Source organism: Lichenostomus cassidix, chromosome 5 (assembly GCF_008360975.1).
Source record: "Lichenostomus cassidix isolate B80296 chromosome 5, HeHo_3.0, whole genome shotgun sequence".
In the NCBI taxonomy this organism is placed as follows: domain Eukaryota; kingdom Metazoa; phylum Chordata; class Aves; order Passeriformes; family Meliphagidae; genus Lichenostomus; species Lichenostomus cassidix.
In genome coordinates this window covers 59881339-59951000 of record NC_139486.1, presented here as the reverse complement: position 1 = coordinate 59951000, position 69662 = coordinate 59881339, and the positions used below count along the sequence as shown (strand labels likewise).

The 69662-nt window shown below is 48.6% G+C and overlaps 7 protein-coding genes and 1 pseudogene across 8 annotated transcripts; 4 read left to right on the top strand and 4 right to left on the bottom strand.

The window, feature by feature from the left end:
• Positions 1 to 542: 542 nt before the first annotated feature.
• Positions 543 to 1469, bottom strand: LOC146436882 (olfactory receptor 5AN6-like). The gene has a single exon (XM_085063953.1). It carries the CDS (start codon positions 1467 to 1469, stop codon positions 543 to 545), a length of 927 nt encoding a protein of 308 aa, XP_084920079.1.
• A 21451-nt stretch (positions 1470 to 22920) lies between these two features.
• On the top strand, positions 22921 to 40906 carry LOC146436880 (mas-related G-protein coupled receptor member H-like). 2 transcript variants are annotated; one of them, XM_085063290.1, is made up of 2 exons: positions 22921 to 23226; positions 38708 to 40906. In XM_085063290.1, the coding sequence occupies exon 2, from the start codon at positions 38727 to 38729 to the stop codon at positions 39729 to 39731; it is 1005 nt and encodes a 334-aa protein (XP_084919416.1). In that variant the 5' UTR covers positions 22921 to 23226; positions 38708 to 38726; the 3' UTR covers positions 39732 to 40906. The 2 variants fall into 2 exon arrangements, with proteins under 2 accessions (XP_084919416.1, XP_084919415.1); XM_085063289.1 differs by lacking the exon at positions 38708 to 40906 and adding an exon at positions 32741 to 34187.
• On the bottom strand, positions 28568 to 29958 carry LOC146436881 (mas-related G-protein coupled receptor member X2-like). Its single transcript, XM_085063952.1, has one exon. The coding sequence runs from the start codon at positions 29956 to 29958 to the stop codon at positions 29014 to 29016; it is 945 nt and encodes a 314-aa protein (XP_084920078.1). The 3' UTR covers positions 28568 to 29013.
• A 1544-nt stretch (positions 40907 to 42450) lies between the features above and the next one.
• On the top strand, positions 42451 to 43365 carry LOC146436879 (proto-oncogene Mas-like). Its single transcript, XM_085063849.1, has one exon. It carries the CDS (start codon positions 42451 to 42453, stop codon positions 43363 to 43365), a length of 915 nt encoding a protein of 304 aa, XP_084919975.1.
• Positions 43366 to 48708: 5343 nt separating this feature from the next.
• On the top strand, positions 48709 to 49701 carry LOC146436878 (mas-related G-protein coupled receptor member A2B-like). The gene has a single exon (XM_085063950.1). It carries the CDS (start codon positions 48709 to 48711, stop codon positions 49699 to 49701), a length of 993 nt encoding a protein of 330 aa, XP_084920076.1.
• A 12899-nt stretch (positions 49702 to 62600) lies between these two features.
• Positions 62601 to 63572, bottom strand: LOC146436877 (mas-related G-protein coupled receptor member B4-like). Its single transcript, XM_085063848.1, has 2 exons — positions 63305 to 63572; positions 62601 to 63031 (listed from the first exon to the last, which is right to left on the bottom strand). The coding sequence occupies exons 1-2, from the start codon at positions 63570 to 63572 to the stop codon at positions 62601 to 62603; spliced, it is 699 nt and encodes a 232-aa protein (XP_084919974.1).
• A 2026-nt stretch (positions 63573 to 65598) lies between these two features.
• On the top strand, positions 65599 to 66591 carry LOC146436876 (mas-related G-protein coupled receptor member A2B-like). Its single transcript, XM_085063949.1, has one exon. The coding sequence runs from the start codon at positions 65599 to 65601 to the stop codon at positions 66589 to 66591; it is 993 nt and encodes a 330-aa protein (XP_084920075.1).
• A 2386-nt stretch (positions 66592 to 68977) lies between these two features.
• LOC146436875 (mas-related G-protein coupled receptor member X2-like) overlaps positions 68978 to 69662 on the bottom strand; it is a 1099-nt pseudogene continuing 414 nt past the window's right edge.

Below are 69662 nucleotides of genomic sequence, written 5' to 3'. Positions count from 1 at the left end.
CAGCTGGCTGATCCTGAGTGCCTGTGAAATGTGTGTCATTAATGAATCAGCAAACTACATTGATCCTGGCTTGATTTAACCTAACTGAGGAGCTTCTCCTCCATCCCTCGTTATTCCATCTCTCTAGGAGAGCCCCATCACTCTGGATTTCAGCATGGACATGGCACAGGGTGAGAAAATACACAAATTGGGGGATTTTTGCTTTTTTTCACATATGCAATACTTGTGCACCAAAACATTAACACCAAACCTTTCACAGAATCTGGGATGGTTTGGGTTGGAAGGGACCTTAAGGCTCATCCAGTTCTGCTGCCCTGCCAAGAGGAGGGACACCTTCCACTAGACCAGGCTGCTCCAAACCTCATCCAAACACCAGAACTGGAGTGAAAAGGTTCCTCTCAGCTGATATTGAATCAACCAGCACACCATCTAAGTCAAAGTGCAAAAGACACCGAAAATGTCCCTCTGAGATATTTAACAAAACTCCCAGGATATCACCAGCATCTCCATTTTATTTAGTCATTATGTCACAACATCCAGGCTTATTTTATGTCCCTGAGTCTTCTCAAAGCCTCCTTCACCTCCTGGTTCCTCAGGCTGTAGATCCAGGGGTTCAGCATGGGGGTCACCATGGTATAGAGCACAGCAGCCCATTTATCTCCTGTTCTGGAGGTGTGTGACTTGGGGATTAAGTACATGAAAATCAATGCCCCATAGAAGGTGGTGACAGTGATGAGGTGGGAGGCACAGGTGGAGAAGGCTTTGCGCTTGCCCTGGGCTGATCTAATGCTCAGGATGGTGGAGATGATGGCCACATAGGACACCAGGACCACCAGGGGGCTGGGAACACCAAACACATATGCTGAAGTCCTCAGGATGATGAGGCTGTAGATGTTGTCAGAGGTGGAGAGTGAGATCAGCAGGGAAATGTCACAGAAGAACAGATGGATGGTGCTGGAGCCACAGAAGAACAAGCTGGACATGCCGATGGTTTGTGCCACACCATTGGTCAGCCCCAGGAGGTAGCACCCGGTCACCAGGCGGAAGCAGCGCTCTGGGGACATGACAAGGGGGTAGAGCAGGGGGTGGCAAATGGCCACATATCGATCATAGGCCATCGTGGCCAGCAGAGAGCACTCACTGATCACTAAAAAGGCAAAACTGGACACCTGAGCCATGCACCCAGCATAGCTGATTCCCTCCTTCCTCAACAAAACCCCAACCAACATTCTGGGGGTGACAAGGGTGGAAGTACAGAGGTTCACAAATGCCAGGTTGCCCAGGAAATAATACATGGGGGAGCGGAGCACGGGACTGACTCTGATCAAGGCAATCATCCCCAGGTTTCCCAGGATGGTGACAAGGTAAATGAGCAGGAACAGCAGGAATTGGGCAACCTGAGTCGCTGGGTCCTCGGTGAATCCTGCCAAGATGAACTCTGTTGCTTGGGTGCAATTCCATCCTGACATTCTTTCAAAGGGTGTTCTCTCTGTGAACTCATTGCTGGACATTTCTTCCAGGAGGAAAACCCTCTTTCCAGTGGGATCTGCTTGGAGACAACCCTACAGGATCTAAAGTGAGAGTTTAGGTACAGATCAATTAGAAAAACCTGGGCGGAAGTCAAGGCACAGTTAGGGAGAACCTGTTGGTTACACGGCCGTGAGTAGCTTTACCTTGCTGCTGCCTTTAATCCCCTGTGTGTGTTCACTCTGGGACTTTGAGATCATCCAGCACAACCTGTAACATGGAGAAACCCAATAAAACCTGTAAAAGACAGCACAGAACTGATTATTCATCCTTGTGTTGGCATCTTCCAAACACCTGCTTTGTCTGTCTTTTCTACAGAATCCCAGAAGTGTTTGGGTTGGAAGGGATCTTGCAGACCATCTCATTCTACCCCCACTCCATTTGCAGGGACATGTTCCATTAGACCAGGTTGCTCCAAGCCCCATTCAACCTGGCCTTGAACACTTCCTGGGATCCAGGAACATCCAAAACTTCCTGACTGTGAAGCCTCCCCTCCCTCATGGACACACTCTTTTGGCTCTAAAAGATTCTCCCAGCTCTTTGCCCTGGTCCTGCAGCCCTCAAATGAAAATGTGCAACACCCAAAGCTCAGCAACCTCCTCCTGAAAATAGTATTTTGGGAAAAATATTTCAAAAATCACCTTTTGGATGTGCCTTATATCAGCAATGGTAAGATCCACAAGGGTTCCTCACAGGAAATATTGCAGTCCTCATCCAGGAGCCCTTTGTGGTCAGTGAGGAGAAGTTTCCAGAGCAAGCATTCCAACGGGGTGTCCTCACCACACACCTGCTGTGCATCACCTGCATTTGGTGCTAAACCCAGAGTATGATGAGGAACTGGAGCCCAGGAGCCTCCAGGTAGAACATGAGATGAAAACTGAAGGTGTTTCTTCTTGACAAGAGAAAACAAGAGGAGATGGGTGGCTCAGCATGCGCTGTCCTGGCTCATGGTTCTCCAGGATGATCTTCTCCTACATCTCTGCACTCTCCCTGCTTTCCTCCTGATGCTCTTGGAGGTGAATGTTAGGTGCACCTGCCTGGAACTCCGGAAAGGAGTCTGAAAATATATCCTTTGTCAGCAAACACCTTTGTTATTCCATGCAATTTGGGGATTTGGGGACTCTTGGAGCCCCAGGAGAGTGACAAAGCCCAAAGTGGGTTGTTATCTCTTCTCTGAGATTCTGAATTTCAAGGCAATTGCCCAGAGGAGATGATCTCACCTTGAGGTAGCCACAGGGCTTTGGGGTTTCCCCACAGCAACCACAGAGCAACACTGCACCTGTTGTGTCCAATTTTTGTGCACTTTTGGAGATTTTTGAGCTCCACAAATGCCATGTTTAGCCTTGTAACACTAGGGAGCTGGGGGGGACTTCACTGGTGGGGCACAGTCCCATGGGAGCTGGTAGCCATCAGCAGTTCCAGGCACCAGAGATGATGAACCACCTTTCTACCCATTCTAAATTCCTTATGCCCAAACCACAGCTCACCTGTCCCATCTCTGGAAGTGTTCAAGGCCAGGCTGGAGAAACCTGGTCTACTGGGAGGTGTCCCTGCCCATGGCAGGGGTGTGGAACAAGATGAGCTTTCAGGTCTCTTCCAAACCAAACCATTCCAGGATTCTATGAAGACTGGCTTCAAGAATCCAGGAGAATCACAGAATATGCTGAGTTGGAAGGGATTCACAAGGATCACAGAGTCCATCTCTCAGCCCCACACAGGACCATCCCCAAGAGTCACACCATGTGCCCAAGAGCATTTTTCCATTCACTCCTCTGATCTCTGCCAGGCTTGGTGCAGTGCCCACTGCCCTGGGGATCCTGTTCCAGTGCCCAACCACCCTCTGGGGGAAGAACCTCTTTCTAATATCCACCCTAAGCCTTCCCTGACTCAACTTCAGGCCATTCCTCTTCTAAGCATGCTTCCCTGTAAAAATAGCCAATTTCATCCCTTCCTCCTTTATTCCTTGTATACAATCTCACAAAGCACACTACTGACCTTTGGGTCGTGGCCAATCATTTTCTGTAGGATATTCAGTGTCACATCCCTGAGCAGCCCAAGCAGACATATCCGGGTTGTGAACAGTATTTCACAGCCTTGTCACAGCCAAGCACTGGAGAGCCCCTGCCAGAACTGGGAATTCCTGCAGGTTAATCCACCCACAGGCAAAGAAGCTTCTGACTGTGCTGGGACAGAGCCCAGCTTGGGCAGTATGCAATAAACAAGATCACACAACTTCCAGTGAGGGAACATCTGGCTTCAGCCTCCTTCTGGGTTTCTCCCAAAGCCTGGCCAGGGCTCAGGGAGCATCCCAGGGAGTTGCCTTAGACCATGGACCTCCCAGCAAGTCCCCAGGGCTGATTTCAGGGCCTTGCCCAGCTTCTCAGTACAGAAAGGTCAATACACGTTTTGTTAATGAGCAGATACCGAGATCCTTGCAGTAATGATCCTGTACATTTCATTAATGAGAGAACACACATACACCACCTAGTTTGAAGGTTCACCCAGAGCTCAACTTCAGCTCAAGGCTGTTGCTCAGGCCTCAGTATTTCAGTAAGTCACAAGCTGTTTGAACCTCTGCAGAAAGCTTGCTCACATCTGCTGTGGAACCACACTTCAGGCAGCATTTCCTCTGCCCATCCCAGAGGATAATTAGCTGCCATTACAGAGTAATGACTGATCCTGGAATTACAGAAAGCAGGGAGACAAAGGATGCTTTTACTTCCACCCAGAAAGTCAAAGGATAGAAAAAAACCATTAGGTGTACACCTGAGCAATCTCCTAAGCAGAACCAGGACATAAGATGACAGTCACTCCTGACTTTCAAGGCAGTGCCTGGAGCTCTGGCACTCACCTTTAGTCCTTGTCTTGGACAGCAAGGCAATCCAAGGGACAGAAATCCAGGCTCCTGCTGCTTCTTCCAGGAGCTACCAAACAGCACTATTCTGGCTGAACACAGCAGCAAAACCAGCACACCCTTCCTTGGGCAAAACTCAAGCTATTGTGAAGCTAGGAACACAAGACAAGCTTCCCTTTCCACTGAAGGATATTGATCCAGCTCTACTGACATGTGGACATTTGAGACAGCAACCTGTAACACCTTGTGAAATCAAATCACATGCCCAGATGTTTTCTTGCTTGTGTCATTCAGCTCCTCACTTACCATTCATAGTCTTCTGACAAGTGTATGCAGATGCTTTGCTTCTATCAAAAGTATTAACATCAGCACATTTCTAGGTTTCAACAAATCTCTGTCTTGGTTTGAAAGACAGGTGCCTGCTAAGAGAGGTGGAACCCTCCCTTAGGACAGAGAATGTGATCTCCCTTCCCTCCGAATTATTTTAATTTTTAAATCAAGGGCTTTCAGGCAAAGGTATGGGAAAAGGAATAACAGTTCTTTACTAGTGTCTATAAACAAGCAATAACAATAATAGCAACCACAAATAGAACCAGAAAACCAATAGCAGATGATTTGTGAGCTGCCAAGCCTTTTCCCTTGGGGTGTAATCACTGTCGTGAGCAGCAGGGGCGCTGTTGAGCTCCCGGCCGGGCAGGGCAGGTGCGATGACTGCTGAGCGGCTGCAGGTGGCGCTGTGGCGCAGGGTCAGGTCAGCCTCAGGCAGCTGGTAATGGCGGAGAGCTGAGAAAGCAGGCAGGCAGGCAGGCAGCCTGGAGCGACGAGCAGGGCGGCAGGGGGGCAAGGGCTGGCTCTCCCCGGCTAGCCAGCGAGGCAGCAAGGACTCTGTGGTCATGGCAGACACCACGGTCTCGTGCGGTGGAAGCAGGGTGGGTGGCAGGGACATCCGGACTCCCCGGCAGCTGCTGTGAGAAACGCATCCGGGAAAACGTGTGCTTCCCAGTGGGAAAGAGGTTGAATCAAAGCTCACCCAGTCAGGAGGAGAAGACAGAGCACAGTTGGATCTCCTGCGGTTGCAGCCAGAAGCGAAGAGCAGTCCCTTTCATCCAGGTGTCTGACAGAACGAGTGCCAGTCTCAAAGGGCTGGCTGCTTCCTTCCCCTGCCCCACCTAGCACACCCTTTTGTCTCTTACAAAAGACTTGATGGCTCTAATCAGCCAATTATTTGTTGCTTAGTAACAGAGTTGGAGAAAAAATTCCAATGCCCCCTAACCTCCGACAATCTCTCATCAAATCACCTTGTTTTTTTGACACAAAAACCTCATGTGAAAAATGTTACCATGTTTTCCTATTCAGACATATTTGGAAGTATTTGAGAAAATCGTGATCTCATAGGGACTCACAGAAACTCTCCCAACTCCATTTGCTGCTTCTCCTTCTGCCTGGGCCCAAAGACATTCCGGGTCTACCTTTGGCAGAAACCTCAGGAGAAGAAATTGCAATTATTGCCATGAATAATTGCCACAGGCTTTGGTTTCACTGCTGGGTTACATTTCTACTATATTCTGTACATATAAGGATGGAGCTGTCACCCTGCTGAAGCTGATTTGTCCATTCTCTGCTCTGCTCTCACAAACCCGTCCCTTTTTTGAGACACACATAATGAGACACACACTTGTAATTCAGAGCCATAAGAAGTAAAGGTTTTTTATTATTCTCTGCTGCTGCTCTTATACCTCTTCACAGTTACTGTGCTTATTAAGATTGGCTGCTAGTAAACAATGACAAGGCAGTCCAACAGACAATGACCATTCAGGCAACAATACATTTAGCTATACAAGCAAAAGTATAGTTAGTTACATATGATATGCAATTCCCTTATTGTACACAATTCGTGTTTCAAAATAAGAACATCTTCTCCTGGTGTTCAGAATAATTTCTTTCATTGATTATAATCCTGCTTTTCACTGTGGGTTTCATTGCAGATGCAAAATCTCACAGGCAAATTCCGACTGGTGTGAGGCAGGGCTGTGATTTCACAGGGCTCTGCTGGCCCACGGCACTGTGAGGTCACAAAGCCGTGCCTCAGCTATATAAGAGGGGCCAGCAGGCGCAGCTGCCAGTGCAGTCGCGATGCTACGCCCTGGAGCCATGAGCGCCGTCGGTGTCGTCATGTCTGCACTTTTCCTGCTGCTGGCCGCTGTGGCTATCTGGTGGGCCATTGGCCACTGGATGCCATGGAGGCAGCATGGAAGTATCGTAAAGAATCGTAAGCATGCTGGGGTTCTGCCCAGAGGCTCACGGAGGAGCCGAGGAGCCCTTGTGGCTCCCAGGTGCTCCAGGCCTCGGGTGACCCCTGGCAAGCGGCCACGTGCTCCCACCAGCCCCCTGCACAGCCCCTGCAGCTGTGGCCCCTGCCTGGCTGTGGCCCAGCAGCTGCAGGAAATGATGCTGTTGTTGTGGGCATGCAATGGGACACGTGAGCCGCTTTATTCTGGGATGTGGAAGGTGTTGTGGGCACAACTGGAGAAGCTGGTGAAGCGAGGCCACCTGCCCTGCTGTGGCTCGTGCAGCTCCTCCAGGAGCCTCCGTCGCTTCAAGAGGCTGCTCACACCTAGGATCTGCATCCCTGGGAGAGCTCCCACCCTTTCAAGGATTTCCACCCATCGGAGATCCTTCACCCACAAGAGAACATCAGGCTGTCAGAGATCTGCCATCCTGCCGGGAGCCTCCACTGCCTCTGACAGCCTCCAGCCATGCAAGAAGCTCCAGCCCTCCGAGAACCTCCCTCCTTCCAAGGGGTTCTCTCCTGCTGAGAGCCTCTCTGTCTCAGAGAACATGTGTTGCTCTGAAGGAATTGACCTTCCAAGAGCTTCCGTTCTCTGGGACAGCATCCAGCAATCTGAGAGCCTCCCTTCTTCCAAGGGGCTCTCTCCCCCTGAGAGGCTGCCTATCTCAGAGAACATGTGTTGCTCTGAAGAAATTGACTTTCCAAGAGCTTCCGTTCTCTGTGACAGCTTCCAGCAATCTGGCAGCCTCCCTCCTTCCAAGGGGCTCTCTCCCCCTGAGAGGCTGCCTATCTCAGAGAATGTGTGTTGCTCTGAAGGAACTGACCTTCCAAGAGCTTCCGTTCTCTGTGAAAGCTTCCAGCCTGCCAAGAGCCTCCCTCCTGCCTGCAGCCTGCCTTCCTCTGAGAGCCTTCAGGATTCTGAGAACCTTATTCACTCTGAAAGCCTCCCAGATTCTGAGACCCTTATTCCCCCTGAAAGCCTCCCCATCTACGAGAACCTTCTTCCCTCTGAGAACTTCCCTGTCTGTGACAACCTGCATCCCTCTGAGAGCGTCTGCGATTCCAAGAACCTTCTTCCCTCCGAGAGCCTCTCCGATTCCGAGAGCCTTCTTCCCACCGAGAGCCTCCCCGTCTGTGAGAGCCTCCAACCTTCCGAGAGCCTCGACCTATCAAGACCTTCCACACCCTCCAACAGCTTCCAGCCCTCTGAGAGCCTCCCTCTGTCTGAAAGCCTCCCCGTTTATGAAAACCTTCAGCCCTTGGAAAATCAGCACCTTCCAGGAGCCTCCGTTCCCTCAGAGAGCCTCAGTCATCAAAGCCTTCCTCCCTCCCAGAGGCTCAGTGAGACCTGCTGGTCTGAGTACAGCAGTTACTCCATGGACAGCTCTGCCAGCTCCCTTGGAGCCAAGGACATCAACCACCCTGGCGCATTCCTCAGCACTGACGTGGCCAGGGAAAGCCCAGAAGGAGAAATGGCAGCGCAGCCTGATCCTGTGAAGCATTCTCAGGAGGAGCAAGTGGTGCAGCAGCAAGTATCCTGGAGCCCCCAGCTGTCACCCCACGGCTCCCAGGATGCTGTGCCAGCTGTGCCAACTGGGAACACTCCTTGCTTGGTGGCAGAGACGAGCCCCAAGAGACCCAGGAGGTTCCTCCATCTCCGGGAAGCTGCCCCAAGACGGCCACCAAACATGAGGAATGTGTATGTGGTGGCAGGTCAGATCTGAGGAGCAGGAGGTGTTAAATAAATTAGGATTTTCCCCAAGAGCTGTGTGAGTGTTTGCACTGGTCTGGAATTGGCTGGGATAGGGTTCCTTTCTACTCAGTAAGTGGCACAGAGCTGGGTTTGGATTCAGGATGGGATGCGGTGGATAGCACGGGGAGGCTTTGGTTGTTGCTGAGCAGGGCTTGCACTATTCTGGGCTCTGAAGTGTCCAGTGGGTTAATCCATGTTTTTCACTGGGAAGGGTGGAGTGAGTGTTGAAGACAGAGGTAAAGAATGCATGAAACACCTGTACTGTGTCTCTGTCCCTGTTTGTGAGGTGACCCTCCACACCCTGCAAGGAGCTGATATTATTCCTACAATGTTTTGGTCATTAATATATTTAAGAATACTCTTTTACCACGTGCAGAGCCTTTTGCAAACACAGCCTTCTCACAGAGCCAGCAGCTGGCTGTCATCCTGTCTTTTAAATGGTAAATAAAGATCTGGGAACAAATCACTGTGACTGCCACTACACAATCCTGTGCTCCAGTGAGCCAATTCTTGTCTTGATAAGGTGCTTCCAGCTATACTTTTTACTCTGTTAGAGCAACAGTTACTGTGCATTTGCCTTATGTCACTTTAAGCCCTAGAATGACACAAGGAGCCTTGGCAGGAGCAGGGATACAAAGGAGCATCCAGGGAACCGGAGAGGACAGGGCTGACCCCACTTGTCAGGATAAGGTGCAGCCAGGGACTGCCCCCCTGACCACTGACTGAGCCCAAGAACAGCTGTAGCAGGCAATGTCAAACTCCCTCCTCAGTTTCTTCATTAGAAGTAATATTTGCATGGTAGTAAAATAATATCTCTAACCCTTAGTCAGTTCCTAGTTTAGGGCACAGTCAGAATCTGATCAAAACCTTTGTAGATGTCAATCCAGCAACAGAATTTTTCCCTTTACTGATTGTTGATCAGGTCCTTAATCTCACTGAGATGTGTCTGGATCTGACTGTCCACCTGTTAAGCCCTGGACACTGAGATCCACTGGTTTAACTCAGGGTTCTATTGCTCTCTCTTAGAGCAAAGGAGAAATCCCCACCAGATATAGGCAAGAGGTGAAAATCACACTACAGCTTACTGGCAAGAATAGCAAAAGCAGAAGCTCAAAAATCAACCATCTTTGGCAAAGAATGAAATACAACACAGAATTCAATATTCTACTACTTATCCTAGCAGTACTCAGTGTTAATTTAGCATTTACCTAGCATAAACTTAGCCCAACTGGGAAAAACCTTGAGATGTACGAAATGCTATTTTCCCCAAAGGTCCAGGCAAAGAGAAGTAGGAAAAGAAAGAGAGGCACAGAGTAAGACAGAAGGAGAAAAGGAAGAGAGCTAGAAAAAGCTAGTTAGACATGCAACAGAGCTATGCTGTTTCCTACTGGACTGCAGTACTGTTGCAGAGCTTAGCTTCAAAACTTAAAAGGTCTAGTAAAGTGTTACCATACTAAATGTCCTAGAACAAAAATCCAGAGCTTTTCACTTTCCTCTCACAGCTTATAAACTGCATGACACACAGGTCTATGTGTTTTCATCTTCAGCCCTACATACACTTGTAGATTTTCTTGCAGAGACCAGTTACAAAATTAAAAACTAAAAACATTCAGCAACTAGTCCCACAGAAAAAGTTCCCAGAAGAAAGAGCAAGTTGAGCTGGATTGAACCCTTCTTTTTCAGCCTACAAACTGCGCTGCCAACAATAAGACTATTCCCTTTCCTTCCCAGATGCATGCAGGATCTTGTTCTTTCAGTCTTGCAGAACTAGGATCCAAAATTGAATGCCTTCATTTACTGCTCCCACACAAAGGTGCTAGGAGAAAAAGCTCTTGGCTTTTTGTCTCCCTCTGTCACCATTCAACAGTTCCACGAGATGGCAATGTTTATTTGCAAAACCAGGAAATGTACCACGGCTAGCTGAGCAGCTCAAAGTGCAGATCCAAAGTTAATAACTCAAACAAAATGTGTCAGGACAGAAATGTGCTTGGTTTCAATTTCAACAAATGAAATTTGTAGCTGTACTCAACTACTGAATGCAATCCAGGGCTTGCTTCCACAATGTGCCAGGTTAGAAAGCTGTGCCAGGTTAGAAAGCTGTAGCTTTCTAATACTAGGGCTGGACACTTTCTTTCCCATGGTAAAGCACTTTCAAACACATCCAAGAGCCTGCCATCAAAATCTGAATAACATATCCAATAATTAATATGTCCAAGGATTGCTCCCACAAAGTTTTCAGGACAGAAACATCTTGATGGCCTTTATCTCTGATGGGCAGCAGCAGCAGCAGCAATAGGAATAGTCATTTCCCTTCCTAAAGTAAGGGACCCCCCAGGTTCAAAATTTGGAGTAGAGTTCCAACATTGAATACTTCCACTGAATTTCTTCTGCATAAAAGGTTTCTGGACATAATGCTGCTGCTGGCCTTTCCCTCTGCTGAGAGTATTGTGTCCTCTACACCTCTGTTGAGGAATACACAGAGAGACATGACAGGAGCTGGATAGCAAAGGGCATGAAGACCAGAGGTGCCACCTAGGTGGATGGACACAGCAAGAATGGAGGACTTAAAAGCCAAGGGGTTTGTCTGTTTAGGTTCCTTCCTCAGAGGCACCCAGCTCAAGCTGTTTCTGTGTCTCTCTGGCATGACTAAGTTGCTTAATGGAACAGTTTGAAACTATATTGTGGAAAATCTGGTGTTGAACAGGTAAGGAGACCTGGTGTGACTGTGTGAGAGTGGGGTGTGTAGGGAGTCAGCCAAAGCACCCACAAGGCTCCCTGGCATTGCCCACTGTGGAGAGGCTTCAGTCCCACCAGTTAAAGTCTCTGGTAGTGGGAGTGTGACTGCAAGACTACTTCCTGAGTGGTCAGAATGGGAAGTTTCCTTAACACAGAAATGTACAAAATGTAACAAAACACTGGAATTACTGAGATATTTCCTCACCTTTTAAAGTATGTCCCTTACTCTGCAGCAGAGTTGGTTGGCTTTAACCCTCCCTTCATCTTGGAGCCTTACATTGCTGGAACCCAGGAGTTGCTAGCTATGTCTGTCTTTCTGTATCTTTCCAGTCTTTTTGTTTTTCTTCTTTTCTTCTTCTAACCCTTTTCTCACAGAATGTAACATCAAATGGTTATAAGGTTTTCTGTGTTTAATGGGCTAAGTCTATGCTGTGATAAGTGATGTCAGGTTGTATTTATTCTTTTTTGCCAGTAAACTTTTGTGTATTTTTACCTCTTGAGAATATCTGGTTGGCATTTTTCTCCTTTGCCCCTTTCCAGAGTGAAAGAATCTTGGTTTGAGTGACCAGGGTGTCACACAGTCACAGATTGCTGAAGACTCAACATGCCCTTGACTGATTTACATATTCAGAGTTACATGGGAAACTTAACAGCAGCATCATAATAATGAGAAAAAAAATGATCACATTGATAATTATGTTACTGGAGAAACTTAAACCCTTCAGATAAAGGTTTGTACAGGAAGTGAAACTGCTCACATATCCAGGAAAAGTTAACAGAATCCAGGAAAAGCTAAGATAAAGTTCTTGAGACACTGCATATTGGACAAATGATCCACCCTCTGGGCATTTGTGGTGTTCTGCCTTTAGAGGATTAAGCTGCTCCTTTCTTTACAAGTTTTGCCACACTGGACTCATTTATTTAACCACTCCATGTAAAATGCATTTTTACATTTTTATGAGTAGAGAAGTGCAATTTAAGTGATTTTTTTTTTGTAGTGTCAATTGATAAGGCTGTTACCTCCTGCAAAATTTCTGAAAAATTTAGCAACCAACATTTTCATCTGGGGAAGTTTCATTCAAAAGACAAAGTAAGATTACTTCAGCCAGCAATAATGACATAACCAGACTTTACATATTTAAGAAGAACTGGAATAAAGGGCTATTTAAAAAAAGATGCAATGGATTTTGTCTGATATTTTCCCGTTTCTTTTTCTTGGTGTAAGCCATGCTGGGTTTGCCTTCCAAATCACACACTTGTTTGTTTTTCCTGTTATATAACCCTTTCTAAAGTTTTGTTTAGTGTTGTGACACTTTGACCAAGCTTTTCCTACCCTGATGTGCATTAATTGAAGTGAAATGAAAACAGGACTGTCACATATTTCTGGTCTCCTTGGTAAGCTTCCCCTGTGATTGATTTTTACAGTCCCATTTCTGTGTTTCTCTGCTTATTAGTATTAGCCCTTTTGCCTTATAATTGGGTTCCTTGCTGTGATCATAATCCATCTAGATATTACCTCACAGACATTCCCTTAAATATTTAAAGAATTATCCCACTGGTAAATAGAGCTATTTTTTTTTTAATATAACTGGGTCCTGTTTGAGGATATGTTTCTAGTGCTAGCACATGGAATCTCCACCTGCTCCCTGCTTGAACTGAGATTGTTGAGGATAATCAGCAACTCAGTTTAAAACCTGACTTATTTTTAAACAGACATTTCAATGTTTTTCAAGTCGAGTTTAGGATTTTGGATTTGTCCTGTTTTTGCAGGACAAGGGACTGTTTAGTTAAAGCTGCATGGCTGCATAGATCTTTTCTTTTCCTCTGCATTTTTTCACTTAAGATAAGAAATAAGAAAGGGATAGCAAGCTAACAGCTGGCAAATTGCACATCACCTTTTCTGTAGCTCAGGTTTGGCAATTTTCCCCATAAATAGTTCATGCTTTATGACCTGTGTTATTTTCAAGGAATTTCTGAGTTGGCAGTGTGATTCCAAGCCTCTCAATGAAGAGAGCATCCCCTTGCCCCTGCCTGGCTGCTCTGCAAGCCTCCCAGCATGTCCAAGTGGGTGACTCCTTTGGCACTGCTTAGAGTGCTCACAGTCTGCTGGGACAGCTCAGAAAGAGATGGATCATTTCCATGTTTTGACTTCTGGTGAGATTTCATTGCATTTAAGGAAATGAAAATAATAATAAAAAAGCTTGAAAGATTAAACCACTTCCCTTAGTATTGCCCTTACTTAATATTTTCCTAGAAAGAAGCATTTTTATGCTCTAAAATAATAAGTGGAGAAACTGAGAAGCATTTCTCACTAATTTTCAAGGAATTACATAGATTTTAGTGATTTATCCTCCTGCACACACCCCACACTAAGGGTTCACTAAGGAAGCATAACTGTGGCACAAGTAACAAGGCAGGATGCCAGAATGGATTGGGATGTCCTTGTTCCCACTGGTATTAGCCACTCCCAGCTGGACCAGTGGGGAAAAATATGTGAGTTGGACTCCTTAAGTTAGGAAGTCCACAACTCAGCAGGCATACAAATGTCTCTGCTTACCCTTGCTGTTTTTCTGGCAGCTATTCAGAAATTTCATAATGTTGTTGTCACTGCAAGAACAGCAGAACTTTTAAAAGTAGTAGCTTTTGGTTTTAGAGAAGAGCTGCAATATTTGTCAGATGCTCCAGAGCTGGAAGAACAGATTCATGGAAATACAGTTTTTCTGTCATTGATTTAATGAAAAAGAACCTGAACATTTTGGACTTTTCCAGTCTGGAGAGACTGTTGGGTTTTTTTTGTGATAGGAAGTTATTTTCAAACTGCAAGTTTGGGAAAGCTGAACTAAAACTGGCCTCTCCTTTAATTCAGTTTTGCTTTTAATTTGATGTCTACTGAAACTATTAAAATGTCATCTGGGATAATTGAACTGGATAACATTTCTTCAGATGAGATTGAGAGCAAAAAGAATTTCAAGCCAGATTTTAAGGAAGGCAAATTCAGTGAATCATGTGCTGATTATCATGGTTTTCAACTTCACTGCTCACGTTCTGCACCGGCTGGTAAGCATGCATTTATGTAACTTATTTCCTCAAATCTGTGTCTAGTTACTCATATAACTTGTGGTGAGTAAATTCTAAGACCCAACAAGGAAAACAAAGGAATTGTTGCTGTCATGCAGGCATTATAGAAGTAAATGTTAAAGTTCAGATAAAGGGTAGAAACAAATGTTTGTTGAAAAAAAAAATCAGTGTCTCCTGAATGTAGCTGCCTGGAATTGTCTAATATAACCAGGGTGACACATCTGCAGTTAATCAATGAAATCTCAGTTAATCCCTAAAAGTCTTCTTAGGTATTTGATAATTCTTCACCTAGGAAATACCTTCTAAGAATGACTATTCTGATTTCTTTTGCACTACATACATACTATGACTTTCACAACCCTCAAAGAATAAATTGATTTTCATCATGGTTTCACTTTCTTATGGCTCCAGAACAAAACACAGGCTTGGCAAGTGGAGAATATCTAAATGTAATTGACACTTTATCCTATGATAGGACAACCAAAGTGCAGAGAGAGTCTGCACCTTTCAGATTGGCTGAAGTAGATGAATATATGAATCAAATGGTAATGTTTTTAACTCTGCAACAAATGTTTGGAACATTTTGTACATACAAATTCAGGTCTTACACATTAAAATGGTTGTATGGTTGGGATGTTCCTTTTGCAAGAAAAGCAGATGGCTTGTGCATTCACTAATAGAAATTTCCTAATTTCTCTTTCTGTAAAGCCTTCAGTAACTTTTGTGAAACAGAATTTTCACAGTTGATGCACTTTGGAAATTTTATCTTTTATGTCAGTGGGGTTTGTAAGGTCTGGAATCAGGCGTCTGTCTGTTCCCTTGGGATCCTGTAACATAAATTTAAAAATACCCCATAAAAGTGTCATTAAAGAACTTATGCATGTGCTAAGTGATTTGCTGTGCTATGTTCCTTAAATGTCAAACTAACATTTTTAGCCTATCTTGTTGATAAAGAATGAAATGAACTTCTAGCATAAGCTGGAAACATTCTGTTTGTGGAACTAAACCGCTCAGAATTCTGCACAAAGGAGGTAATGAAAAACAACACTTCCATGTTGGATTCTTCCATTCAGAAAAAATTATTACATTCTTTTAAAAAGAATTTTGTCTTGCTAGTATTTGTTGCAAACACTATTTAATATTCCTGAAGCAGAAACAGTGCTAACAAGCATCTCTGAAAAATGTTGTGTCAGAGTTTGGAGATTTTCTTGGTTTGTATTTTTGCATCAGGAGCAGAATCAAATAAACACTGACACATTGTCTTAATGTTTTGGGGGGTTTATGAATGATCATTTAAAGCAAATGCCATCTCATCATTTGCCTTCTAAAACTTTCCTTGATATATTTTTTTTGCCAGTCTTTAAGCAAGCCCTTTGTAGTTTCCAGTGTTGTACTGTGTTGGCTGAAGCCTGAATGGAGAATATAAACAAGTTTTGTTTGGCTTCCACATGTCTTTCCCTAAAAGGAACTTCTACTTGCTCAGCCATGGCTTTTGATAAAAATCAACTCAATCACACTCTTGGTTTTACTACCATGATGGCTTGAGTAGACTATTTCCCAACAATGCTGCTTGGCAGGCAGAAGAAAACTTTAAGCTATGGTAATTAACAGAAGTTTTCCTCTCAGAATTTAGGTATGGGTTGTTTTAGTTTGTCCATTTGTTTGTTTTCAAATGGTAATATGAAAACCTCCAGTGAAATCAACATCCCACATTGGGGTGCTGCCCTGAGGTTTGCTAATGTTTTCTTCTCTGCCCCATGGGCTTCCACCTCCAAAGCTGCAGCCTTGGGAATCTTCTATTTTGTCTCAATGAACTTCAGATTTTCAACTGTTGTTTTTTTGTTTTTTTAAGCATTTAAAAGACTCATCTAAAATTGTTCGTGTCACCAACAAATGGTAGGAAAAGGTATGTCAGCTATGAAAACATTAAGTACTCAGTGTTAACCTACAGAAAAGCAGCAACAGAAGAACAATATCCCTGTTCTTCTGTTCAATTTGCCATTCAAAATACTGTTTCTTTTAAGAGGTTTATTGTTTAAAATTTATTATGCTGTGCTTATCATATAATTCTTTTGGTACATAAAGCAGAGAATTCAATACAGAGAGATTTCACTTAAGAAAAGCTTTTCATGTAGTACTGATGTGTTGTTAATTTTAAACACACGACCTACAACAAAGTGAACACTGACAAAGTAAAGTGGTCCTGAAATACACTCTGATGTTCAAGAAATGGAGCTGGGACAGAAAAATATTAACCAGATTTTTATTTTGTTTTATTTTCAATTCTGATGCAAGTACCAACCTTGAGGCATATTTTTTTGGGATCTGCACGTACATCAAAACATCTTGGAGAGTAATAACCCTAGAATAAGAACAAAAATATTGATAAGGTCTGAGTACAGAATTTTTTTTTCCATGTAGAGCCTTATTGAAATTTTTAGGGGTTTATCACTTGCACAACAACAGTGAGTTTGAATTGGTTTAAGAGATGAAATGCATAACCCAGATTGGTTGATGAATGCCCCAGGAACAGATCAGAGACAATTGTTGGCTTTCATGGCACTTGGATCAGCTGGACTCTGTGTGAAAGCTTGAATGGAGCAGTGACATAGCTTTAGACATAGCAGAAAATGTGGGATTGGTAGATTTTTAGAGATGTCAAGCAATCTTAAAAAAAAAAAAAATCAAGCTTATTTTGATTTTTAAGACACTTACTCTGCAAAGAATTTTTAATACAATATATAGCATGAATGCAAGTGTCACAGCCACAGCAGTTTGTTTTCACCAATGCAAACCAGGCTGTTCCTAATAGAGAAATACAGAACCATTTTTCTGTTGTACTGCCCAGAGTAGAATTTCCTCCAGGACCTGGTGCATTTGCTATTCAGACTTCTCACAGCCAGCAAAACTTATCTGAATATTGCAGATGTAAATATTTGTGCAGATTCAAACATTATTATTATCCCTGATACTGGCTGTTCTACTTCATCTCTTGTCAGTCAGGAAGAGACTGAAAACATTCCACCTAAAATCATTATTGGTTGAGTCAGGGTACAGCACCTGAATTGTTCAGAAATGAGACATGCACAAAATCACATGGGTTTGACTCTGTGGCTTTTGGTAGAATGGTACAAGGCTAGAAGAAAAACCCACTTGTTTTTGCCTTTTATGTGGTTCTTTCACTGATGAGTATTTCAGGGCATCTCCTGTGGTGCTTGCAGGTGAAGAGAAAGGGAGAAATAAAATATTAATTCATACAAGGATGGAGACTGGGACTCAAATTTATATAGCATATATATAAATATACCATATATATACCTTGGTCTTCAGTGCTGGCAAGAGTCAGTCTTTTTGCTACTCAGCCTGAAGATGTACCATGAGCTACAACTGGAAGATCTATCTCTCTTTGGCACTACCCTCAGAATTAAAATGTCATTAATAATACACAAAATGAGCCTGTATCTAAAGAATAATGCAGAGTTAGCAGAGAGACCTGCCAGACTGAGGCACTCACCTCTTCCCCTGGGGGTCATGACTTCTATCCTTACATGGCTGGGATAAATGGCAACTAAACTGAATATAGAAATCTAACTTTTCCCAGAGGCATAATTTCTCCTCTGTGCTCTTCCTTCATTTAATGGGCTGTTGACTTTCAATGGAGAGTGGGGTTGTTCAACAAACTCTGAGAGAAGACACTAATGATTTATACTAGTGGATTTTATTTCCTGAGCTGTCCAGTAGCAATAGAAGTATATATATGTAAAGAATGTGCTGACCTTACAGAAAAAGCAAAAGCAAAAGCACTCCTTTGTTTGAGATGTGAAGTCAACACTTGCAAAACAGATGAGTCTGAGCAGTCTTCCTGTGTATCTTATACTTGCAAAGCCTAAATACAACCATGAAATGCTTGTATCTCATCTCTCAGAAGTGGGATTTTATGCTTAAGTCCTTTTTACTTGAATAATGAGCATAAATTGATAAACAGGTCTCTAGTATATTAGAAGATGCAAGGTGACTCGGTGTGGATGGGGAGGTCACTGAGGAATTTCAGGTTTCATAACAGTTAAGTCTTGAGTGATGTATCTATATGCAATTTCATAAAAATATAATTTTTATAATATTATAAAAAACAAGTCTGAAGCCTGTGAGCATTATAAGTAGAACAGACTGATGGCTGTGTATCAATAACTTTGGTAAGCAAAGGATGCTCCTCTGGTGATGCAGAATACAGTTGTATTTCATGTTTGAACACTGACTTCACTGTCAGTTCTGATGGCTGTGCGTATGATGTCATTTAGTACATTGTATATAAGTTACTGCTTGCTCTGTTAGAAACCCCAAATATGTTTTTTTCATGATTACACCACCAAAAATGTATAGAAACTCTGGCAGACTTCACAGACCTTTGTGATATTTGTATCAGTATTGTACTACGATCTACATTCATCTGATTTAAAAGAACCAAAACAACAAACAAAGAAAAAAACTTCCTGAAAACACAAGTTTAGTAAAATTTAGAAAGGACATCATGGGAGAGAGAGAATTATATGGAGTTATCTGTGCAGGCAGCTGAATGTTATACATAGCAAGTTCTGAGTGGTTCTGGAAGACTCATGTGTTTTTCCAAAAGTACATAGTGAGAAAGGATTCAGCTGCCTATTAGTCTCAGTCCTAAAATGTGCTGTTTTGCTGGTAAAATAATAAATTGAGAATGGTATCTCGAGGAATTATGTATCTGTATGTGCAAAAATATTCGTAATCATTTAGTTCTCTCTCATTTTTGTGTTCCTGCCTTTGGTGGAGAAGAGGGAGGGCATGTTGAAATCACTTAGATGCAACTACATCAATCTCTTGAGAAAGTGCAATTATTCAAAACCATTTGGCTGTATAGTTTTTGGAATCAAGCAGCCTCAGGTTTCTGTTTTAAAGTTTTGAACATTGAAGATTATTATTTCTAAAATGGATATATTTTTTTGTGTATGGAAATGTTATGATCCAATTATTAAGGTTCTTTGGAAATACCTCTGCCCAAATTAAGGTACAAACGAGACCATATGCCAGTCAATAGTATGGGTTTTATTTAAGAGAAATTATGAGAGAGAGAGAGAAGAGAAGAGAGAAAAAGAGAAGTAGGAAAAGAGGTGGGGGGGACAGAAAGAGGGAAAGAGAAAATATCACCATCCATGGATCCCAATGATGTTGCGTTGATCCTCTCCAGCCGGTCTCCTTGGTGGTGATGGTCCCCCCAAAAGCACAGAATGCCATGGGTTAATACACACTCAGACCAGGGGCAATGTCTAGGCATGTCCCCCCAGGGGAGGGGCAACCTCGAACAGCAGAATCTTCTTGCATCAGCTGCACTCCTGTGGTGCCAGGCCTAGCACTCTGGGGGGTCTGTGATGGATTGTGACTCCCCTCAGCTGCCTCTCACGTGAAAGTCCCATGGATGTAGCCAGTGATGTTGGGGGTTCCACAGCTGGGCCAGTTTGTGAAAACCTGGCTTCTGTGAGCTGTGCTCTGCCCCCACCCCAAACTCAGCCAGGGATGATTCTCAGCACAGCTGCTGGCTGTGGCCTTTGTGTATGCATACCTTTCCCTCAGCCTGAGATGATTGAACAATAGGGTTTCCCTTTATCTAATCTCAGCAGTTTGATTCAGTCCATAGTCCCAGTCAGGTATCTTCAGGGAGGTTTCCTTGATTGTAGCTTCTTTATACGGTTTTTGTTATAATGAGCAAAATTTTATATCAATGTTTGAGGCATGAACTATTTCAGTCTCTGACAGAGAGGCAAGGGACAGGACAGATTGCTAGTAGGATGTGGGAGATGGGTATGACTGCCTGGCACAAAAGCCAGGGAGATACCTCCTTCCTGACTTTGGATAGCACAGAGCTGGAGGAGGAAAACAGTTGGAGAAGGAAAAGATTGCCTGTGGAGATATCAGAGCAAGTGGCTTTGTGGTGGATCTGACCTGGATTCTCAGGTGTCAGTTGATGCCACTGAGCTGCTGGATTCCTTCAGCAGGACACTCGTTTCAGTATTCCCCCTCTCCCTTTCCCCACAATATTTAGAGGTTTCATACCCTACAGACTGAAATTCCCCCACCAAAATCAGTCAGCAGGTCCCACCTCAAAGAGGGGGACACTGATTGTGTTGAAAAAGAAGAGTCTCACCTTTCCTTTTGCAGCCTGGAGAATTTCACTGGAGCAGACACACTGTGGGTTCACATTGCCTCACACACACCAGCTGCTGTCCCTGGGTCAGGATCTTCAAGAGCTTCCCTGGAATGCTCACTTGGGAAAGGAGAGAGAAGCCTGCTGGGTGAGCCTGGGCAGTGTCCAGTGAGGGGTCTGTCCCAGGCCCCCTTTTGTCCCTGCTGGATCATGTTCTCCAGGGCTCTCACAAACAGGGAACTATTTCTGAGCCTTTGCTGGTATCAGAGCTCTGCTTCTAATCTGCCCTTGACTTTGTCCAGGAAATGAGTAACAGGAGAGAGCCTCAGCAACGAGACCTGTGGGAAAGCAGTTTGTCTCTGTGTCAGGTTCCTCTTTGGTTTTAAAGCAACCCCAATCCTGAAATCTTGTCTTCTGAACTGCCTGAACTTGCCCCTTCTCATTCCTGGTGTGAATCCCTAGGACCCTGCACTACAAAATTTGATTCCTGGTTCAAATGTTGTTTTGCTACTTGTATACCACAACTTCAAAGGTATTTGACTTTCACCATGCAGTTTCCAAAAGGATTCATGCAATAATGGAATGCTGTGTGTGAGCTGGAGCACAGGCATACAGCAGAGGGATGATTTAATAATGCAGAAATGTCATTTTTTCTGAGAAGAGGTGAATCAATGTTGCTCTCTTGGCTACAACCATTAGAAAGCTAGAGGTTTCATCTGAGTCATCTTCTACACTCCCTTGGGAGTCTGACAGCAACCTACAATGAATTCAACAGAATTCCTAGAAAGCTGAAATGAGATGATTCCCACCCAGACTGACATGTGTCTGGGAGCTGGGATGCTCCTGCTGGAATCTGGTGTGTGTGGAGACCCTGGGAGCAGAACTGCCTCCTCTCTTCCTCACTAACACTGTGTTTGTGTCCCCAGCTATGGAATCTCACATTCCCTCACTGGGCCAATCCTTTCCAGTGCAAACAGTTCCTGATCCATGAGCTAAAGGGGCTCCAGGAGAGCTGGAGAGGGACTTTGGACAAGGGCCTGGAGGGACAGGACAAGGGGATATGGCTTTCTCACTGACAGAGGGTGGGTTCAGATGTGATATTGGGGAGAAATCCTTCCCTGTGAGGGTGCTGAGGCACAGGTTGACCAGAGAAGCAATGGCTGCCTCAGGATCCCAGGAAGTGTTCCAGGCCAGGGTGGATGGGGTTTTGAGCAACCTGGACTTTTGGAAGCTGTTGCGGCTGGTGAAGGGGTGGGATCAGTAAAAACAGCCACAAGTGCTCACAGGATGGAGGAGAAGAAGGATGAGCTCTGGTGAAGTGCTGATAGGGGGATAACAGCACTGCTAAATCTGATCTCTTATAACTTTTATTGTATCATTAAGGGGGTTGGCAGTAATTAATGTGGGGTCTAACTGCTGATAACCTGGCTGCAAGCAACTCTTTTCTGTCCTTCCCTTGGACAGAGTGTGCCCACAGCAGAATGAGAAAAATGGAAATTCTTGTCTCAGTTGTGCTCCCTTGAGTCCAGGGAAGGTTTTGGCAATGATCCCAGAGCTCTTCCCAGAAAGGGAGTTGTTTCTGAGAAGCATGCAGCTGCCTCCCCAGCACTGCCAGCACTGTCAGCATTCCAGTGCCACCAGCACCACCAGCATCCCTCTGCTGCTGGAGGGACCATGACCCCTCAGGGGACAGAAATGAGCAATGGTAGAAACCTGTAGGGAGAGGAAAGGGACAGCAGTTGGAGAATGGGACATTCTGCAGGGAAGGAGTGTTTCTAATCAAGAGGAAATGACGAGCCATTCCCACAGTTCTGGTGGAGCTTTTGAAAAAAGCCACTTCCCTTGCAGCAAAAGCAAAAAAAAAAAAAAAAGGAAGTGAAACTCAGATGTAGCCAAAACTGCAGTTTCCGACTCCCCTGTGACTCCACCGAGTCTTGGGAAGCAACACTGTGACAGGGCACAGAGAGGAGTCAGCAGGACAGGAGTGGGGACCTCCTGGGGATCTGGGCACTTTCTCCTTCATGTTACTGACCTGGGAGGATGTTGGGGAAGATGAAATAAGAAAGCCTTATAAATATGATTACCTGGCAAAAGATGCTGAGAATCTGGAAAATATAAGCGAGATTGAAATGAAGACAAGCTTTGAGTTACCAAACCCCATTTACTGAAGAACTAGAAAACAATGTTATGGCTGACTGGAGCTAATCCCCTCTTGATGAAGCAATACCCTCTGCTCGTAGGCAGGTCCAAGGGTCAGAGCAGACCCTGCCAACTGGGCAGAGCATCCAAAGAGCAGTTTTTAGAGTTTAAAATATAACGCCGTATGGTAATGCGATGGTTCTAATAGGTTGTATGTAAATGTTGTAGGATTTGTAGCTTGTTCTACATTGGTTAATAAGAATTAGAATATTCAACACAGAAGATGATTTATTGTATTGTAAATGGCAACCTCGCATCTTTTTCTTTTCTATCTTTTCTGCTCTATCTCTCTCTCTTTCTCTCTCTCTTTTTCCTCTGACCTCCTTTGGGCTGCGTCTGGCAGCCCCTGGCAGCTCTCCTACACCCATGCCCTTTCACAATTAACCCCATGCTCTATGACCTGACTTCAGAGATCTCTCATCTCTCGAAGATCGAACGAATCTTCGGATTTTGTTCCGACCATGCAAAACTGACAAACAAACCCATCTAATCCTATGGATCCAAATCCTACACGAGGATCTGCATTAGGATGTGGACCCCAAAGGAGCAAGTGATGCCAGGAACAGCCACTGATCTGGACAGACACCCTTTGCCTGCTGCTGCCCCACACTCAACAGGTCAGTGCAATGTTTTCCTTCCTCCCTACGCCACCTGCCTCCCCTCCAGCAGCTGCTCTGTTCCTGCCACCCTCTCCTGGTGACTGCAGTGTCCTCCCCAGCTCCTCCCTCTGCCCTGAGCTTCCCTTCTGTATCTTGATATTGAAATCAGATGGAAACAACTTTTTAACACAATGGAACACATTAGGAAGTGGGAATTCTTTATGTGTGCAGGTCACACGGAAGGATCTCTCCTTTTTCTGTGTGTGGAGAGATTTTACAACAGGGGTTTTATCTATTAAGGTCTTTCAAAGTCATAAAAAAGTGATTCTTTCCTAAGACATAAATATCACTGAATGTATTCACTGTATTCACTGTACAGGATTGCAGTATTCACTGAATGCTGCAATATTAAAGGTGACCCTCCTTGAACTTTTCCTCTGGGCATGCGCTGTTGCTTCTTGTTACAGAACTTGTCCCAAAAGCACTGGGGACTGTGTTCTGTGTTATCTGTTTCTCCACTGGTTCCACCCACATTTATCCTTCTCTGTCCACACCTTTACATCCTTTTATGTTTTTGTCTAGCTGGTCTTTCAGCAGCTTCAGGGAAGCTGAAAATTTTTATTCTCTGTGTTCTTTATCATTCTCCTGCCAAACATCCCAACCCTCCCACCTCCCTCTCCCACCCCACTATTTCCACTGCCCTCCTCCCCTGCACATCTCACTGCTCTCTACTGAATCCTTCCTGCTGCACGGAGCTGCTGAGGAGCTGCATGGTCCATCCTGGGATTCTCCAAGCACTGACTCCCCATCCACTCTGACCACAGCCAGGGGCCTCATCCCACTGCCTGCCCAGCGTCCATCCATGGAGGAGAGCACTGTCACCCCCTCTCCTGCCTCATCAACTGAAGAGGATGATCCATGTGAAATAGATGTCACCAGCATGGCCATACACAGTGTCACACTGCTCATCTGCCTCTGTGGGCTGGCTGGGAATGGGGCTGTCCTCTGCCTCCTCAGCCTGAAAGACCCTAACATCAAAATCTTTAATCTGGCTGTCGTGGACTTCTTCTTCCTCCTCTTCACAGTCCCCTCTGCCCTGCTCTTCCTGGTGGAGGAAGTGTCCTGCTCCACTATCATGTCCCAGGTGTACCTGAGCTTCCTTTACCAGATGTCTGTGGTCTCCTACTACTGGGGGCTGTGGCGGCTGACAGACACCAGCATTGGGATGGGCATGTACAAGCTGTACCAGGGCTTCTGCCACTGCCGCCTTCCAGAGCGCCTGCTGTGGGTGGTGCACAGTGTCGAATTCTGGGCTTTCTTCACTCTCATCACTGTCATTCCCACGATGACTTCCCTGTGTCCATCACACAAGCAGGAGCAATGTCGGGTGGCTCTCATCTCCACATTTGCATTCATCCTGCTCCTCTTTGCTGCACCCGACGTCATTACCAGATCAATCAACCTCATTAAGGCAAAACGTGGCTCCCAGCAGCAGCAACTCAACAAGCGTGACATTGTTATCTTCCTCGTTATGCTCTTCACTCTCCTCCTCACCATCTGGAACTTCCTGCACCAGCTCGGCTACATTGTTGTGTCCTCCCAGGTTTTTTCTTGCTCACCTGCATCAACAGCACCTACAAACCCTTCATCTACTTCCTAGTGGGGAGGTGTTGGAGGACCTGCCCCATGGGGTCACTAAGGGAATCTCTCCAGAGGGTTTTTGATGAGCAGAAAATCAACTCTGCCAGCAAAAAAGACACCACCACAGACACAGTGGTCTGAGCCTGTTGATCCCTTTGACTGCACTGCTGAGGGACCCTGGGACAGAGGCTGAGGGTTTCCTTGAGTCACCTGATTAATAAATATCCACAGGATCTCCCTCCCACACTGTATTCCTGCAGGAGAAGCGAGCAGGGGCATGTGGGAGGGATGCTCTGCAGGGAGCACACTGGAGCATGGCTTTCCTCTTCCCTCCCAGGTCCTAGAACACTATTCCCCCAAGGGAATATTTTGCAACACAGCTGTGATCCCAAAAATCCCCCTGGCACCTGGTTCCTGCATTCCCTTGCCCTTTAAGTGGGAATTTGTCACATTCTTTCATTCCAGAATTAAATCATTCCGAGTAAAGTGCAGGGATGATGGTGAATTCCACAGAATTCTGGTGCCTGAGACCAAAAAAGAACTTGAAATAAGGAAATTCACATCACCAGGTGCTTGGACCATTTTATTGTGCAGAAATCAGGGGGTTATGCTGCTGTTCTGCAGAATGAGGCCATCCTCTGGTTCCCCAGCATCAATGTCCAAGGAAGCCCTTCAGCATCTCCATCCTGAACCTGGCCATTCTCAGGAGGAGCTGAACAGCAACTCTGCACAGCAGCTTGAGCCAAAATCCAGGTTGTACTGATCTTTTTCACATTGTTACTACCCCATAATTAGATCTGGATTTATTTGTTTTGTTTGTTTCCAACATGGTAACTCTGACCCCAAAATTTGTTGAATAAACAACATCCATTCACTGCAGAGCTCATCCCTGGTGAACAGTGTCCAAAAATTGCTCGTTTCCTTAGTTTTTCCCACTCTAAAGCCTCTGTCTTGTCTGAGGAGGGCAGGTACCTGTCTCATACCAGAGCTCTTCCTAAGGCACTTTCTTGTAATGCTTGGGATGATGTAGACAGTGCCAAGAGCTCCTCATTCCTGGGAGAGACCTGGGCAGCAGACACATCTCTTGCTCAGGGGAAGTTGTCCCTCCTTTTCCCACTGCCTTAAATCCAGGGGAAGGCAACGTGCCACTGCTTCTGGAAAGGGAAGTGAGAGTGAAAGCCTTGGGTGGTGAGTCATGCTTTGGAGAGTGTCAAGGTTTAACCCTGACTAAACGCCAGGCATCTCAACTCTCTCTTGCTACAAAAAGAAAACTATAAAAAATACACACCAATCTCATGGGTCAAATGAGATAGGACACTGGTTGGCAGGAGGATGCACAGAAAAAGAAAAAGGGCAAGCAGGCTCCAAGCTTAAAGTTGATTTAATTACCTTACAGTGATTTAATTACCTAACAGAGTTGGAGGATAAATGCAAGGCAAAAATAAACTTTTCATACAGTTTTTGTTCACTCCCCCTGCCTCCCTCTAAAGAATCTATAGTATTCACCCCCTTTCCTCTTTTATAACCACCAAACCTGGGTAGGGGGGCAGGGTGTGGGGGGGTATTTTTTTCAGTCCACAGAGCAGGTCCATACATCTATTCATCACCACAGTTTTTCTACTACAAATACTCTTTATCTATACTTATCTCTCTTTCTCATCAGACAGTTTCTCTGCTCTCACTCCCACCCTCTTAAGAAGCAGTCTCTCTGCTCACCCCCCTTTCCCTCTTTCCAAACCCACAACACAGACAGGGGGCAGGTTGAGAGGGGTTTGTTCTCTGGTCAGTCCAATCAGGGAGAGGGGTTCTCTACTTAGCCAGGGGTCCCTCCCACAAGAGACAGTCCTCTGGGAACTTCTTTGGCGTGGGTCCAATCTCATGAGCAACATCCTGCCCGAATTCTGCTGCAACATGAGTCTCTTTGTCCATAAGGTGCTGTGCAGACTCTGCCAAGCTGAGGCCAGGCTGCTTCCATGCCAGGAGCAAGGAAAAGGCCTTTCTCTTCCTTGAAAAGGCCTCTGTAGCTTTATCGCTTTTGAGACTCCAAACTGGATCACTGCCCTCTCCAGGCATCTACCTGCTCCTCTGGCATGGGCTGTGGGTGCATTTCTGTACCCTTGTGGGCTCCATGGGCTGCAGGGGAACCTCCTGCTCCCCCCATGGCCTTCAGCACAGCTAGCAGAGAGTTTTCAGCTCCAGCACTGGAGCACCTCCTCTCCCACCTTTTTCACTGACCTTCACATCTCCATGCTGTTCTCCCTCACATATTTTCACCTCCACCTCCTCCTCCTCCAACTACAAAGAAGTGAAAAAAGCGTGTGCCTGCTTTGTTTTGATTTTTTCTTAAATATGTTTTCACAGAGGCGTAACCAGCACCTCCAATTGGCCCAAACTTGGCCAGCAGCATGTCCATCACCTTCAGAGCCATCAGAGATTGGCTCTGCTGGACTTGATGTAAAAACTTCCAGAACTTGCACTCAGGACACACAGGAGCCATCTCTGTGCCACTCCCCACCCCTCAGACACCTCCCCAGGCCTACCACAACAGCTTCTGAGGGGTCCAAATTTCTCCTAGATGTTAAAAATACTTTACTGATGTTTTGGGCCAATCAAAACCACCACATTGACTCACATGAGGTTAAACATCTAAGAAGCATTGATTAACAGAGTTGTTAATGATTAACAGAACAGAGGAACTTCCACAGCTGAGAGGGATTTTCTCTTCCTGTCTCCCATTTTCCTGTCCATTGGAAAGTAGAAACTTTCTGAGGTACAACCTCTTGTCCAGGAAAGGACTCCCATCATGAAGGGAGTTTCTCCCAAGGCAAGTGCAGAAGGATCATGATCCTTCCATGTATTTTTCTAGCTCCAAGCACCTTCCTTGTCTCCAGTGTCACCCAGCCACTCCGTACCTGAGCTTCTTGTTTTCCATGGAATCATAAAATGGTTAGGGGTGGAAGGGACTATAAAGACCATTCTCTTCCAACCCCATGCCACTGGTAGGGACACCTTCCACTAGAGTACATTGCTCCAAGCCCCATCCAACCTGTGCTGGAAAACTTCCAGGGATCCAGGGGCAGCCACAGCTTCCCTGGGAAACCTGTGCTAGGGTTTCACCACCCTCATATTCCCAGCCTATCCCCCAGATCCTTGATAGCATGGACTGGGAGAGAGAGAGAGAAGAGAGAACCATGGAAAATGTCACTACCCCTCAACAGGCTCTATTCCATGAAAAGTCCCATTTTCCTTCCCTCTCCCTCTTCCACACAGAAAATCCAGCCTTTGCCAAGTCTCCAGGCAGGGCCAGTTTCATTTTACCCCTGTTCCCCTTGTTTTCCCCAGAGGAGCACCACACGCACCTCAAGTGGCCAAACCTCAAGTCACAGTTGCAACATGAGTTCAGCTAAAATCATCCAGACAGCCCAGAGAAAATGGGAGGATCCAGGAGAGGCAGTTCCAGCTCCAACCCCTTGTCCTGACAGCCCACAGCCCCAAACTCAGTGTGCATTTTGGGAAAAGCTTTCCAGAGGCAATCCCAAACACCTGCCCACTCATCTGGGCAACAGAGCTCAGTGTGAATTTTCCCCACCTCAGTCTTCCCGTGTGTCAGGACCTGCTGGAGATGGACAGGAATCACTCAGGAATTGTTCTGCACTGCTGTGCCAAGATTTCTTATCCACCTCCATGCTGTTTTTAATGAAATACACAAAAAAAAGTATTTGCAGAACGTCTGATTCTTGGTGACTCAATTTTAATATTCCACAGGGTAGGAAGCTCATTTCTGGAGCAGAGAAAGCTCAGACCTCTTGAATAGGAAAGATTCAAAGCAAAGACTTGAAAACAAGAGCTTTCAAGGGTGTCCCTGGCAATGGAGAATGGGTCAGAATGTGATGATCTGTAAGGTTCCTTCCAACCCAAACCTTCCCATGATGATTCCTCACATCATCCAGAATCCACCCCAGGCAGGAGTTCCCCTGTTGCACACAGCACCAGCCTGACAGAGCTCCAGGGGCATTTGGACAGCACTCTCAGGCACAGGGAGGGATTGTTGGGATAGCCTGTGCAGGGCCAGGAGCTGAACTCTGTGATCCTCATGAGTCCCTTCAAACTCAGGATGTTTCATGATTCTATTTCACAGTGATTCTATTTCACGAGAATTCCACTTTATGATGATTCCACTGTGTTGTCCCTATTCCGGGGCTCTGGCACATCCTCAAAAGCCCTCTGGAAGGCAACTCTAACAGAGAGGGTGAATTCCTTTGCACAGCTCCCAGCCAGGAAGTAAATCAGAGGGTGGGCACTGCTGTTGGCACAGGCGAGCAGGACAGAGGTGCTGAGGGCAAAGACAGAGGGGTCAAAGGCTCTCAGCAAGAGCCAGAACCCAAAATCAGCGGTGAAGAAGGGAAAGAAGGTGACAGGCAGCAGGACCAGGGCACAGAGCTTCCGTGGGGGCTGTTTCCATGAGCAGCACAGGAGCCTGGCCAGCAGGGCTAGAGCAGAACAGATCAGGGTGAGCACTGAGAAGAGGTAGCTCAGCACCAAGGCCACCAGCACCAAAGGGCAGAAACAGGGGGTGACGGTGAGCAGGAAGGAGAGGAGCCAGAGCAAGGCACACAGGAGCACCGGGAAGCGCTGGGAGCGGTGGCAGGGCCAGCAGGACACAGGGAGGACAAAGAGAGCTGTCCCAGCACTGAGGGCTGTCAGAGAGTAGAGCCGGGCAGTGAAAGAGAAGAGGATGGTGACGTTCAGCCTGGGTGTCACACCCCGTGAGCCCAGCTGGTGGCAGAAGCTCTCTGGGACATAAAATATCCCCAGGGCGATGGTGATGAAGAGCAGGAAGGTGAAGTCAGCGATGGCCAGGCTGAGGATGCAGATGGTGATGGGGTTCCTGCGGGTGTGGAAGCCGAGGAGCCAGAGGACAACCCCGTTCCCCACCATTCCACACAGGCACAGGAGCAGCGTGACAGGGACTCTGCTCGAGTGGCTGTTGTCACACTGGGCCCAGTTGGAGTGCTTGTCCTCATTCCAGCTCCCGTTGGAGACTTTCCCACCGGGCTGGCTCCAGCAGGCAGAGCTGGCTGTGTCCGTGGCGGGGGACAATGTGCTCATTGTGACACCTCTGCTGCTTCTCCTTCCCCTCACACAGCTGGAGGGGTGACAAACACACACACCTTACCAACACTGCTGTCCCCCACACGTGGCTTTCCCCATCTTTTCCCACCCCCAGCTTCCATGTGGAGCAGCACAGGGAGAGGCAAGGGACAGGACAGATTGCTAGCAGGATATGGGAGATGGGTATGACTGCCTGGCACAAAAGCCAGGGAGATACCTCCTTCCTGACTTTGGATAGCACAGAGCTGGAGGAGGAAAACAGTTGGAGAAGGAAAAGATTGCCTGTGGAGATATCAGAGCAAGTGGCATTGTGGTGGATCTGACCTGGATTCTCAGGTGTCAGTTGATATCACTGAGCTGCTGGATTCCTTCAGCAGGACACTCGTTTCAGTATTCCCCCTCTCCCTTTCCCCACAATATTTAGAGGTTTCATACCCTACAGACTGAAATTCCCCCACCAAAATCAGTCAGCAGCTCCCACCTCAAAGAGGGGGACACTGATTGTGTTGAAAGAGAAGAGTCTCACCTTTCCTTTCTCAGCCTGGAGAATTTCACTGGAGCAGTCACACTGTGGGTTCACATTGCCTCACACACACCAGCTGCTGTCCCTGGGTCAGGATCTTCAGGAGCTTCCCTGGAATGCTCACTTGGGAAAGGGGAGAGAAGCCGGCTGAGTGAGCCTGGGCAGTGTCCAGTGAGGGGTCTGTCCCAGGCCCCCTTTTGTCCCTGCAGGATCATGTTCTCCAGGGCTCTCACAAACAGGGAACTATTTCTGAGCCTTTGCTGGTATCAGAGCTCTGCTTCTAATCTGCTCTTGACTTTGTCCAGGAAATGAGTAACAGGAAAAAGCCTCAGCAACAAGACCTGTAGGAAAAGCAGTTTGTCTCTGTGTCAGGTTCCTCTTTGGTTTTAAAGCAACCCCAGTCCTGAAATCTTGTCTTCTGAACTGCCTGAACTTGCCCCTCTCATTCCTGGGGTGAATCCCTAGGACCCTGCACTACAAAATTTGATTCCTGGTTCAAATATTGTTTTGCTACTTGTATACCACAACTTCAATGGTATTTGACTTTCACCATGCAGTTTCCAAGAGGATTCATGCAATAATGGAATGCTGTGTGTGAGCTGGAGCACAGGCATACAGCAGAGGGATGATTTAACATGTCAGAAATGTCATTTTTTTCTGAGAAGAGGTGAATCAATGTTGCTCTCTTGGCTACAACCATTAGAAAGCTAGAGGTTTCATCTGAGTCATCTTCTATTCTCCCTTGGGAGTCTGACAGCAACCTACAATGAATTCCACAGAATTCCTAGAAAGCTGAAATGAGATGATTCCCACCCAGACTGACATGTGTCTGGGAGCTGGGATGCTCCTGCTGGAATCTGGTGTGTGTGGAGACCTTGGGAGCAGAACTGCCTCCTCTCTTCCTCACTGACACTGTGTTTGTGTCCCCAGCTATGGAATCTCACATCCCCTCACTGGGCCAATCCTTTCCAGTGCAAACAGCTCCTGATCCATGAGCTAAAGGGGCTCCAGGAGAGGGACTTTGGGCAAGGGATTGGAGTGACAGGACAAGGGGGAATGGCTTCCCACTGACAGAGGGTGGGTTCAGATGTGATATTGGGGAGAAATCCTTCCCTGTGAGGGTGCTGAGGCCCTCGTACAGATTGTCCAGAGAAGCTGTGGCTGCCCCAGGATCCCTGGAATTGTTCCAGGCCAGATTGGATGGTGTTTGGAGTAACCTTGTCTGGTGAAAATGTCGCTGCTGGAAAAAGGGTGGGATCAGGTAAAAACAACCACAAGTGCTCACAGGACTGAGGAGGAGGAAGAGGAGGAGGAGGAGGAGGAGCTGCTAGTGAAAGGCTTCAACAGAGTGTGCCTGCATAAGAATGTCAACAAAGGGGAATTCTTGTCTCAGTTGTGCTCCCTTGAGTCCAGGGAAGGTTTTGGCAATGATCCCAGAGCTCTTTCCAGAAAGGGAGTTGTTTCTGACAAGCACCCAGCTGCCTTCCCAGCACTGCCAGCACTGTCAGCATTCCAGTGCCACCAGCACCACCAGCATCCCTCTGCTGCTGGAGGGACCATGACCCCTCAGGGAACAGAAATGAGCAATGGTAGAAAACTGTTGGGAGTGGGACGGCAGGCAGAAGATTGGACATTCTGCAGGGAAGAAGTGTTTCTAGTCAAGAGGAAATGACAAGCCATTCACACAGTTCTGGTGGAGCTTTTGAAAAAAGTCACTTCCTTTACAGAAAAAGAAAAAAGTAAAAGAGAAACTCAGATGTAGCCAGAGCGGCAGTTTCCGACTTCCCCGTGACTCCACCAACCCTTAGGAAGCAAGACTGTGACAGGGCACAGAGAGAAGTCAGCAGGGCAGGAGTGGGGACCTCCTGGGGATCTGGGCACTTTCTCCTTCATGTTACTGTCCTTGGAGGCTCTGCTTTAGGATATGGATCCAAAAGGAGCAAGAGATGCTGGGAACTGCCACTGATCTGGACAGACACCTTTTGCCTGCTGCTGCCCCACACCGACCAGGTCAGTGCAATGCTTTCCTTCCTCCCTACCCCACCTGCCTCTCCTCCAGCAGCTGCTCTGTTCCTGCCACCCTCTCCCAGTGACTGCAGTGTCCTCCCCAGCTCCTCCCTCCTCTGCCCTGACCTTCCCTTCCGCATCTCCTGCTGGACATCCCAACCCTCCCACCTCCCTCTCCCACACCACCATTTTCAGCACTCTCCTCCCCTGCACATCTCACTTCTCTCCACTGAATCCCTCCTGCTGCAGGGAGCTGCTGAGGAGCTGCATGGTCAATCCCAGGATTCTCCAAGCACTGACCACTGACTTCCCATCCACTCTGACCACAGCTGGGATCCATATCCCACTGCCTGCCCTGCGTACATCCATGGAGCTGAGCACCACATCCCAACCTTCCACTTCACCTACTGATGGAGACGATCTGTGTGGGATAGATGTCACTGACTTGGCCATAGATGATGCCACACTGCTCATCTGCCTCTGTGGGCTGGCTGGGAATGGGGCTGTTGGCTGGCTCCTTGGCTTCCGCATGCAAAAGAGCCCCATCACTGTCTACATCTTCCATCTGGCTGTCATCAACTTCCTGTTCCTCCTCTTCGTGGTCCCCTGCACTGTGCTCTTCCTGCACACAAATTTGTTCTGCTCTGCTGCCCCGTCCCTGCTGTACCTGATGTCATGTTTCCTGCTGTCCCTGTTCTCCTGCAACACAGGGATGTACCTGCTGACAGCCATCAGCATCGAGAGATTCATTTCCACCCTCTGCCCACTCCGGTGCCACTGCCACCGCCCCCAGCGCGTGTTATGGGTGGTGAATGTCCTGCTCTGGATGCTCTCCATCACTTTCGTTGTCACAGTGACTTCCCTGTGCCAATCACAGGAACACGAGCACTGCCAGGTGTCTCTCATCTCCATGTTTGCCATCAACCTCTTCCTCTTGGCCCCAGCTGTGGTCATTTCCAGCACAATCCTCTTCATTAATGCCAAGCAGCAACAACCCAAGAGGCTCAGCATCACTATCTTCCTCAGTGTGCTCTTCAGTCAGCCCATCACCCTCTGCAATTTCCTGCAGCAGCTCAGCTACACCATTGTGTCCTCCCAGGTTGCTTTCCTGCTCGCCTGCATCAACAGTGCCAGCAACTCCTTTATCTGCCTCTGCGTGGGGAGCTGGAGGAGACCCTGCTCCATGAGGTCACTCCAGCTCTCCCTCCAGAGGGTCTTGGGGGAGCCAGAAGAAGACACTGCCAGCAGCAATGATTCAGCCATGGACACAGCACTCTGAGCCTGTTGATCCCTTCCACTGCATTGCTGAAGGACCCTTGGACAGTGGCTGAGGGTTTCTTCAAGCCACCTGATTAATAAACATCCCCAACATCCCCCCTCCCACGATGTAATCCTGCAAGAGAAGACAACAGGGGCATGTGGGAGGGATGCACTCCAGGGAGTACATTGGAGAATGGCTTTCCTCCTCCCTCCCAGGACCTAAAAGACTACTCCCCCAAAAGGGATCCTTCCCAACACAACTGTAATTCCAAAAATCCCCCCAGCATGGTTCTTACATCCCACTGCAGTCTGATATCAACAAACAGCATCCTGAACCCTGAGCTGCCTTCACCCCGTCTGCCAGCGCTTGCTGCCTTCCTCTGGCTCCTGCTGCCAGCCAGGAATGGGGGTGGAGGGAGGGAGGGAGGGGACACAGGCATGGCTTGTGCTCCCTGCAGCAAACATGATCCCGAGTGCCCAGAGCTGGGATGGCAGCGGCACAGCCGGCATGGGCAGGATGGCCCAGGGGCTCAGCATTCCCTTCCCAGCTGCTCTCTGAGTGGCACAGCAAAAAAAACTCTCCAAATATAATTTCTTTTTAATGTTGTGAGTCAGGTGCAAAGGACTCAAAATTTCTTCCTCTCCCCTTGTTTCAGCTTCTCTCTCAGCAGACTGAGATGGTGCAGCTGCAAGGGGAAGGGAAGTCCATGGTCCTCAGCACAGCCATTTCCTTCCAGGAGCAGGGTGACACCTGTGTTTGTCACCACATTTTCCAAGGGGCATCACCCTCTCCCAGTGGCTTCACTGAGGTCACCAGCCCCACCACAGCCCACACCTTCCCACTATGCCCCACCCCATTCCAAACAGCCCCACCATGTCCCACACCCCCATCCCAACCTTCCATCACACTCCCCCATGTAGCCCACACACCTCCAGTCCTTCCCATCTCTCCCATTTCCAGCCCTGAGATTCCAGTCCCTCCCCATGGGATGCTCACCCCAGGCTGCCCCATAAGGCTCTGGGGAATGTTTCTGGGACACCTCTCTCCAGAGTTTCCCCCCTTAGTGTCCAGCCCCCCAGCCTCTTCTAGAAAGGAGCAAGAGGCAGCGGCAGGATGGATCCAGCAGCATTTATTGGGGTGGAGGAGCAGGAATGGCCGGGAGCAGCGGAGACACTGCCGGAGCTCCCGGCTGGAGCGGGGCAGGAGCAGGGCTGTGGGGCACTGCCTGGGGGAAGAGGGCCCTGAGGGTGGGGGTCTGAAGGGAATCAGGGGGAGATGGGAGGGGTCTGGGGTTTGTTGGAGGGGTCAGGAGGGATCTGGAGGTGGTCGGAGCGGGTCTGGATGCTGCTGATCCCAAATATTCCCCTGAAGGGCAGCAGAGCTCCACAGGTCATGCTCTATGGCTGCTTTATTTCCTCAGGAGCTATTGCCTAGCAGCAGTGACTGCCCATCCACCAGGGCAAGAACTAGAATACAATGCTTCAATTAACTGACAATCTTTTGCACTTTATTCTGACTTAATACCTGGTGGGCAGATCACCTGTTGCAGAACCAAAACATGGATGACCTTTTTTGCAGCATCTTCAGATCTCCTGGCATCTAGCAAGCCCAAAGACAGATTCCCATTAGTGCTTTTTAAAGGTGTTTGAACACAGCCCAAGCATCATCAGTCCATACAATAAAATCTTTATGGGCAGTTATAAAACTCCATACAAAGGGTGGACTGGTAATCTGAAATTCCTGATCCACCACCCGGCCATTCCAAGCAAAACATGCAATTCTCTTACAGCTCATGGCTTGTGCTTAGTATCCTTTAGCCTTGGAGAATTTCAAAATCCAGGAAGCTCACAGTCTTCTTCATCACTTGGGCCTTCTCTCCCAATCCCCTGTAATCATTTAATCTTCCAAAGTTTAACAATTCAACAGTTGGGTCTCAGCACTGTTCTTTAGTTTTGGTGGCCAGCAGAATATCATCAACATCTTGTAACAGAACATCTTGCAGTTTAAAGGTCTACTGTTCTTGTAATTCCTTTGCCAGTTGGTTCTCCAAAACTGTGGGGCTATTTCTAAATACTTGTGGAAATACAGACTTACCTGTGGATTTTCCCACTTAAATGTGAATAGTTCCTGGTGTTCATGGCTTAGACATGTGCAGAAAAAGGCATCCTTTAAATCTCTTCCAGTGAACCATTAAAATATTTTTTTTCTTACTGGGGGATGTTTTTTGCATGATTATGAGTGTATATGAGTTAGCTACCATTCTATCTTATCAATTGCTAAAAATCCCTTTCAATATTTCAAATTTAAAGGATATTGGTCATGTCTTACCAGGCCTGTGTGTGATTTTAGTTTGATTCTTAGAAGTTCCACTCTTTGATTTCCCAGGAATCTCACTGGCCGACACAATGGAGATTACTGGATCCTTAATATTCCTTGGAGTAGGTTCAGATTGGGAAGTCAGTTCCTGTAACATAAAAATTGAACATATTTATTGATATGTTCATAAGCATATCATAAGCATTGAACATATTACACATATTTTGGGATTTCAGGGATTTCAATGTGAATTTAATTGGGCTGAAAAGGGGCACGTTTCATGAGTACTGATGGCACTGACAACTGTGATAAAGTGATTCCTTAACTCCCCTTGCAGAGTATTTATTACTGAATAACCAGCTCCTGGCCCTACCAAAAATCCTGCTTTTCATTCCTCAGTTCCTCTGCTGGGGAAGAATCATCTGGTCCCTCTTCACAAATCCTCTGCTATTGCCCTGAGAGGGTTTGCAGAGGTGCTGGGTTTTACCTGAGGACATTTGCTCTTCTATACTTTTTACAATATCCACATTGATTTGTTCCCACTTTTCCTAATGAAGCTCGAGGAACTCAAACACTTCTCCTGCCATGAGACTCTCCCTTGCCACCCAGTGGTGAGAGTCCTTTGCTGATTTCTTTCTGCTCTCATTTTCTATTTAGTTCTGTTTAGTTATTTCCTGCTTGTGTTTTTTCCTATTTTCAATTCATACGTCCTGTCCATGCAACAAAAAGGAGTTTACTCATATCAAAACACTCAAAACCCTCTGTTGTCTGGATTTTCTGGAGTTTTATTCTAAAATCATCTGAGGGCTGCCCTAGGAAAAGAGGAGCCAGGAGACTTTTACTCTCCTCCCAAACCTCCTCTTACATTTATTGCTTTCTTATCTAAGCCTGCAGCTAGCCTTCTCACTCCTCTGCACAGGACTTTGCAACTCAATTTTAAAGCTTTTTTTTTCCTTAACCATCTAAATGCTTAGAGCAGACTTGTCCCATGCTACACACTAAACACCAATCCTTTTCTCCATGTTGTCTTTCTCTAAAGGCAAACCAAAAGGATCCAAAGGTACTACAATCCCTTTGCTATTCACAGTGATTTTTCCAAGGGAAAAACATTTCAGCATCCATCAATTCATCCCATTTTGTCCTCAACACAAGAAGAACATCAATTCTAAAAAATATTATTGTCTAAGGTACCATTTTGTGGCCACTTTTTCCCCAACTCTAATCCATACAAAGACTGCTGTTGATTACAATATTAAATTAAATTCTCCCTGGCAGCAGTTCCACCAGAGGATCCACCAATCTTCCTTCAATGTTTCAATGTACATACAAGTGGTGGTTTTTTTTTTAAATACCATCCCTTTTAATGCCTTTAGATTGACCTGAAACCATAATGACTGAATAACTGATTTAATCTCCAAAACAACCATGTTCCAACATAAAAAAAAAAAAAAAAGCCAAAACCAAAACCAAAAAACCCAAAAAATCCTACCAAAACATCCAAAAAACAAAAGCAAAACAAAAAAACCAAACCAACAATGCAGAACCAAAAACCAAGCCAGGTTCCAAAATGCCGAAAAAACTGCTTAAAAAAATACCAAAAACCTAGGTTACCAAAGACAAAAAAAATACCTTACAAAACACCAAAAAACTAAGTTACAAAAATACCAAAAACCACCAAGTATAAAAAACAGTAGTTTCAATATACCAAAATAATTTTGTTTCAAACTACCAGAATATCAAGTTCCAAATGAGCAAAAGAAGCCAATATCAAAATATCAAATTCCAAAATACCACTTTTGGAAGGCATCTTATATGGGCAGGCTTCCCACAGCAGAAAGAATGCCTCATTGTCAAAATGTCAAAACTGTGTCCCAAATCAATCCAGGAGAATCACTGGTTTTCTCCAGGAAAGTCCACATGCTGGCACACAATCTCTGGAGGAACAACCCAGGTTTTACATGAGATCAGGTAGTTCTCCCACCTGGTTTCACCAGAAATAATCCCAAAATGGGAAGGAATAAACATTCTAACACAATGTAAAGCACTAGGAAGCAGGAATTCTTTACCTCTGAAGGACACATGGAAGGATTTCTCCTTATTCTGTGTGCAGTGAGACTTTTCAACGGGGTTTTTATCCATTATAACCATACAGAGGCATTAAAACTTGTCTCTTATCTGATACCTAAACATCTGTTTCCTAGAACTAATTTCCATTCATCCACCTCCTCCTGGAAATCCTTTAATGGTCCTGCAGGTTCATTAAGAGAGGTCTCTAGTGGTTGTATTCACTGAATGCTGCAATATTACAGGCGACCTTGCTTGAACTTTTCCTTTGGCCATGCGCTGTTGCTTCTTCTTACAGAACATGCCCCAAAACCACTGGAAGCCTCCTTATCTGTTTCTCCACTGGTTTCACCCACGTTTATCATCCTGTGTCCATACCTTTTCATTCTTTTATCTTTTTGGCCACTTGGTCTTTGAAAACCTTCAGGGGAGCTGAAAATTTTTATTTACTATGTTATTTACCAATCCCCTGATAAATATCCAAACCCTCCCACCTCCCTCTCCCACCCCACCATTTCCACTGCCCTCCTCCCCTGCACATCTCACTGCTCTCCACTGAATCCTTCCTGCTGCAGGGAGCTGCTGAGGAGCTGCATGGTCCATCCTGGGATTCTCCAAGCAGACTCCCCATCCACTCTGACCACAGCCAGGGGCCTCATCCCACCACCTGTCCAGCGTCCATCCATGGAGGTGAGCACCGTGTCCCCACCTCCCCCATTACCCACTGAAGAAGATTCATGTGGGATTGATGCCACCAACGTGGGCATACACAGTGTCACACTGCTCATCAGCCTCTGTGGGCTGGCTGGGAATGGGGCTGTCCTCTGGTTCCTCCACTTCAACCCCATCACCGACTTCCTCTTCTACCAGACCATCACCGACTTCCTCTTCCTTGTCTTTATGGTCCCCTCCACCCTGCTCTTCCTGCTGGAGGATGTGTCCTGCTCTGCTCTTGTGCCCCTGAAGTATTCAAGCTTGCTTCTCCAGCTGTCACTGTTCTGCTATGACTTGGGGCTGTTACAGCTGGCATTCATCATCATTGAGAGATGCAGGTCCATCCTCTGCCCACTTTGCTGCAGTTGCAAAGTCCCTGAGCACCTGTTTTGGGTGGTGATGAATGTCCTGTTCTGGGTCTTCTTCTTAACTACGATGGCTGTCACTCCCACAGTGAATTCCCTATGCCAGTCACACGAGCAGGAGCACTGCCGGGTGGCTTTCATCTCTCTGTACACCCTGTACCTCATCCTCTTTGCTACAACCATGGTCCTTTCCAGCACAATCCTCTTCATTCATTTGAAGCATGGCTTCCAGCAGAAGCAACACCAGAGACTCCGTGTTGCTATCTTCTTCACTGTGGTCTTCAATCTGCCCCTCAGCCTCTGGAATTTCCTGGAGCAGCTCGGCTACACCGTTGTGTCCTCCCAGGTTGTTTTACTGCTCACCTGCATCACCAGCACCATCAAACCCTTCATCTACTTCTTGATGGGGAGCTGGAAGAGACACTTTTCCACGGAAAGCTTCAGGAGGCACTTCTCCAAGCAGTGTCTAAGGGAGGTCCTCCAGAGGGTCTTTGAGGAGCCAGAAGAAAACACTCCCTGAAGCAATGATCCCACCATGGACACGGCGGTCTGAGCCTTTTGGTCCCTTCCACTGCACTGCTGAAGGACCTCAGGACAGTGGCTGAGGTATTCCTTGAGCCACCGGATTAATAAATATCCACAGGATCATCCTCCCTGTGCTGCTGCATCCCCTTCCCCTTTCCAGGCTGCACTGGCATCTCAGAAATGCTCCTGAGGCCTCAGCCTTGAGGAGCAGCCCCTGGGCTCAGCTGCTCTGGAGCTGATCACAAACTCCATCTGCTCCCAGGAATTGCTGCTCTCCAACGAGCTCCTGGCTTTTAGGAACACCCTTGGAAACTGGTTTTCTTGTCTGAATGGCGCAACATCCCTGTTCTTACACTCCCAAAGAAAGTGTCTGACATGAAGTGCGGCCTGGTGAAACATGGTTGTGACTGAAGCCCATCTCTTGGGGCCTATAAACAGCAGTCCAAAAGGAGACCCTTGGAGCTCTCCTGGGCCCCAGAAGCACTGACCAGAACCTCCCTCTCAGTGGGGCCTCCCCGAGCCAGGAACTCACTTGTTTGCTGCATTTGGGGGATCCCCAAACACCTATTGATCCTGGGCTGATCCCCACACTGCTCCAGGCTCAACCATTCATCCATTCTGCAGATGCAAAAGAATCCAGACTGAGCACTTTACTGCCTTTGAGGGGAATTTCTCTCAGGGGTATTTTCACCCTGCACTGACTCTTTCTGCCTGTGTGCACACATGTGTCCATCTGCTATGGAAATGTGGGAGAAATGCTGCTCTCTCAGGTGTTTAAGTACCTGAGATATGTGAGTAAATTAGGCCTTTTAGGAAAGTGAAGGTGTAAGATTAAATGCTGTTTATTGTTATTCCTCTGTTGAATTGCTGAGTTTAAGGTATAAGTTCTGTTCTGTTTGTGTGCTGTTAAGCTTTTAGGCCATTTTCCTTTTTATCGTTACCCTCACTGTCCTTTTGTCACACACACACATGGATAGTTCTTTGTTGTGCTGTTCTTCAATATTAGAACTGGTTTTTACTGATATCCTTGCTGGTGGTTTTGTGCCTTCAGAAATTCTTCCTCTGCCCTGGCTTTGGCCTCTCCCCCAGCAGGCTCAGATGGTGCAGCTGCAAGGGGAGGGAGAGTCTGTGGTCCTCAGCACAGCCACCCCCTTTCAGGAGCAGGGTGACACCCCTGTTTATCACCACAGGCTCCACAGGGTATCACCCATCTCCCTGTGGCTTCACTGAGGTCACTGAGCTGGGGATGTTTACAGGGGCTCCAGGAACTGGAGAGGTACTTTGGACAAGGGCCTGCAGTGATGGGAAAAGGGGAAATGGCTTCCCACTGCCAGAGAACAGGGTGAGATGGAATATTGGGAAGGAATTCTTCCCTGTGAGGGTGCTGAGACCCTGGCACAAGATCCCAGAGATGCTCTGGCTGCCCCAGGATCCCTGGCAGTGTTCCAGGCCAGGGTGGATGAGGTTTGGAGCAATCTGGTCTAGGGGAAGGTCTTGTTGCAGGCAAAGGTGTGGTAAAAACAACCACAAGAGGTCCCCAGACTTGGGAGGAGGAGGAGGAGCTGCTGGTGAAGGGCTGGAAAGGGGAACACAACATCCAAAATCTGGGGTCTAATACCTTCCATTGCATCATTAAGGACGTTAGCAATAATTAGTGTTGGTTCTAAGTGCTGATAACCTGGCTGCAAGGAACTCTTTGCTGTCCTTCCCTTGGGCTGTTAGAGTCTACATTTCAGAGGAAAAACGGGAATTCTTGAGTCAGTTGTGCTTTCTTGGGCCCAGGGGAGGTTTCAGCAATGATCCCAGAGCTCTTCCCGGAAAGGGAGTTGTTTCTGAGAAGCACCCAGCTGCTTCCCCATCACTGCCAGCACTGCCAGCATACCAGCACCACCAGCATCCCTCTGCTGCTGGAGGGACCATGACCCCTCAGGGAACAGAAACGAGAAATGGTAGAAACCTGTAGGGATAAGGAAGGCAGATGGAAAATGAGACATTCTACAGGGAAGGAGTGTTTCGAATGAGGAGAAAAGGAAAAGCCATTAGCAAAATTTTTCATTTGGAGTTTTTGATAAAAGCCAATTCCTTTGTGGGGAGAGAAAAAAACAAAACCAAGATAAATAACCCCAAGTAAATGGAGCTCTGACATAGACAAAGATGCAATTTCCAAGTCTCCTGTGACTCCACCAAGTCTTGGGGAATGACACCAGCACAGGAGATAGATGTTTTCCTTTGTATTACTGACCTGGGAGGATCCACTTTACCATATGGATCCAAAAGGAGCAAGAGATGCCAGGAAGCACCACTGATCTGGACAGACACTCTTTGCCTGCTGCTGCCCCACACTGAACAGGTCAGTGCAATGTTTTCCTTCCTCCCTACCCCGCCTGCCTCTCCTCCAGCAGCTGCTCTGTTCCTGCCACCCTCTCCCAGTGACTGCAGTGTCCTCCCCAGCTCCTCCCTCCTCTGCCCTGAGCTTCCCTTCCACATCTCCTGCTGAACATCCCAATCCTCCCACCTCCCTCATAATTTCCACCATTTCCACTGCCCTCCTCCCCTGCACATCTCACTTCTCTCCAGTGAATCCTTCCTGCTGCAGGGAGCTGCTGAGGAGCTGCATGGTCCATCCCTGAATTCTCCAAGCACTGACTCCTCATCCACTCTGACCACAGCCAGGGGTCCACATCCCACTGCCTGCCCAGTGTCCATCCACGAACATGAGAACCTTGTTCTCACCTCCTGCCTCACTCACCGAAGAACAGTATGTGTGTCCCCATCATGACACCCTAGTGGCCATAGACACTGTCACACTGCTCATCAGCCTCTGTGGGCTGGCTGGGAATGGGGTTGTCCTCTCCCTCCTTGGATCCTCCATCCGCAGGAAGCCCATCACTGTCTACATCTTCCACCTGGCAATCATTGACTTCGCCTTTCTCCTCCTCATCATCATCTCCACCCTGCTCTACCTGATGAAGGTTGCGTCCTGCTCTGAAGTCATGCCAATGAAGTACGAGAGGTTGCTTTCCCAGATGTTTCTGTTCTTCTACAACCTGGGGCTGTACCTGCTGGCAGCCATCAGCTTCAACAGGTGCAGGTCCACCTTCTGCCCACTCCGGTGCCACTGCCGCCGTAGCCAGCGCCAGTCAATGGTGGTGAGTGCCATGCAAGGAGCCATCTCCATCACTGTCATTCCCACGCTGACTTCCCTGTTCCAGAAGTCTGAAGATGATGATTTCCTTGTGATTCTCATCTTCATGTACATTGTAGGTGTTCCCCTCTTGGCTTCAACCATGGTCATGTCCAGCACAACTCTCTTCATTAAGGCCAAGCATGGCTCTCAGCAGCAGCAGCACAAGAGGCTCGACATTGTTATTTTCCTCGTAATGCTCTCTGCTCTCCCTCCCAGCCTCTGTGATTTACTGTCTCTCTTCAGTAATTATATCTTCAGCCATTTTGTTTTCCTGTCCACCTGCATCCACTGCAGCATCAAACCCTTCATCTACTTCTCCGTGGGGAGCTGTGGGAGGCACTGCTCTGTGGGGTCCCCCAGGCTCTCCCTCCAGAGGGTCTTGGAGGAGCCAGAAGAAAACTCTGCCAGCAGCAAAGATTCTGTCATGGACACAGTGGTCTGAGCCTGTTGATCCCTTCCACTGCACTGCAGAAGGACCCCAACACAGTGGCTGAGGGTTTCCTTAAGTTACCTGATAAAAAAATATCCACAGCATCACCCTCCTGTGATGTATTCCTGCAGGAGAAGACAGCAGGAGTGTGTGGGAGGGATGCTCTGCTGGGAGCACAATGGAGCATGGCTTTTCTTCCCCCTTGAGGGTCCTAAACACTATTCCCCCAACAGGAACCTTCCCCATACTACTGTGATCCCAAAAATGCCCCTGGCACCTGGTTCCTTCATCCCACTGCGGTCTGATATCAATAAACAGCATCCTGAACCCTGAGCTGCCTTCACCCCGTCTGCCAGCACTTGCTGCCTTCCTCTGGCTCCTGCTGCCAGCCGGGAATGGGGGTGGAGGGAGGGAGGGAGGGAGGGGACACAGGCATGGCTTGTGCTCCCTGCAGCAACCATGATCCCGAGTGGCCAGAGCTGGGATGGCAGCGGCACAGCCGGCATGGGCAGGATGGCCCAGGGGCTCAGCATTCCCTTCCCAGCTGCACTCTGAGTGGCACAGCGAAGATCTCCCTGGTCCCGGCTGGAGCAGGGCAGCAGTGGGGCTGTCAGGGGGGAAGGTGGCCCCGGGGGGAGTCTGGGTGTGTCGGAGGGGTCAGGAGGGGTCAGGAAGGGTGTGGATGCTGCCGATCCCAAATGTCCTCACTGGAGAGCAGCAGAGCTGCAGGTTGTGCTCAGAGCCAGGGAGAGGCCAGGAAAGCTGCTGGATGGGATGGGATGGGATGGGATGGGATGGGATGGGATGGGATGGGATGGGATGGGATGGGATGGCAGTGGGGTGGAAATAGGAATGGGGAGCGATACCAAAAGGGGCTGGAATAAACTTTCTAACACAATGGGAAGCATTAGGACGCAGGAATTCTTTACCTGCACAGGACACAGAGAAGGATCTCTCATGGTTCTATGTCTGAGGTGAGACTTTACAGCAGGGGTTTTATCCATTATAACCATATATAGTCATTAAAACTTATCTAATACCTAAACATCTCTTTCCTCTAGTTTCTGTGCATCCACATCCTCCTGAGTGTCTGCCGTGGTTTCAGCCTCAGCAAACACCAGGCACCTATGGCAGCTGCTTGCTTGTTCTCTCCCCTGCCACATCCGGGAAGAGGGGAGGAAAAAAAAATTAGTTAAGCGTTCATGAGTCAAAATAAAGGACAGTGAGAAAACACTTCAAGGGAAAAACAGGCTCCACTTAAAGTTGCAAAGTGAATTTATTACTAACAGAGTCAAAGGAGGATAATGAGAAGTAAAAGAAACCCTTAAAGACACTGTTTTTCCTCTCACCCCCTCCCTCCTTCCCACCAGCAGTGCAGGGAGGGCAGGGTGTGGGGCTTTGGGTCAGCTCATCCCCAGGATCTTCCACTGCTCAGGGAGAGAGGTCCTTCCCTGCATTGCCATGGGGTCCCTGCCACAGGAGACAGTTCTCTGGGAACTCCTCCAGTGCAGCTCCAAACTCAGGAGCAGCAGCAGCACAGACAATCCTGCTGCAATGTGAGCTCCTCCCACGGGCAGTCAGTCCTCCCAAACTGCTGTGCTTGGCTCCCTCATCCACGGGCTGCACTCCTCCAAGGACAGGCTGCTCCAGCCTGGAATCAAGGGCTCTCTATCTCCACTGGGACTTCCACTGGATCACAGCCTCCTCCAGGCACCCACCCACTTTGGCATGGGGCACTTCCTCCATGGGCTGTGGGTGGATTTCTGCGTCCCTGTTGGACCCCATGGGCTGCAGGGGCACAGCTGCTTCACCATGGTCTTCACCACAGCCTACAGAGGAAACTTGCCTCTGGTGCCTGGAGCACCTCCTCCCTCACCTTCTGCACTGCCCTTGGTGTCTCCATGTTGTTTCCCTCACATGTTGTCACCTCCTCTTCCTCCTTCCCTGGCTAGAAACAACTGCATGCACATTTGCTTTGATTTCTCCTCCAATATGTTATCACAGAGGATACCCACCATCTCCAACTGGCACAGGCTTGGCCAGCAGCATATATATCATCTTCAGAGCCATTAGAGATTGGCTCTGCTGGACATGGTGAAAGCTTCCAGAAGCTTCTCACAGGAGCCATCTTTGTGGCACCCCTACTAACAAAAACTGGGCCAAGCAAAACCAACACAGAGGGTCATTCCATGGGGAGTACAGCCAGAGAACAGGGCTGAGCCAGGCTGCTCTGGCTCAGAGCCGTGTGGCCTCATGTCCCCATACTTCTGGCTGTCTCTGACACATCTCCAGGTGCCACGTGTCCAGCAGTGCCTCACAGAGCTGTCACCTCCACCCCAGCAGTGTCCCCAGGGCTGTGGCTCCCCTCCTCAGTCCTGCTTTTCCTCCTCAAACACCCTCCACAGATCAACTTAGACAGAGCACAGAAAGTTCTGCTGGCAGCTCCCCACCAGCACATAAATCACAGGGCTGAGGGTGCTGTTCAGCAAGGCCAGCAGCAAGGAGGTGTTTTCTGGGAATAACTGGACAGAATCAGAAAGGTTGAGGAGAACCTCCAAGCAGAAAGGGATGCTGAAGGCAAAGAAGAGCAGGACGTTGAGCAGGATGGTGACACAGGGCTTCCCTGGCAGCCACCTCTGGGAGCCACAGCAGAGCCTCAGGAACAGGAACAGGTTGGAAACCAACATCACTACGGATAAAATCAGGGAAATCACAAGGGCTACACCTGCAAGGACTGTCCCTGAGTCTCCAGTAAAGGTGAGGTAGAGGGAGGACACCAAAACCCCAGTGAGAACCTAGAGGGACCCATTGATGACACCCGAGAGGTGCCGGGGGCGGTGGCTTTGGTACCAGATGGGGCAGAGGATGGAGACACAGCGCTCCATGCTGAGGGCTGTCAGCAGCCCCAGGCTGCTCAGGTCAAACAGGTGGCACAGGAGTTCCACTGCAAATACAAAATCTATGTAGGCAGGAGCAAGATGAATCAAAGATGTGCAAAATGCTGCTAAGGTCAGAAAACCCAGTAAAAGCAGGAAGAGCAGGAGGAGCAGGCAGAAGTCAGCTACAGCCAGATTTAGGATGTAGACAGTGAAAGGGTTCTGCTTCATGTGGAAGCCCAGGAACCACACAACCATCCCATTCCCCACCAGCCCACAGAGGGAAATCCCCAGACAGACCCCGAAAAAGCAACCACTGTGTAGGGAAAGCTCGAGCATTGATCTGGGAGATATTCTTCCAAGTCCACAGATCCATTCAGGGTGAGGTTTGTAGTGCTGTTCTCCTCCATGGTGAATGATCCTGAACCCAGTGGCTGTCTTCTCCTTTTCCCGTCCTTTCCTCTCCCTTTCCCTTTTCACCACCTCCTAGGGAGAGATGGGGAACTGGATGGAAATAAGGGCCATCAGCATTCCCAGCACTTCCCATCTGCTCACACAGCCCCACACCAGCCCCAGGAAGAAACCCCACCCCCCCAGTACCCAGGAGAAGGACAGAAGACATCTGCCACCAGTCCATCCCTGGACTCCTACCTCCAATAGGAACAGTGCTGTCACAGGAACCCCAGGAGAAAGGATCTGGGGATGGCTGCTGGGACCACAGGCTCTGCTTCAGCCTCCTCCCTCATGCCTGGTGTGCAGCCCTTAGCCCAGAGATCACATCCCATGGTCAGAGCCTCTCCTCACAATCTCACCACATCAGTGACAGCTTCCCCTCACATGTCCCAGGGACAGAGATCTTGTCAGGAGGAGGTGGCCACGTCACCCCCTTCCTCTCCTCCCCCCAGTTCTTCATGAGGAGCTGATAATTTGTTATGATCCTATTAATTCAGACACTGAAATTCTATAATTTTAAACACCATTTACTGGGTCTAAGACAATGAAGAAGGAGAGTACAGCACAGATAATATTATGTCCCCTCAGATGCTGTGAATCCTGGGTAAAAATACTCCTCTGGTGAGGGAAGATCCTGTCCATGGAAAGCCTGCTCCACTATGGTCCTTTCAGCTTTTACAGGGTTTTCTGAACCCCTCAGAAATTCCAGACCTCATTGTGAACCCACTCCCTGCCCTTTGGGTGCCAACAGAGCCCCTGAGCAGCAGCCATGAGGACAAGCACTGGCCTTGTGTCCACTTGCTGTGGGAAATCACCAGTGCCCAGACACAGGAGTGCACGAGGGCTTTGCCCACAGCCTCTCATCACATCCCATCTAACCACAATCAGCAGCCCAATTACCCCTGCTGAGCATGTGTCTCCTCTGAGATTAGGTTTGTGGGGTACATGGTGCTGCCAGTGTGCTCTTATCTCCAAGTGGTTCCTTGGTTCCACAACCTCAGCCTTTCACAGCACAGGGACTGGCATTTTGTTGCTTGTTTTCTGCCCTTCTTTCATGCATTTTCCATCTCCTCTGGAGCTGTATCCTGTGCTTGTCATCCCCCAGACTGATGTGCTCCAAAGATACCCTTGTTGATGCACAAGGTCCATGGTCTCTCCAGGGTGTCCAGCCTGGAGCTGCAGGATTTGGAGCTAGAGGAAGACTTGAAACAAGGAGAGAACACAAGTTCAAGGTCCATCCCTGAGAGGGAGATGGAGAAAGGTGCAACTCCTGGAAGTGTGTCCCAGAAGGAAGTTGGGAGAAGTCTTTGAGCACCAGATACATGTCACTAGAGGCACTAAGCAACTTGTGCTGTTGCAGGTCTGCACATGAGGGATTTCTCACTCTTGGAGGTCTCTGGCTCATCTCTCTCACCTCTCTGCCATCCTGGGAATGTTATATGTCCCCTCCTGTGTTGATGGATCCCCACCATCCACCACCACACAGGGAAAGCCAGAAGCCCCTCACATGGTGGGACAACAGCAGAGAATGGCAGGAAGAGAGGAAGGGGGTGACATGGCCACCTCCTTCTGACAAGATCTCTGTCCCTGGGACATGTGAGGGGAAGCTGTCACTGATGTGGTGAGATTGTGAGGGGAGGCTCTGACCATGGGATGTGATCTCTGGGCTAAGGGCTGCACACCAGGCACAAGGGATGAGGCTGAAGCAGAGCCAGTGGTCCCAGCAGCCACCACCAGATCCTTTTCCCCTGGGGCTCCTGTGACAGAGCAGTTCCTACTTGGAGGTAGGAGTCCAGGGATGGCGCAGTGGGTGATGCCTCCTTTCTAGGGACAGGACTAGACAGGGTGGGAGTTTGTCCTGGGCACTGCAGGGGTGTGGGGTCTTCCTGGGGCTGGTGTGGGGCTGTGTGAGCAGAGGAGAAGTGCTGGGAATGCTGATGGCCCTTATTTCCCTCTAGTTCCCCATCTCTCCCCAGAAGGTGGTGGAAGAAGGAGAAGGCAGCCACTGGGAACAGGATCATTCCCCATGGAGGAGACCAGCACAACAAACTTCACCTTGAATGATACAATTTATGGAGATCTGCACTGGGAGGAATTTATGATGCGTGGATGCTTGGGCATTCCATATACAAGGATTGCCTTTTTCGGGGTCTGTCTGGGGATTTCCCTCTGTGGGCTGGTGGGGAATGGGATGGTTGTGTGGTTCCTGGGCTTCCACATGAAGCAGAACCCTTTCACTGTCTACATCCTAAATCTGGCTGTAGCTGACTTCTGCCTGCTCCTCCTGTTCTTCCTGCTTATACTGAGTTTTCTGACCTTAGCAATATTTTGCACATCTTTGTTTCATTTTATTGTACACTATTTGCATTTTGTGAGTGTCCTTGGGTTCCCATGCTACCTGTTTGACCTGAGCGGCCTGGGGCTGCTGACAGCCCTCAGCGTGGAGCGCTGTGTCTCCATCCTCTGCCCCATCTGGTATCGCTGCCACCGCCCCCGGCACCTCTCGGGTATCGTCAGTGGGTCCCTCTGGGTTCTCATTGGGGTTTTGGTGTCCTCCTTCTGTGTCATCTACACCTTTGCTAAAGACTCTGCGACCATCCTTGCAGTTGTAGCCATCACCATTTCCGTGGCTTTTTCCCTCATGATGTTGGTTTCCAACCTGCTCCTGTTCCACAAGCTCTGCTGTGGCTCCCAGAGGAGACACCCAGGGAGGCTCTTTGTCACCATCCTGCTCAATGTCCTGCTCTTCTTCATCTGTGGCATCCCTTTTTGTGTGGAGGTTCTCTTCTCTCTTCCTTTTTCTGATGCTTTATTCCCAGAAAACACCTACTTTCTGCTGGCATTGCTGAACAGCAGCCTCAACCCTGTGATTTATGTGCTGGTGGGGAGCTGGCGGCGGCGTCGCTTCCAGCGCTCCGTCAAAGTCGCTCTGCGGAGGGTGTTTGAGGAGAAAGCCAGGAGTGATGAGGGCAGCCATGGCCCTGGGGACACTGCTGTGGTGGAGGTGACAGCTCTGTGAGGCACTGCTGGACGTGAGGCACCTGGAGATGTGTCACCTCAAAGACACCCACAAATATGGGACCATGTGGGCACATGGCTCTGAGCTCAGTCCTGTTCCTGTATTCCCTATGAATGACCCTCATTGCCTCAGGGAATAAACTCCATCTCCTTTGGCTCAGCAGATGCGTTTCATGGGGTTTTGAGGGATCTCTTGCCTGGGCAGAGTGTGACAGGTTAAGTCCTGGGGACATATCCTGTATGGGAGGGCAGCAATTTCCCAAATCTCTGTGGGGCTGGGGCCTCTGGATGGCAGGAGAAAGGTAAGGATCTCAAGGAGCATCCTTCCCTTTCTGTCTGACAGAGCCAGCCCTGCACTCCCAGCTGATGGGAAGAGACCAAACTGACCCCAGGCAGGGCTGCAGAGCTGGGGGAGGGACAGCAACATTCCCTTGCCCATTAAGTGGGAATTTGTCACATTTTTCCATTCCAGAATTAAATCATTCTGAGTAAAGTGCAGGGACGATGGTGAATTCCACAGAATTCTGGTGCCTGTGACCAAAAAAGAGCTTGAAATAAGGAAATTCACATCACCAGGTGCTTGGACCATTTTATTGTGCAGAAATCAGGGGGTTATGCTGCTGTTCTGCAAAATGGGGCCATCCTCTGGTTCCCCAGCAACAATGTCCAAGGAAGCCCTTCAGCACCTCCATCCTGAACCTGGCCATTCTCAGGAGGAGCTGAACAGCAACTCTGCACAGCAGCTTGAGCCAAAATCCAGGTTGTATTGGTCTTTTTCACGTTGTTACCACCCCATAATTAGATCTGGATTTATTCATTTTGTTTGTTTCCAACATGGTAACTCTGACCCCAAAATGTGTTGAATAAACAACATCCACTCACTGCAGAGCTCATCCCTGGTGAACAGTGTCCAAAAATTGCTCGTTTCCTTAGTTTTTCCCACTCTAAAGCCTCTGTCTTGTCTGAGGAGGGCAGGTACCTGTCTCATACCAGAGCTCATCCTAAGGCACATTTCTGCATTGTTTGGGATGATGTTGACAGTGCCAAGAGCTCCTCATTCCTCCTGGGAGAGATCTGGGCAGCAGACACATCTCTTGCTCAGGGGAAGTTGTCCCTCCTTTTCCCACTGCCTTAAATCCAGGGGAAGGCAACGTGCCACTGCTTCTGGAAAGGGAAGTGAGAGTGAAAGCCTTGGGTGGTGAGTCATGCTTTGGAGAGTGTCAAGGTTTAGCCCTGACTAAACGCCAGGCACCTTGACTCTCTCTTGCTACAAAAAGAAAACTATAAAAAATACACACCAATCTCATGAGTCAAATGAGATAGGACACTGGTTGGCAGGAGGATGCACAGAAAAAGAAAAAGGGCAAGCAGGCTCCAAGCTTAAAGTTGCAAAGAGTGATTTAATTACCTAATAGATTTGGAGGATAAATGCAAGGCAAAAATAAACTTTTCATACAGTTTTTGTTCACTCCCCCCACCTCCCTCTAAAGAATCTATAGTATTCACCCCCTTTCCTCTTTTATAACCACCAAACCTGGGTAGGGAGGCAGGGGGTGGGGGAGTATTTTTTTCAGTCCACAGAGCAGGTCCATACATCTATTCATCACCACAGTTTTTCTACTACAAATACTCTTTATCTATACTTATATCTCTTTCTTATCAGGCATTTTTTCTGCTCTCACCCCCACCCTCTTAAGAAGCAGTCTCTCTGCTCACCCCCCTTTCCCTCTTTCCAAACCCACAACACAGACAGGGAGCAGGTTGAGAGGGGTTTGTTCTCTGGTCAGTCCAATCAGGGAGAGGGGTTCTCTACTTAGCCAGGGGTCCTTCCCACAAGAGACAGTCCTCTGGGAACTTCTTTGGCGTGGGTCCAATCTCATGAGCAGCATCCCACCCAAATTCTGCTGCAACATGAGTCTCTTTGTCCATAAGGTGCTGTGCAGACTCTGCCAAGCTGAGGCCAGGCTGCTTCCATGCCAGGAGCAAGGCCTTTCTCTTCCTTGAAAAGGCCTCTGTAGCCTTAACTCTTTTGAGACTCCAAACTGGATCACTGCCCTCTCCAGGCATCTACCTGCTCCTCTGGCATGGGCTGTGGGTGGATTTCTGCACCCCTGTGGACTCCATGGGCTGCAGGGGAACCTCCTGCTCCCCCCATGGCCTTCAGCACAGCTAGCAGAGAGTTTTCAGCTCCAGCACTGGAGCAGCTCCTCCCCCACCTTTTTCACTGACCTTCACGTCTCCATGCTGTTCTCCCTCACATATTTTCACCTCCACCTCCTCCTCCTCCAACTACAAAGAAGTGAAAAAAGTGTGTGCCTGCCTTGTTTTGATTTCTTCTTAAATATGTTTTCACAGAGGCATAACCAGCACCTCCAATTGGCCCAAACTTGGCCAGCAGCATGTCCATCACCTTCAGAGCCATCAGAGATTGGCTCTGCTGGACTTGATGTAAAAACTTCCAGAACTTGCACTCAGGACACACAGGAGCCATCTTTGTGCCACTCCCCACCCCTCAGACACCTCCCCAGGCCTACCACAACAGCTTCTGAGGGATCCAAATTTCTCCTAGATGTTAAAAATACTTTACTGATGTTTTGGGCCAATCAAAACCACCACATTGACACACATGATGTTAAACATCTAAGAAGCATTGATTAACAGAGTTGTTAATGATTAACAGAACAGAGCAACTTCCACATCTGAGAGGGATTTTCTCTCCCTGTCTCCCATTTTCATGTCCATTGGAAAGTAGAAACTTTCTGAGGTACAACCTCTTGTCCAGGAAAGGACTCCCATCATGAAGGGAGTTTCTCCCAAGGCAAGTGCAGGAGGATCATGATCCTTCCATGTATTTTTCTAGCTCCAAGCACCTTCCTTGTCTCCAGTGTCACCCAGGCTGCTCCCTACCTGAGCTTCTTGTTTTCCATGGAATCATAAAATGGTTTGGGTTGGAAGAGACTGTAAAGACCATTCTCTTCGGACCCCTTGCCACAGGTAGGGACACCTTCCACTAAAGTATGTTGCTCCAAGCCCCATCCAACCTGTGGTGGAAAACTTCCAGGGATCCAGGGGGAGCCACAGCTTCCCTCAGATGCACCTCAAGTGGAGCGAAACCTCAAGTCACAGTTGCAACATGAGTGGAGCTAAAATAATCCAGACAGCCCAGAGAAAATGGGAGAACCCAGCAGAGGCAGTTCCAGCTCCAACCCCTTGTCCTGACAGCCCACAAGACAGCCCACAGCCCCAAACTCAGTGTGCATTTTGGGAAAAGCTTTCCAGAGGCAATCCCAAACACCTGCCCACTCATCTGGGCAACAGGGCTCAGTGTGAATTTTCCCCACCTCAGTCTTCCCGTGTGTCAGGACTTGCTGGAGATGGACAGGAATCACTCAGGAATTGTTCTGCACTGCTGTGCCAAGATTTCTTATCCATGCTGTTTTTAAGCAAACACACCAAGAAAACCCACTTGCAGAAGGTCTGAGACTTGGTGACTCAATTTTAATATTCCACAGGGTAGGGAAGCTCATTTCTGAAGCAGAGAAAGCTCAGAACTGTTGAATAGGAAAGATTCAAAGCAAGAACTTGAAAACAAAATCTTTCAAAGGTGTCCCTGCCCATGGAGAAAGGGTCAGAATGTGACGATCTGTAAGGTTCCTTCCGACCCAAACCTTCCCATGATGATTCCTCACATCATCCAGAATCCACCCCAGGCAGGAGTTCCCCTGCTGCACACAGCACCAGCCTGACAGAGCTCCAGGAACATTTGGACAGCACTCTCAGGCACAGGGGGGGAATGTTGGTATAGCTTGTACAGGGCCAGGAGCTGAACTTTGTGATCCTCATGAGTCCCTTCAAATTCAGGATGTTTTTGATTCTATTTCACGGTGATTCTATTTCATGAGAATTCCACTTTATGATGATTCCACTGTGTTGTCCCTATTCCGGGGCTCTGGCACATCCTCAAAAGCCCTCTGGAAGGCAACTCTAACAGAGAGGGTGAATTCCTTTGCACAGCTCCCAGCCAGGAAGTAAATCAGAGGGTGGGCACTGCTGTTGGCACAGGCGAGCAGGACAGAGGTGCTGAGGGCAAAGATAGAGGGGTCAAAGGCTCTCAGCAAGAGCCAGAACCCAAAATCAGCGGTGAAGAAGGGAAAGAAGGTGACAGGCAGCAGGACCAGGGCACAGAGCTTCCGTGGGGGCTGTTTCCATGAGCAGCACAGGAGCCTGGCCAGCAGGGCTAGAGCAGAACAGATCAGGGTGAGCACTGAGAAGAGGTAGCTCAGCACCAAGGCCACCAGCACCAAAGGGCAGAAACAGGGGGTGACGGTGAGCAGGAAGGAGAGGAGCCAGAGCAGGGCACACAGGAGCACCAGGGAGCGCTGGGAGCGGTGGCAGGGCCAGCAGGACACAGGGAGGACAAAGAGAGCTGTCCCAGCACTGAGGGCTGTCAGAGAGTAGAGCCGGGCAGTGAAAGAGAAGAGGATGGTGACGTTCAGCCTGGGTGTCACACCCCGTGAGCCCAGCTGGTGGCAGAAGCTGTCTGGGACATAAAATATCCCCAGGGCGATGGTGATGAAGAGCAGGAAGGTGAAGTCAGAGATGGCCAGGCTGAGGATGCAGATGGTGATGAGTTCCTGCGGGTGTGGAAGCCGAGGAGCCAGAGGACAGCCCCGTTCCCCACCATTCCACACAGGCACAGGAGCAGCGTGACAGGGACTCTGCTCGAGTGGCTGTTGTCACACTGGGTCCACTTGGAGTGCTTGTCCTCATTCCAGCTCCCATTGGAGACTTTCCCACCGGGCTGGCTCCAGCAGGCAGGGCTGGCTGTCTCTGTGGCAGGGGACAATGTGCTCATTGTGACACCTCTGCTGCTTCTCCTTCCCCTCACACAGCTGGAGGGGTGACAAACACACACACCTTACCAACACTGCTGTCCCCCACACGTGGCTTTCCCCATCTTTTCCCACCCCCAGCTTCCATGTGGAGCAGCACATGGAGAGGCAAGGGACAGGACAGATTGCTAGTAGGATGTGGGAGATGGGTATGACTGCCTGGCACAAAAACCAGGGAGATACCTCCTTCCTGGCTTTGGACAGGACAGAGCTGGAGGAGGAAAACAGTTGGAGACGGAAAGGATTGCCTGTGGAGATATCAGAGCGAGGGTCTTTGTGGTGGATCTGACCTGGATTCTCAGGTGTCAGTTGATACCACTGAGTTCCTGGATTCCTTCAGCAGGATACTAGTTTCAATATTCCACCCTTTTCCCACAATATTTAGAGGTTTCATACCCTACAGACCAAAATTCCCCTGCCAAAATCAGTCAGCTGCTCCCACCTCAATGAGGGGGACACTGATTGTGTTGAAAGAGAAGAGTCTCACCTTTCCTTTTGCAGCCTGGAGAATTTCACTGGAGCAGACACACTGTGGGTTCACATTGCCTCACACACACCAGCTGCTGTCCCTGGGTCAGGATCTTCAAGAGCTTCCCTGGAATGCTCACTTGGGAAAGGGGTGAGAATCCTGCTGGGTGAGCCTGGGCAGTGTCCAGTGAGGGGTCTGTCCCAGGCTCCCTTTTGTCCCTGCTGGATCATGTTCTCCAGGGCTCTCACAAACAGGGAACTATTTCAGAGCCTTTGCTGGTATCAGAGCTCTGCTTCTAATCTGCCCTTGAGTTTGTCCAGGAAATGAGTAACAGGAGAGAACCTCAGCAATGAGACCTGTGGGAAAGCAGTTTGTCTCTGTGTCAGGTTCCTCTTTGGTTTTAAAGCAACCCCAATCCTGAAATCTTGTCTTTTGAACTGCCTGAACTTGCCCCTCTCATTCCTGGTGTGAATCCCTAGGACCCTGCGCTACAAAATTTGATTCCTGGTTCAAATATTGCTTTGCTACTTGTATACCACAACTTCAATGGTATTTGACTTTCACCATGCAGTTTCCAAGAGGATTAATGCAATAATGGAATGCTGTGTGTGAGCTGGAGCACAGGCTGTGTTGGTTTGAAAACAAACCAGTGGGAGATCACAAGTCAAGATTGAAATTAAAAATAAGTGAAATAATACAAGGAAAAGCACTGACAAAGTCAGATACAACCTAACACCCTGTTATGGTGGTAGTAGCAGTCCAACTGAAGTAGTCCAGTTGAGGCGGTGATCCTGTGAAGGTCTGGTCTCCAGCTGAAAATCCAGTGGTAGTCCTGTCTACTGGGTTCCCAGAGGACGAGAGCTACCACTGGATTTTCAGCTGGAGACCAGACCTTCACAGGATCACCGCCTCAACTGGACTACTTCAGTTGGACTGCTACTACCACCCTAACAGGGTGTTAGGTTGTATCTGACTTTGTCAGTGCTTTTCCTTGTATTATTTCACTTATTTTTTTAATTTCAATCTTGACTTGTGATCTCCCACTGGTTTGTTTTCAAACCAATACATATTTAATAAAATCTCACAATGGGATGAGATAAGTCCATGAGTCACAGGGTGGGTCACTGATGGCCCATTGCCTGTCATGCGGGGTGGGTCGTTAGCAGCTGGTAACAGCTAACGGATGGCCCATTGCCTGTCATCAGGAGTGGGTGATAGCAGCTAATGGCCCACAGCTGGTGGTAATAGAATACTTAACTACATCAATATTGCAACCTAGGACACAGGCATACAGCAGAGAGATGATTTAACATTTCAGAAATGTCATTTATTCTGAGAAGAGGTCAATCAATGCTGCTCTCTTGGCTACAACCATTAGAAAGCTAGAGATTTCATTCGACTCATCTTCTACACTCCCTTGGGAGTCAGACAGCAGCCGACAGTGAATTCCACAGAATTCCTAGAAAGCTGAAATGAGATGATTCCCACCCAGACTGACATGTGTCTGGGAGCTGGGATGCTCCTGCTGGAATCTGGTGTGTGTGGAGACCCTGGGAGCAGAACTGCCTCCTCTCTTCCTCGCTGACACTGTGTTTGTGTCCCCAGCTATGGAATCTCACATCCCCTCACTGGGCCAATCCTTTCCAGTGCAAACAGTTCCTGATCCATGAGCTAAAGGGGCTCCAGGAGAGCTGGAGAGGGACTTTGGACAAGGGCCTGGAGGGACAGGACAAGGGGATATGGCTTTCTCACTGACAGAGAGTGCGTTCAGATGTGATATTGGGGAGAAATCCTTCCCTGTGAGGGTGCTGAGGCACAGGTTGACCAGAGAAGCAATGGCTGCCTCAGGATCCCAGGAAGTGTTCCAGGCCAGGGTGGATGGTGTTTTGAGCAATGTGGACTTTTGGAAGCTGTTGCGGCTGGTGAAGGGGTGGGATCAGTAAAAACAGCCACAAGTGCTCACAGGATGGAGGAGAAGAAGGATGAGCTCTGGTGAAGTGCTGATAGGGGGATAACAGCACTGCTAAATCTGATCTCTTATAGCTTTTATTGTATCATTAAGGGGATTGGCAGTAATTAATGTGGGGTCTAACTGCTGATAACCTGGCTGCAAGCAACTCTTTTCTGTCCTTCCCTTGGACAGAGTGTGCCTACAGCAGAAAGAGAAAAAAGGGCAATTCTTGTCTCAGTTGTGCTCCCTTGAGTCCAGGGAAGGTTTGGGCAATGATCCCAGAGCTCTTCCCGGAAAGGGAGTTGTTCCTCACAAGCACCCAGCTGCCTCCCCAGCACTGCCAGCACTGCCAGCATTCCAGTGCCACCAGCACCACCAGCATCCCTCTGCTGCTGGAGGGACCATGACCCCTCAGGGAACAGAAATGAGCAATGGTAGAAACCTGTAGGGAGAGGAAAGGGACAGCAGTTGGAGAATGGGACATTCTGCAGGGAAGGAGTGTTTCTAATCAAGAGGAAATGACGAGCCATTCCCACAGTTCTGGTGGAGCTTTTGAAAAAAGCCACTTCCCTTGCAGCAAAAGAAAAAAAAAAAAAAGGAAGTGAAACTCAGATGTAGCCAAAACTGCAGTTTCCGACTCCCCCGTGACTCCACCGAGTCTTGGGAAGCAACACTGTGACAGGGCACAGAGAGGAGTCAGCAGGACAGGAGTGGGGACCTCCTGGGGATCTAGGCACTTTCTCCTTCATGTTACTGACCTGGGAGGATGTTGGGGAAGATGAAATAAGAAAGCCTTATAAATATGATTACCTGGCAAAAGATGCTGAGAATCTGGAAAATATAAGCGAGATTGAAATGAAGACAAGCTTTGAGTTACCAAACCCCATTTACTGAACAACTAGAAAACAATGTTATGGCTGACTGGAGCTAATCCCCTCTTGATGAAGCAATACCCTCTGCTCGTAGGCAGGTCCAAGGGTCAGAGCAGACCCTGCCAACTGGGCAGAGCGTCCAAAGAGCAGTTTTTAGAGTTTAAAATATAACGCCGTATGGTAATGCGATGGTTCTAATAGGTTGTATGTAAATGTTGTAGGATTTGTAGCTTGTTCTACATTGGTTAATAAGAATTAGAATATTCAACACAGAAGATGATTTATTGTATTGTAAATGGCAACCTCGCATCTTTTTCTTTTCTATCTTTTCTGCTCTATCTCTCTCTCTTTCTCTCTCTCTTTTTCCTCTGACCTCCTTTGGGCTGCATCTGGCAGCCCCTGGCAGCTCTCCTACACTCATGCCCTTTCACAATTAACCCCATGCTCTATGACCTGACTTCAGAGATCTCTCGTCTCTCGAAGATCGAACGAATCTTCGGATTTTGTTCCGACCATGTGCAACTGACAAACAAACCCATCTAATCCTGCGGATCCAAATCCTACACGAGGATCTGCATTAGGATGTGGACCCCAAAGGAGCAAGTGATGCCAGGAACAGCTGCTGATCTGGACAGACACCCTTTGCCTGCTGCTCCCCCACACTCAACAGGTCAGTGCAATGCTTTCCTTCCTCCCTACCCCACCTGCCTCTTCTCCAGCAGCTGCTCTGTTCCTGCCACCCTCTCCTGGTGACTGCAGTGTCCTCCCCAGCTCCTCCCTCCTCTGCCCTGAGCTTCCCTTCTGTATCTTGATATTGAAATCAGATGGAAAAAACTTTTTGACACAATGGAACACATTAGGAAGCGGGAATTCTTTATCTGTGCAGGTCACACAGAAGGATCTCTCCTTTTTCTGTGTGTGGAGAGACTTTACAACAGGGGTTTTATCCATTATAATCTTTCAAAGTCATAAAAAAGTGATTCTTTTCTAATACATAAACATCACTGAATGTATTCACTGTATTCACTGTACAGGATTGCAGTATTCACTGAATGCTGCAATATTAAAGGTGACCCTCCTTGAACTTTTCCTTTGGCCATGTGCTGTTGCTTCTTGTTACAGAACTTGTCCCAAAAGCACTGGAGGCCTCCTTATCTCTTTCTCCACTGGTTCCACCCACGTTTATCCTTCTCTGTCCATGCTCCTTTACATCCTTTTATCTTTTCGTCCAGCTGGTCGTTTAACAGCTTCAGGGAAGCTGAAATTTTTATTCTCTGTGTTCTTTATAATTTTTCTGCCAAACAGCCCAAACCTCCCACCTCCCTCTCCCACCCCTCTATTTCCACTGTTCTCCTCCCTGCACATCTCACTTCTCTCCACTGCATTCTTCCTGCTGCAGGGAGCTGCTGAGGAGCTGCATGGTCCATCCCAGGATTCTCCAAGCACTGACACCCCATCCACTCTGACCACAGCCAGGGGCCTCATTCCACTGCCTGCCCAGCATCCATCCATGGAGGTGAGCACTGTCACCCCCCCTCCTGCCTCACCCACTGAAGAGGATGATCCATGTGAAATAGATGTCAGCAGCATGGCCATACACAGTGCCACACTGCTCATCTGCCTCTGCGGACTGGCTGGGAATGGGGCTGTCCTCTGGTTCCTCAGCCTGAAAGACCTTAACTTGGGAATCTTTAATCTGGCTGTCATCGACTTCCTCTTCCTCCTCTTCACAGTCCCCTCTGCTCTGCTCTTCCTGGTGGAGGAAGTGTCCTGCTCCACTATCATGTCCCAGGTGTACCTGAGCTTCCTTTTCCAGATGTTTATAGTCTCCTACTACTGGGTGGTGTGGCTGCTGACAGACATCAGCATGGTGATGGGCCTGTCCAAGCTGTGCCGGCCCTGTTGCCACCTTCCCCTGCGCCTGCTGTTGGTGGTGCCCACTGTCCAATTCTGGGCTTTCTTCACTCTCATCACTGTCATTCCCACGGTGACTTCCCTGTGTCCATCACACAAGCAGGAGCAATGTCAGGTGGCTCTCATCTCCGTGCTCACCATCATCCTGCTCCTCTTTGCTGCACCCGACATCATTTCCAGATCAATCAACTTCATTAAGGCCAAATGTGGCTCCCAGCAGCAGCAACTCAAGAATCGTGACATTGTTATCTTCCTCGTTATGCTCTTCACTCTCCTCCTCACCCTCTGGAACTTCCTGCAGCAGCTTGGCTACATTGTTGTGTCCTCCCAGGTTTTTTTCCTGCTCACCTGCATCAACAGCACCTACAAACCCTTCATCTACTTCCTGGTGGGGAGGTGTTGGAGGAACTGCTCCATGGGTTCCCTAAGGGAATCTCTCCAGAGGGTTTTTGATGAGCAGGAAGACAACTCTGCCAACGAAGAAGACGCCAACACAGACTCAGTGGTCTGAGCCTGTTGATCCCTTTGACTGCACTCCTCAGGGACCCTGGGACAGAGGCTGAGGGTTTCCTTGAGTCACCTGATTGATAAATATCCACAGGATCTCCCTCCCACGCTGTATTCCTGCAGGAGAAGCGAGCAGGGGCAGGTGGGAGGGATGCTCTGCAGGGAGCACACTGGAGCATGGCTTTCCTCCTCCCTCCCAGGTCCTAAAACACTATTCCCCCAAAGGGATATTTCCCAACACAGCTGTGATCCCAAAAATCCCCTGGCACCTTGTTCCTGCATCCCACTGCAGTCTGATATCAATAAACAGCATCCTGAACCCTGAGCTGCCTTCACCCCGTCTGCCAGCGCTTGCTGCCTTCCTCTGGCTCCTGCTGCCAGCCGGGAATGGGGGTGGAGGGAGGGAGGGAGGGGACACAGGCATGGCTTGTGCTCCCTGCAGCAAACATGATCCCGAGTGCCCAGAGCTGGGATGGCAGTGGCACAGCCGGCATGGGCAGGATGGCCCAGGGGCTCAGCATTCCCTTCCCAGCTGCTCTCTGAGTGGCACAGCAAAGATCTCCCTGGTCCCGGCTGGAGCAGGGCAGCAGTGGGGCTGTCAGGGGGGAAGGTGGCCCTGGGGGGAGTCTGGGAGTGTCAGAGGGGTCAGGAGGGGTCAGGAAGGGTGTGGATGCTGCCGATCCCAAATGTCCTCACTGGAGAGCAGCAGAGCTACAGGTTGTGCTCAGAGCCAGGGAGAGGCCAGGAAAGCTGCTGGATGGGATGGGATGGGATGGGATGGGATGGGATGGGATGGGATGGCAGTGGGGTGGAAATAGGGATGGGGAGCGATACCAAAAGGGGCTGGAATAAACTTTCTGACACAATGGGAAGCATTAGGAAGCAGGAATTCTTTACCTGCACAGGACACACAGAAGGATCTCTCTTTGTTGTGTGTCTGAGCTGAGACTTCACAGCAGGGGTTTTATCCATTATAACCATACATAGTCATTAAAACTTGTTTCTTATCTAATATCTAAATATCACTTAACTCAGACTAATTTCTGTGCATCCACATCCTCCTGAGTGTCTGCCGTGGTTTCAGCCTCACTGAATGCTAAGCACCTATGGCAGCTGCTTGCTTGTTCTCTCCCCTGCCACATCCGGGAAGAGGGGAGAAAAAAAAAATTAGTTAAGCGTTCATGAGTCAAAATAAAGGACAGTGAGAAAACACTTCAAGGGAAAAACAGGCTCCACTTAAAGTTGCAAAGTGAATTTATTACTAACAGAGTCAAAGGAGGATAATGAGAAGTAAAAGAAACCCTTAAAGACACTGTTTTTCCTCTCACCCCCTCCCTCCTTCCCACCAGCAGTGCAGGGAGGGCAGGGTGTGGGGCTTTGGGTCAGCTCATCCCCAGGATCTTCCACTGCTCAGGGAGAGAGGTCCTTCCCTGCATTGCCATGGTTTGCCTTCCACAGGAGAGAGATCTCTGTGAACTCCTCCAGTGCAGCTCCAAACTCAGGAACAGCAGCAGCACAGACAATCCTGCTGCAATGTGAGCTCCTCCCACGGGCAGTCAGTCCTCCCAAACTGCTGTGCTTGGCTCCCTCATCCACGGGCTGCACTCCTCCAAGGACAGGCTGCTCCAGCCTGGAATCAAGGGCTCTCTATCTCCACCGGGTCTCCCACTAGATCACAGCCTCCTCCAGGCACCCACCCACTCTGGCATGGGGCACTTCCTCCATGGGCTGTGGGTGGATTTCTGCATCCCTGTTGGACCCCATGGGCTACAGGGGGACATCCTGCTTCACCATGGTCTTCACCACAGCCTACAGAGGAAACTTGGCTCTGGTGCCTGGAGCACCTCCTCCCTCACCTTCTGCACTGCCCTTGGTGTCTCCATGTTGTTTCCCTCACATGTTGTCACCTCCTCTTCCTCCTTCCCTGGCTAGAAACAACTGCATGCACATTTGTTTTGATTTCTCCTCCAATATGTTATCACAGAGGAGTACCCAGCATCTCTAACTGGCACAGGCTTGGCCAGCAGCATATATATCATCTTCAGAGCCATTAGAGATTGGCTCTGCTGGACATGGTGAAAGCTTCCAGAAGCTTCTCACAGGAGCCATCTTTGTGGCACCCCTACTAACAAAAACTGGGCCAAGCAAAACCAACACAGAGAGTCATTCCATGGGGAGTACAGCCAGAGAACAGGGCTGAGCCAGGCTGCTCTGGCTCAGAGCCATGTGGCCTCATGTCCCCATACTTCTGGCTGTCTCTGACACATCTCCAGGTGCCACATGTCCAGCAGTGCCTCACAGAGCTGTCTCCTCCACCCCAGCAGTGTCCCCAGGGCTGTGGCTCCCCTCCTCACTCCTGCTTTTCTCCTCAAACACCCTCTGCAGAGTGACTATGATGGAGCACAGAAAGTGCCGCTGGCAGCTCCCCACCAGCACATAAATCACAGGGTTGAGGCTGCTGTTCAGCAATGCCAGCAGCAAGGAGGTGTTTTCTGGGAATAACTGGACAGAATCAGAAAGGTTGAGGAGAACCTCCAAGCAGAAAGGGATGCTGAAGGCAAAGAAGAGCAGGAAGTTGAGCAGGATGGTGACACAGGGCTTCCCTGGCAGCCACCTCTGGGAGCCACAGCAGAGCTTGAGGAACAGGAACAGGTTGGAAACCAACATCACTATGGACAGAATCAGGGAAATCACAAGGGCTACACCTGCAAGGACTGTCCCTGAGTCTTCAGTAAAGGTGAGGTAGAGGGAGGACACCAAAACCCCAGTGAGAACCCAGAGGGACCCACTGATGACACCCGAGAGGTGCCGGGGGCGGTGGCTTTGGTACCAGATGGGGCAGAGGATGGAGACACAGCGCTCCATGCTGAGGGCTGTCAGCAGCCCCAGGCTGCTCAGGTCAAACAGGTGGTACAGGAGTTCCACTGCAAATACAAAATCTGTGTAGAGAGGAGCAAGGGGAAACAAAGATGTGCAAAATGCTGCCAAGGTCAGAAAACCCAGTAAAAGCAGGGAGAACAGGAGGAGGAGGGAGAAGTCAGCTACAGGCAGATTTAGGGTGTAGACAGTGAAAGGGTTCTGCTTCATGTGGAAGCCCAGGAACCACATGGCCATCCCATTCCCCACCAGCCCACAGAGGGAAATCCCCAGACAGACCCCTGCAAGAGCAATCAGTGTGTAGGGAAAGCTCGAGCATTGATATGGGAGATATTCCTCCAAGTCCACAGATCCATTCAGGGTGAGGTTTGTTGTGCTGGTCTCCTCCATGGTGAATGATCCTGTTCTCAGTGGTTGTCTTCTCTTTTTCCACCACTTCTAGGGAGAGATGGGGAACCAGAGGGAAATAAGGGCCATCAGCATTCCCAGCACTTCCCATCTGTACACCAGCCCCAGGAAGAACCCCCATCCCTGCAGTGCCCAGGACAAGGACAGGCATCATCTGCCACCAGTCCATCCCTGGACTCTTACCTCCAGTAGGAACAGTGCTGTCACAGGAGCCCCAGGGGAAAGGATTTGGGGATGGCTGCTGGGACCACTGGCTCTGCTTCAGCCTCATCCCTTGTGCCTGGTGTGCAGCCCTTAGCCCAGAGATCACATGCCATGGTCAGAGCCTCCCCTCACAATCTGACCATGTCAGTGACAGCTTCCCCTCACATGTCCCAGGGACAGAGATCTTGTCAGGAGGAGGTGGCTTCATCACCCCCTTCCTCTCCTCCCCCCAGTTCTTCATGAGGAGCTGCTAATTTGTAATGATCCTATTAATTCAGACACTGAAATTCTATAATTTTAAACACCATTTACTGGTCTAAAACAATGAAGGAGGAGAGTACAGCACAGATAATATTATGTCCCTTCAGATGCTGTGAATCCGGGGTAAAAATACTCCTCTGGTGAGGGAAGATCCTGTCCATGGAAAGCCTGCTCCACTATGGTCCTTTCAGCTTTTACAGGGTTTTCTGAACCCCTCAGAAATTCCAGACCTCATTGTGAACCCAGTCCCTGCCCTTTGGGTGCCAACAGAGCCCCTGAGCAGCAGCCATGAGGACAAGCACTGGCCTTGTGTCCACTTGCTGTGGGAAATCACCAGTGCCCAGACACAGGAGTGCACGAGGGCTTTGCCCACAGCCTCTAATCACATCCCATCTAACCACAATCAGCAGCCCAATTTCCCCTGCTGAGCATGTGTCTCCTCTGAGATTAGGTTTGTGGGGTACATGGTGCTGCCAGTGTGCTCTTATCTCCAAGTGGTTCCTGCCACACAATCTCAGCCTTTCACAGCACAGGGACTGGCATTTTGTTGCTTGTTTTCTGCACTTCTTTCATGCATTTTCCATCTCCTCTGGAGTTGTATCCTGTGCTTGTCATCCCCCAGACTGATGTGCTCCAAAGATACCCTTGTTGATGCACAAGGTCCATGGTCTCTCCAGGGTGTCCAGCCTGGAGCTGCAGGATTTGGAGCTAGAGGAAGACTTGAAACAAGGAGAGAACACAAGTTCAAGGTCCATCCCTGAGAGGGAGATGGAGAAAGGTGCAACTCCTGGAAGTGTGTCCCAGAAGGAAGTTGGGAGAAGTCTTTGAGCGCCAGATACATGTCACTAGAGGCACTGAGCAACTTGTGCTGTTGCAGGTCTGCACATGAGGGATTTCTCACTCTTGGAGGTCTCTGGCTCATCTCTCTCACCTCTCTGCCATCCTGGGAATGTTATATGTCCCCTCCTGTGTTGATGGATACCCACCATCCACCACCACACAGGGAAAGCCAGAAGCCCCTCACATGGTGGGACAACAGCAGAGAATGGCAGGAGGAGAGGAAGGGGGTGACATGGCCACCTCCTCCTGACAAGATCTCTGTCCCTGGGACATGTGAGGGGAAGCTGTCACTGATGTGGTGAGATTGTGAGGGGAGGCTCTGACCATGGGATGTGATCTCTGGGCTAAGGGCTGCACACCAGGCACGAGGGATGAGGCTGAAGCAGAGCCTGTGGTCCCAGCAGCCACCAACAGATCCTTTTCCCCTGGGGCTCCTGTGACAGAGCTGTTCCTACTTGGAGGTAAGAGTCAAGGGATGGAGTAGTGGGTGATGCTTCCTTTCTAGGGACAGGGCTGCACAGGGTGGGAGTTTGTCCTGGGCACTGCAGGGGTGGGGGTTCATCCTGGGGCTGGTGTGGGGCTGTGTGAGCAGATGGGAAGTGCTGGGAATGCTGATGGCCCTTATTTCCCTCTGGTTCCCCATCTCTCCCTAGAAGGTGGTGGAAGAAGGAGAAGGCTGCCGCTGGGAACAGGATCATCCACCATGGAGGAGACCAGCACAACAAACTTCACTTTTAATGATACAATTTATGGATATCTGGACTGGGAGGAATTTATGATGCGTGGATGCTTGGGCATTCCATATACAAGGATTGCCTTTTTCGGGGTCTGTCTGGGGATTTCCCTCTGTGGGCTGGTGGGGAATGGGATGGTTGTGTGGTTCCTGGGCTTCCACATGAAGCAGAACCCTTTCACTGTCTACATCCTAAATCTGGCTGTAGCTGACTTCTGCCTGCTCCTCCTGTTGCTCCTGCTTATACTGGATTTTCTGACCTTAGCAATATTTTGCACGTCTTTGTTTCATTTTTTTGTTCAGTATTGGAATTTTTTGAGTGCCCTTGGGCTCCCATGCTACCTGTTTGACCTGAGTGGCCTGGGGCTGCTGACAGCCCTCAGCGTGGAGCGCTGTGTCTCCATCCTCTGCCCCATCTGGTATCGCTGCCACCGCCCCCGGCACCTCTCGGGTATCATCAGTGGGTCCCTCTGGGTTCTCATTGGGGTTTTGGTGTCCTCCTTCTATGTCACCTACACCTTTACTATGTACTCTGCGTCCATCCTTGCAGTTGTAGCCCTCACCATTTCCGTGGCTTTTTCCCTCATGATGTTGGTTTCCAACCTGCTCCTGTTCCTCAAGCTCTGCTGTGGCTCCCAGAGGAGACACCCAGGGAGGCTCTTTGTCACCATCCTGCTCAACGTCCTGCTCTTCTTCGCCTGTGGCATCCCTTTCTGTGTGGAGGTTCTCCTCCATCTTCCTTATTCTGATGCTTTAGTCCCCGGAAACATCTACTTTCTGCTGGCACTGCTGAACAGCAGCCTCAACCCTGTGATTTATGTGCTGGTGGGGAGCTGGCGGCGGCGTCGCTTCCAGCGCTCCGTCAAAGTCGCTCTGCGGAGGGTGTTTGAGGAGAAAGCCAGGAGTGAGGAGGGCAGCCATGGCCCTGGGGACACTGCTGTGGTGGAGGAGACAGCTCTGTGAGGCACTGCTGGACGTGAGGCACCTGGAGATGTGTCACCTCAAAGACACCCACAAATATGGGACCATGTGGGCACATGGCTCTGAGCTCAGTCCTGTTCCTGTATTCCCTATGAATGACCCTCATTGCCTCATTGTGGGAATAAACTCCATCTCCTTTGGCTCAGCAGATGAGTTTTATGGGGTTTTGGGGGATCTTTTGCATTGACAGAGTGTGACAGGTTAAGTCCTGGGGATACATCCAGCATGGGATGGCAGTGATTTCCCAAATCTCTGTGGGGCTGGGGCCTCTAGATGGCAGGAGAAAGGTAAGGATCTCAAGGAGCATCCTTCCCCAGCTGTCTGACAGAGCCAGCCCTGTATTCCCTGCTGATGGGAAGAGACCAAACTGACCCAAGGTAGGGCTGCCGAGGTGGGGGAGGGACAGCAACATTCCCTTGCCCTTTAAGTGGGAATTTGTCACATTTTTCCATTCCAGAATTAAATCATTCCGAGTAAAGTGCAGGGATGATGGTGAATTCCACAGAATTCTGATGCCTGTGACCAAAAAAGAGCTTGAAATAAGGAAATTCACATAGCCAGGTGCTTGGACCATTTTATTGTGCAGAAATCAGGGGGTTATGCTGCTGTTCTGCAGAATGGGGCCATCCTCTGGTTTCTCAGCATCAATGTCCAAGGAAGCCCTTCAGCACCTCCATCCTGAACCTGGCCATTCTCAGGAGGAGCTGAACATCAACTCTGCAAAGCAGCTTGAGCCAAAATCCAGGTTGTGCTGATCTTTTTCACATTGTTACTACCCCATAATTAGATCTGGATTTATTTGTTTTGTTTGTTTCCAACATGGTAACTCTGACCCCAAAATGTGTTGAATCAACATCCATTTGCTGCAGAGCTCATCCCTGGTGAACAGTGTCCAAAAATTGCTTGTTTCCTTAGTTTTTCCCACTCTAAAGCCTCTGTCTTGTCTGAGGAGGGCAGGTACCTGTCTCATACCAGAGCTCATCCTAAGGCACATTTCTGCATTGTTTGGGATGGTGTTGACAGTGCCAAGAGCTTCTCATTCCTGGGAGAGATCTGGGTAGCAGACACATCTCTTGCTCAGGGGAAGTTGTCCCTCCTTTTCCCACTGCCTTAAATCCAGGGGAAGGCAATGTGCCACTGCTTCTGGAAAGGGAAGTGAGAGTGAAAGCCTTGGGTGGTGAGTCATGCTTTGGAGGCACACATGAGGTTAAACATCTAAGAATCATTTATTAACAGAGTTGTTAATGATTAATAGAGCAGAGCTACTTCCACATCTGAGAGGGATTTTCTTTTCCTGTCTCTCATTTTCCTGTCCATTGGAAAGTAGAAACTTTCTGAGGTACAACCTCTTGTCCAGGAAAGGACTCCTATCATGAAGGGAGTTTCTCCCAAGGCAAGTGCAGAAGGATCATGATCCTTCCATGTATTTTTCTAGCTATAAGCACCTTCCTTGTCTCCTGTGTCACCCAGGCCACTCCGTACCTGAGCTTCTTGTTTTCCATGGAATCATAAAATGGTTTGGGTTGGAAGGGACTATAAAGACCATTCTCTTCCAACCCCATACCACAGGTAGGGACACCTTCCACTAGAGTATGTTGCTCCAAGCCCCATCCAATCTGTGCTGGAAAACTTCCAGGGATCCAGGGGGAGCCACAGCTTCCCTCAGATGCACATCTAGTGGAGCCAAACCTCGAGTCACAGTTGTAACATGAGTTGAGCTAAAATCATCCAGATAGCCCAGAGAAAATGGGAGGATCCAGCAGAGGCAGTTCCAGCTCCAACCCCTTGTGCTGACAGCCCACAAGACAGCTCACAGCCCCAAACTCAGTGTGCATTTTGGGGAAAAGGCTTCCAGAGGCAATCCCAAACACCTGCCCACTTGTCTGGGCAACAGGGCTCAGTGTGAATTTTCCACACCTCAGTCTTCCCGTGTGTCAGGACCTGCTGGAGATGGACAGGAATCACTCAGGAATTGTTCTGCACTGCTGTGCCAAGATTTCTTATCCATGCTGTTTTTAAGCAAACACACCAAGAAAATCCATTTGCAGAAGGTCTGATTCTTGGTGACTCAATTTTAATATTCCACAGGGTAGGGAAGCTCATTTCTGGAGCAGAGAAAGCTCAGAGCTGTTGAATAGGAAAGATTCTAAGCAAAGAATTGAAAACAAAACTTTCAAGGGTGTCCCTGCCCATGGAGAAAGGGTCAGAATGTGATGATCTGTAAGGTTCCTTCCGACCCAAATCTTTCCATGATGATTTCTCATATCATCCAGAATCCACCCCAGGCAGGAGTTCCCCTGCTGCAAACAGCACCAGCCTGACAGAGCTCCAGGAGCATTTGGACAGCACTCTCAGGCACAGGGAGGGATTGTTTGGATGGCCAGGGTGCAGGTGCAGGAGCTGAACTCTGTGATCCTCGTGAGTCCATTCAAATTCAGGGTGTTTTATGATTGTGTTTCACGGTGATTCTATTTCATGAGGATTCCACTTTATGATGATTCCACTGTGTTGTCCCTATTCCGGGGCTCTGGCACATCCTCAAAAGCCCTCTGGAAGGCAACTCTAACAGAGAGGGTGAATTCCTTTGCACAGCTCCCAGCCAGGAAGTAAATCAGAGGGTGGGCACTGCTGTTGGCACAGGCGAGCAGGACAGAGGTGCTGAGGGCAAAGACAGAGGGGTCAAAGGCTCTCAGCAAGAGCCAGAACCCAAAATGAGCGGTGAAGAAGGGAAAGAAGGTGACAGGCAGCAGGACCATGGCTCAGAGCTTCCGTGGGGGCTGTTTCCATGAGCAGCACAGGAGCCTGGCCAGCAGGGCTAGAGCAGAACAGATCAGGGTGAGCACTGAGAAGAGGTAGCTCAGCACCAAGGCCACCAGCACCAAAGGGCAGAAACAGGGGGTGATGGTGAGCAGGAAGGAGAGGAGCCAGAGCAAGGCACACAGGAGCACCAGGGAGCGCTGGGAGCGGTGGCAGGGCCAGCAGGACACAGGGAGGACAAAGAGAGCTGTCCCAGCACTGAGGGCTGTCAGAGAGTAGAGCCGGGCAGTGAAAGA

Bases quoted from the DNA above. Each gene is read 5' to 3' on its own strand.
- LOC146436877 (XM_085063848.1), bottom strand. From the start codon at position 63,572: ATGGAGGAGACCAGCACAACAAACCTCACCCTGAATGGATCTGTGGAC. The intron at 63,032-63,304 runs GTTTTCTGACCT...CCTTTACTGAAG, and splicing joins GTTCTCCCTGCTTTTACTGG to ACTCAGGGACAGTCCTTGCA.
- LOC146436878 (XM_085063950.1), top strand. From the start codon at position 48,709: ATGGAGGAGACCAGCACAACAAACTTCACCTTGAATGATACAATTTAT.
- LOC146436879 (XM_085063849.1), top strand. From the start codon at position 42,451: ATGAGAACCTTGTTCTCACCTCCTGCCTCACTCACCGAAGAACAGTAT.
- LOC146436881 (XM_085063952.1), bottom strand. From the start codon at position 29,958: ATGAGCACATTGTCCCCCGCCACGGACACAGCCAGCTCTGCCTGCTGG.
- LOC146436876 (XM_085063949.1), top strand. From the start codon at position 65,599: ATGGAGGAGACCAGCACAACAAACTTCACTTTTAATGATACAATTTAT.
- LOC146436882 (XM_085063953.1), bottom strand. From the start codon at position 1,469: ATGTCAGGATGGAATTGCACCCAAGCAACAGAGTTCATCTTGGCAGGA.
- LOC146436880 (XM_085063289.1), top strand. From the start codon at position 32,760: ATGGTCAATCCCAGGATTCTCCAAGCACTGACCACTGACTTCCCATCC.